Here is a 72,089-nt window from a genome sequence, read left to right on the forward strand (position 1 = left end):
TCGAATTAACGCGATAAACTGACAGCCCTAATATAAATATAAATGACTGGTCTCTAAATGATCATATAAATGACTGGTCTCTAAATGATACATAAATCTAAATGACTGGTCTCTAAATGACATAAATATAAATGACTGGTCTCTAAATGATAATATATATATAAATGACTGGTCTCTAAATGATATATAAATATAAATGACTGGTTTCTAAATGATATATAAATATAAATGACTGGTCTCTAAATGGTATATAAATATAAATGACTGGTCTCTAAATGATATATAAATATAAATGACTGGTCTCTAAATGATAATATATATATAAATGACTGGTCTCTAAATGATATATAAATATAAATGACTGGTCTCTAAATGATATATAAATATAAATGACTGGTCTCTAAATGATATATAAATATAAATGACTGGTCTCTAAATGATATAAATATAAATGACTGGTCTCTAAATGACAATATATATATAAATGACTGGTCTCTAAATGATATATAAATATAAGGGCGGCTAGGTGGTGTAGTGGGCAAGGCACTCGCCACCAATGTGGAGACGCTGGGTTCGCGTGTTCGAATCCAGCTCTCCACATTGTTTTCAGTTTGGCTGGTCGTTCATACTAATACAAATTGGCCGTATTAGAGGGTGGGAAACTGATGGGTGGGGATCGGGCGTTGTGGACAGCGACTCCTACAGGTCGGTTGGTGCGCCTGCGCAGTAGAATCAGGAAGTGTCGGGGGCAGCGTGAGCCTCCCACGCGTTACTCCTCGCCACTGAGAGATCGAGCTGCGCAGGTGAAAAGATGCGACTGCTGTTACCTCAAGTACCGGAGGGGACTTGTGCTATGTATGACTTAGTCCACATTGCAGCCGGCTTGTGGGAGGCAAGAAACAGCGTTCGTGACAGGGGAGGGTTGAATTGGATGATACGAAATTGGGATGGGAGAAAATGTATAATCAAAATATCATAATTCTATAATATCAAATAGATAATGCCTTGCCTTCTCTATTTGAACGACCACATCAAACACGAGGTGGACGCGGGCAAATACTGCGGCATGGTCATGCTGGACCTACAAAAAGGCCTTCGACACTGTCAATCACTCCATTCTGATTGATAAACTTAAAGCAATTGGTTTTGATGGTTCATCAGTGAGCTGGATGCAATCCTACCTGGAGGGGAGAGAACAGATGGTGGAGGTGAACGGTACTGCGGTGAGCTGTGGTGTTCCACAAGGAAGCCTACTAGGACCTTTACTGTTCCTAATTTATGCAAATGACATGTCATCAGCTTGTTGTGACTGCAACTTGTTCTTGTTCTCGGACGACTCAGCCCTGCTGGTCTCTGACAAGAACAAGTTACAGGTTGAAAAAACCCTCAGCTCAGAACTCGGCAGAATCTGCACCTGGCTCGCTGATAACAAACTATCATTACACATGGGCAAAACAGAGTCCATTCTCTTCGGATCAAATAGCAAACTCAGCAAGGCCAACGGCTTCTCAGTTACAGTGGGTGACAATAATTGTCACAAGGAAAGATGAAATTACCTACCTGGTTTTCATCCTAGAGGCAAATCTTTCCTGTGACAAAATGGCAACCAATGTAATAAAAAAAAAAAAATCAACCAACGAACAAGATCTTTGTACAGGATCTCCTCTCTGGTAAATAAGAATACCTTGAAGACTCTAACAGGAGCACTCATTCAAGGGTACTACGACTATGCTTGCACCTCATGGTACCAAAGCACCTCAAAGGTGCTAAAAACAAAATTACAAACATATCAAAACAAACTGGTCAGACTACTGCTTGACCTTACTCCTAGAACCCACCTCACCCCTGCCCACTTTGACAACCTAGGATGGCTTAGAGTAGACGACAGAGTACAGCAACTTGCAATGGGCCTGGTCTACAAGATACACTATACCACTAAGATACCCATGTACCCATGTACCTGTCAAAATACTTCCTAAAAAGGTCAGTGAATACCACGACCATAACACCAGAGGGAGCTCAACAAATCATGTCCAACTCAGATTCGGCTCAAACAAGGGACTAAAAACACGTTTCGCAATTATGCCACAATAATGTGGAACGCCCTACCCACAACCGTGAAGGAATGTGAATCCCTACCCTCGTTCAAAACCGCTCAGGCTCTCAAAGAGCACCTACGGGAGGCTGCAATTAGGAACTGGCCACGGTAAATGTCAAAATCCCACCCACCGCCAATGTAGTTTCTTCCCCTTCGGATGTATATATTTTTTTATGATCTCTTTTTCTTACACAGTACCGTATATTTGTAGGTCTTGTATGTCATAAATGTCTTGATGAATTGAAAATGGAGGACCCTTATGTAAACAAGACGAAAGTATTTTTCTGGTCTCAGCAGTTGTTAGTATTGAGCTGTACTGTACCCATTCTGCAATCTGTTAATAAAGTGTTCAATCAATCAATCAATCGCGTTATCCATGGAGCAGTGTGCAAAGAGGAGTGAGTGATTGTTTTTCCAGTAACAAGAATAAAAACACAGGCTATACAGTATGTAATGAAAGGTTTAATCTGTACATCTTTTTTTATTGCAGGACATGCAACCAGTCAAGTTTCCACCATAGTTGATTGAGCAGAACCGAGTAGTAGTAGTAATAATAATAATAATAATAATAATAATAATAATAATAATAGGCAGCAGGTATAATGTTGGCGTTAGTCATTCACACATCACTGCAGTTCTTTTAAAACCAGCTGACAGCACTCCCCCACCTTGGCTGGGTCCGAGGCCGAGGAGTACTTGTGGATCTGGGAGTGAATCCCCAGGGAGCGCGCCAGATCCCGGGCCGTCTGGTCCGACGCCAGCGTGGTGCCCAGAGCCACCAGCAGCCTGAACACCGCCTCCTTGTCCCGCACCGACTCCAGAGCGGTGCTGGCCACGGACAGACACTGGGCCTTGGCCTCCAGGTCGGTGCGGCCGTGCAGGGAGCCGGCGTAGTTGAGCACCAGGGTGGCCAGGGCGATGTGGATGTTCTTGTTGCAGACGGGCGCCAGGTCGGCGGCGCGCGTCAGCACTGCCTCCCGCTGGGTCATGAGGAGCGCGCGCCCGTGCCGCCCGCCGAAGCAGTTGCACAGAGTCCTCAGCGCCAGCATCTGGTTGGCCGGCAGGCCGTCCGGTCGCATCAGGCTCAGCAGGTGGTTGCAGAGCTGCACGCCCTCCGCCTCGCCGCACAGACTGTCGTTCACCTGCTGGTTGCGCACCGCCAGCCTCAGGATGTCCAGGACGGGATACACGATGTCTGGAGGGGGGGGGGGGGGGGGGGGGCAAACGGGAAGATTAGCGGAGTTATATACAGAGGAACCCCTGAATTCCCCTGAAGTGTAATGCATTATCGCCGACTACTCGTACATGGTCAAATCCCTACGTCTCTGCAATAGATGTAGGAAACACTTACATTTAATTTCTACTTTGAAATGCTGCACGGCCTCGTAAATTATTTAAGAACTTCAGAGGTGCTTGTGGTTGCTGTAAAAGAGCACGCCGACATTATGGGAAATGCGTTCAGTAGAAAGCTATCCGGCTGCAAGCTAGCCTAGCTTAGCACAAATAAATGAAAGCGGATACGGACCACTAGCCTAGCTTAAAACTCCGGGAGAAGTGTTTTTTGGCCAACAGCTAGGCTAGCTGGTCCGTATCGGCTTCCATTAATTTGTGCTAAGCTAGGCTAGCTAGCAGCCGGATAGCTTTCTACTGAACGTGCAGAGAGGAAATTGGTATCTTGTCTTCTTTGTCTGACTCTGGAGACGACGGTAAGAACATCCCATAATGTTGGCGTGTTCCTTTAAGTGTGGTTAACCCTTTCACCGCCACACTACCAAACGGTTAACCCTTTCACTGCAACAATACAGACGGTTAACCCTTTCACTACCAGACTACAGAAGGTTAACCCTTTCACTACCACACTACAGAAGGTTAACCCTTTCACTGCAACAATACAGATGGTTAACCCTTTCACTACCACACTAAAGAAGGTTAACCCTTCACTACCACACTACAGAAGGTTAACCTTTCACTACCACACTACAGAAGGTTAACCCTTTCAATACCACACTACAGAAGGTTAACCCTTTCACTACCACACTACAGAAGGTTAACCCTTTCACTACCACACTACAGAAGGTTAACGCTTTCACTACCACACTACAGACGGTTAACCTTTCACTACCACACTACAGAAGCGGTTAACCCTTTGGTAGTAATGGGTTAACCGGCTGTCGTGTGGCAGTGAAAGGGTTAAATAAATTAAGGGGGGGGGGTAACCCTACCACACGGTTAACCCTTTCACTACCACACTACAGAAGGTTAACCTTTCACTACCACACTACAGACTGTTAACCCTTTCACTACCACACTACAGACGGTTAACCCTTTCACTACCACACTACAGACGGTTAACCCTTTCACTACCACACTACAGACGGTTAACCCTTTCACTACCACACTACAGACGGTTAACCCTTTCACTACCACACTACAGACGGTTAACCTCCTGTAGTGTGACAGTAAAGGGTTAACGAGGACCGGGAAGCTGTAGTACCCTCGGGCCAGTGCGCGGCCTTCCAGAGCAGGTTGATCTGCTGGATGGTGGGGGGGGTGGGGGCCTGCTGGGCGGGGCCACACACGCTCTGCAGCAGCCCCTGCAGACTCTCCAGAACGTCCTCGGACAGCTTGTGCTCCTGGGGGGCGCTGTGGTTCAGCTCCCTCAGCTTGGCTGGACGGTGGAGACACAGTTACTGGATCAGGTGGGGAAACCTTTCGCCAAGTCTACCCCAACAACACCTTTCAATAACCCCCCCCCCCTTCATTTATTTAACCCTTTCACTGCCACACGACAGCCGGTGTTAATAGTGAAGGGCTAACCTTCTGTCGTGTGGCAGTGAAAGGGTTAAAGATCCACCTCCACTCAAAAACATAATTTTTTTTTGTTTAATTGTTAACTTCCCTTGGAGGCAGGACTTTGACTGTACAGATTGTAATATGTGCAGAACTATTTGCATATGCATAGATCCTTGCACTTTTTAATGAGGGTAAAGGTTTCGAGATGCTGCCAAGACATTTCCGGTGGTTTATTGAACAATTTGGTGGACATTTTCATATTTATACAAATTGTGATTCCACATATAGAACATTCCATACACACAAGAAGAGATGCTCACCCAGGATCTGTGTGGCGTTGGCCTGGTCAAACATCACGGCCTCCGTCTTGGGGAAGTAGATGTTTGTGGAGGTCTGTCTGTGGGCTGCTGAGGTGTAGGCACCGGCCCCTGAGAGAGAGAGGGGGGGGGGGGGGGGGGGGAGGGGGGGAGAGAGAGGGGGGGAGGGGGAGAGAGAGGGGGGGAGGGGGAGAGAGGGGGGGGAGGAGAGAGAGAGAGGGTGGGGGAGAGAGAGGGGGGAGGAGAGAGAGGGGGGGGAGGAGAGAGAGAGGGTGGGGGAGAGAGGGGGGGGAGAGAGAGAGAGGGGGAGGGGAGAGAGAGAGGGGGAGGGGAGAGAGAGAGGGTGGGGAAAGAGAGCGGGGGGGAGAGAGAGAGAGGAGAGAGCGGGGGGGGAGAGAGGGGGGGGAGAGAGAGAGAGAGGGGGAGGGGAGAGAGAGGGGGGGGAGGGAGAGAGAGGGGGAGGGGAGAGAGGGGGGGGAGAGAGAGAGAGGGGGAGGGGAGAGAGAGGGGGAGGGGAGAGAGAGAGGGGGAGGGAGAGAGAGGGAGGGAGAGAGGGGGAGGGAGAGAGAGGGGGGGGGAGAGAGGGGGAGGGAGAGAGAGGGGGGGGAGAGAGAGGGGGGGAGAGAGGGGGGGAGGGGGAGAGAGAGAGAGGGGGAGAGAGAGGGGGAGGGGAGAGAGGGGGGGAGAGAGAGAGAGGGTGGGGGAGAGAGGGGGGGAGAAGATAGAAAGAGAAAAATAAATAAAGAGAAGAGAAAGACAGAAAAAGACAAGAGGGAAAGAAGAGAAAGATAGAGTAGAGAGAAAGAAGCGGTGACAGTCCAGGTGTTATACAACACTGATGATCTTCTGAAGAGAATCCTACCACACATTTCTCATCTTATAATAATTGCAGCAGTCTATTCAAGATGCAAGAAAACCTTATTGTCCATCTTTGCGACGAGACATGGATTTATCTTCCTTTGCTACATGCCAGGCTCGTCAATAAATAACAACAATCAAACCAAGTAACTCTAAAATAGTTGTAGATGGGGAAAAGGTTAAAAACATCATAGGAAAAGATACATGGTGATGGAAAATCCCGGCTATGTGAGTTTGAACACACACACATTTCATCATCATAGGATCATCATCATCAAAATTGTTTGCGTGTGCCAAGTCTTTTGGAGGGAGCCCGGTCACAAACAAGGGCCTCCGAATATCAGGGCTCTACGCTAACCTTTTTCACTAGGGGCACAGGTGCTCCTAAATGAAAAAAGTTAGGAGCACACAAAGAAATTTAGGAGCACCCAAAAATATTTAGGAGCACAGTGAAAATATTTCAAGTAAAAGAGTTTTTATTTTTTTCAAAAATAAATGTATATTTGTACTGTGCGTGCATGTGTGTAAATTAGCTCTTGCTACAACCCTGCATGTTTACATTTTGTATTTTGTACTTGATGTTCATTAACATGTGCTGTCCCTATCAAATAAACTATCAAATCAAACTACTGCTACAAAAGTAACAGTCACTTAACTTTAGCCCCTTTTATGCATACAATGCCTATGTTTTGGCTGTGTTGCTCTTCTAGAGAAATAATCCTTCCAGGGTTGCCTATTGAAATACTGTATACCTCCAGTACAGAAACATTGTTTATGAGTTTGCGTGTCAGGTAGACCATTGATTGACAGTCGAGTCTGCCAATTACGTCACACCGCTTGCACTCCGGCCGTCCGGCGCTGCAGCTGGACCCTATTGCCCAACTCTGCTGTTGATAACGCTAGCCAAGTTAGCTGTACACACATACACAGTGGGCCAGTTACTTTGGTGTAGGGGTGTAACAATGCATCGATCCTAAGGGGAAAATTCAACTGCATCGATTTGAAAATGTTAGAATCGATTATCGCAATTTGAATGTGTACACAGTGTTATGTTGTTATCATGTCCGTTACAGTCAACACAACGGCATACGCTACTGCATCAACGTTATGATTAACAAAGCAAGGCATTCGTTTTGTTGCATTAACGTTATATTACTATTGCTATCGCTAAATCTAGGTGTTCTAAAATATATTGCTATTGGTAAGACTAGAAGTTGCATGTCTCAGGAAACTCTCGCATATCGCAATGGTGGCGTTTCAGGAAGTAAACAAGCCAAATGAGAGCTTCCGATTGGTCATTTGCTTTCTTTCTCATGAAACCAGTCACGTCACTCTACTGTGATTGGACCGTTGGCTTGAGTGCAATGTGGGACTTGTAGTTTTTTAACGATTCTCACGGCGGATGAAAAAAAAAGATGAGAGAGAAAAAAAAAAGACGAGAGAGATACTGTAATCTGTATTCGCACAGCGTGCGCATAATTGATTTTTACGGTTCGCACACACATATTTTTAGGGGCATATGCGAGCAATTTGGTCGCACTGTAGAGCCCTGTGTGTGTGTGTATCAGGGTATCTGCAGGTTTAGCCCAGTCAGATTTAAGGCTTTTTAAGACTTTTTAATGCCCCTCAGAATAAAATGTAATGCCAATTTCACAATAACAAAATGGCAAAAATCATGGGTACTCTCAGTACACTCATTCAAGGGTACTACGACTATGCTTGGACCTCATGGTACCAAAGCACCTCAAAGGCACTAAAAACAAGATTACAAACATCACAAAACAAACTGGTCAGACTACTGCTTAACCTCACTCCTAAAACCCACTTTACCCCTGCCCACATTCAAAACCGCTCTTATTAAAGAGCACCTACGGGAGGCTGCAATTATAAACTGGCCACCGTAAATGTCCAACCCCCCCCCCTCCTCCTAATGTACAGTATCATCCCCATCATATGTATATAATATTTTCTGTTAGGATCTCTGGGTAACAGTACTGTATATTATTTGCATATCGTATACAGTATGTCACGAATGTAACAGTACTATATACCTGTATGTCCCTATGCCATAAATGTCATGATGTCATGTATGTTGTGTATGTCATAAATGTCACTATGAATTGAAAATGGGGGATCCTGATGTAAACAAGACAAACATCTTTCTCTGGTCTGCATCCCCTTAACAATTGTGTGTATTGAGCCGTACTGTATTGTACCCATTCTGCAATCTGTTAAATAAAGTTTTCATTCATTCATTCAGTTGTTTTGTTTTTGTGGTTTAGTTGAATGAATGAATGAAAACTTTATTTAACAGATTGCAGAATGGGTACAATACAGTACGGCTCAATACACACAATTGTTAAGGGGATGCAGACCAGAGAAAGATGTTTGTCTTGTTTACATCAGGGTCCCCCATTTTCAATTCATAGTGACATTTATGACATACACAACATACATGACATCATGACATTTATGGCATAGGGACATACAGGTATATAGTACTGTTAAATTTGTGACATATATGATATGCAAATATACAGTACTGTTACCCAGAGATCCTAACATATATATATATACATATGATGGGGAGGAGACTGTACATTAGGAGGGGGTGGGTGGGTGGGAGACAAAAAAATACATACGGTGGGGTGAAGCGCTCATCGAACATCAACACAAACGTGTCCTTGTTTACATCCGTGAATAGATTATTTTGGATGTAAGGGGCCAATCCAAACCTGTAGGACGTTTTGTCTTTGCCACATGTGAATGTTTTAGCGATTTCCGAGTCAGGGAACATCGCATGGAATACCTCTCCTAGTCCCTCATTTCCATTGTAGGACTGATGCTTTGCGACCGTTTCCCACAGTACCTCAGCTTCAAGGGTTGGCGTGGAGCCGAACGTTACCCGGACAGGTGCAGATGTAATTGGTGGTAGACTACCTGTCCCTGAGCAGTTGATGTGGACGGCGTCGGCGTCGAAAATAAATTTGATATTGAAGTTGTCTGCAGGCGGGTTTTTGCAGAGGTAACATGCTTAGCGCTGTGCATGTGTGACTCAGAGGTAACATGCTTAGCGCTGTGCATGTGTGACTCAGAGGTAACATGCTTAGCGCTGTGCATGTGTGACTCCACTGCTTTTATTCCCATCGTCCCCAGTTTAAAATCCTTTTTGCAGAGTTTGCAGCGGGCCTCGTACATGTCTTTCACTGGGACCAACCACGGTGCAAACAGAGGGCCTCGTACATGTCTTTCACTGGGACCAACCACGGTGCAAACAGAGGGCCTCGTACATGTCTTTCACTGGGACCAACCACGGTGCAAACAGAGGGTTGTCGAGCCAGTTCTCATTAAATTTGCACTTTCCCATGTTAAATTAACGAGTGCAAATAAATACAAATCAATTAAACTAAACTAAACGTCAGCGTTATCGCTACGGCTTGAATAACGTGTTACCTATGCTCCGGTGTTCTGAAATAGCTCCCGACGGCGACACACATTAAGGACCATGTTATTAGTTCCGCCCCACTGCGTACCGTTTGCGTGAAAGAAAAAAAAAGCCTGATTTATCTCCCGTTAATAGTTTCCCCCCAGATTTCACAATGAAACATAAGATGACATGGCATGTTTTTAAGACCTCCGAAAGTCGGATTTAAGACATTTTAAGACAAATTAACACCCTGGTGTATGCTGTGGCTTTGGTTTGCATTGAGTTGCGTTCTTCGTTCCGTACGGTCGGTCGGTCTCACCTGTGAAAGGGTCCGCCAGGCCTGCAGAGGGCCGGGTGGGGAACTCTGACCCTGGGATGTACCGGCCAGAGCCTGGGGGGGGGGGGGGGGGGACACACAAGAGAATCCATGTCATAAATGGTGAATGGCTGCATTTATCCAAAGCGCTTTACAATTTGTTCCTCACATTCACACACGGAGGCGACCATGCACGGTGCCAACCTGCTCATTGGGAGCCATTAGAGGTCAAGTGTCTTGCTCAGTCAAGGATACTTCGACACGCTGCCCGGGAGGAGCAGGGAATCGAGAACCTCCGGATTACCAGACGACTGCACTGCACTTTCGCACTGAGCAATGTCATAACATTGTTCTTGTCATGAACACAAATGATAAAATGTGGGTTCCAGCTCATCTTTATTAATTTTGACAAAGACATGACGGTGTTAAAACTCCCTAGACTTGTCCTAGTAGATTTTTAAATGACATTTTCAAAAATCCAACTTAATCCACACAGGCCCCTTTCTTTGTGGGCCTACCGAAATGTAAGCAAACCCTAATTTGAGGTGTCACCTCAACAACATACACATTCTAAATTAACCCACGTTTAGCAATGTTTGCTGATAATAGTAGCCGACAAGGGAAAAAAATAATAATATATTATATATATAATATAATAATATATAATTATTATAATTCCAAAGCTATGATGATGATGCGTCTTCAGTTCACTTGAATCCAAACGTACCGGTGAAGGGGTCGGCGCCGAAGCCCGTCCTGCCGTCACCAGAGCCAGGGATGTACCGGCCGGACCCTGTCCGTGAAGAAATGGTACAAAACACCCAGGTAAGAATCTAAACAAATGTGAAGCATACAAGCCATGACTGCACTTTACTACAATAATGTCACTATAAGAAGTCTGCCAGAGGGGTGCGGCTGGGCAGTGTAGCGAGCTATGCATGTGGTAGTCTGCACCCTCCCCAGACCAGACAGTAGGGCAGCATGTGGTAGTCTGCACCCTCCCCAGACCAGACAGTAGGGCAGCATGTGGTAGTCTACACCCTCCCCAGACAGACAGTAGGGCAGCATGTGGTAGTCTACACCCTCCCCAGACAGACAGTAGGGCAGCATGTGGTAGTCTACACCCTCCCCAGACCAGACAGTAGGGCAGCATGTGGTAGTCTACACCCTCCCCAGACCAGACAGTAGGGCAGCATGTGGTAGTCTACACCCTCCCCAGACTGACAGTAGGGCAGCATGTGGTAGTATACACCCTCCCCAGACCGACAGTAGGGCAGCATATGGTAGTCTACACCCTCCCCAGACAGTAGGGCAGCATGTGGTAGTCTACACCCTCCCCAGACCGACAGTAGGGCAGCAGCATGTGGTAGTCTACACCCTCCCAGACTGACAGTAGGGCAGCATGTGGTAGTCTTCTACACCCTCCCCAGACCGACAGTAGGGCAGCATGTGGTAGTCTACACCCTCCCCAGACAGACAGTAGGGCAGCATGTGGTAGTCTACACCCTCCCCAGACCCACAGTAGGGCAGCATGTGGTAGTCTACACCCTCCCCAGACCGACAGTAGGGCAGCAGCATGTGGTAGTCTACACCAGGGGTTCCCAAACTTTTCAGGCCGGGGCCCAGAAAATAAGGTGTCAGAGAGCCGCGGCCCAATGCACATCGTCTGGCTTTTTTTTTTTTTTTTTTTTTTGCCAGACGATTGATTTTTTAAGCCAAATATCACTTCAATCCTATTAAGTTAGTTCAAGTTAGTTATTCATTTATATGTGCTATTTATGAGAGGGCTAACTTGTTGCAAAATAATAATGATAATAATAATAGCCTCATTAAAATACTATTGTTGCTTCGGTTGTTTTCAGCGTTTTATGTGCATAATCTGTTATTTAGTTTGAAATGTTCGTTGAAATAAGTAGATTTTTCGTTTTTGTTTATTTATTAAGTTAATATAAAACCATATAGTCACATTTTAGAATACAATAGAATAGAATTTTAAAATACAACTAGAAACACTGTCCTGGCCTGCTTCTAAGTTCAGTGGCCTGACAATTTTTTTTTAAATATTTTTATTTTTATTTTATTTTTAAATCATCTCGCGGCCCACCCGTGGCTGCTCGCGGCCCACCTTTGGGTCGCGACCCCGACTTTGGGAACCACTGGTCTACACCCTCCCCAGACTGACAGTAGGGCAGCATGTGGTAGTCTACACCCTCCCCAGACCGGCCAGTAGGGCAGCATGTGGTCGTCTACACCCTCCCCAGACTGACAGTAGGGCAGCATGTGGTAGTCTACACCCTCCCCAGACTGACAGTAGGGCAGCATGTGGTAGTCTACACCCTCCCCAGACCGACAGTAGGGCAGCATGTGGTAGTCTACACCCTCCCCAGACCAGACAGTAGGGCAGCATGTGGTAGTCTACACCCTCCCCAGACCAGACAGTAGGGCAGCATGTGGTAGTCTACACCCTCCCCAGACCAGACAGTAGGGCAGCATGTGGTAGTCTACACCCTCCCCAGACTGACAGTAGGGCAGCATGTGGTAGTCTACACCCTCCCCAGACAGTAGGGCAGCATGTGGTAGTCTACACCCTCCCCAGACTGACAGTAGGGCAGCATGTGGTAGTCTACACCGTCCCCAGACTGACAGTAAGGCAGCATGTGGTAGTCTACACCCTCCCCAGACCGACAGTAGGGCAGCATGTGGTAGTCTACACCCTCCCCAGACCGACAGTAGGGCAGCATGTGGTAGTCTACACCCTCCCCAGACCGACAGTAGGGCAGCATGTGGTAGTCTACACCCTCCCCAGACTGACAGTAGGGCAGCATGTGGTAGTTCTACACCCTCCCCAGACCGACAGTAGGGCAGCATGTGGTCGTCTACACCCTCCCCAGACCGACAGTAGGGCAGCATGTGGTAGTCTACACCCTCCCCAGACTGACAGTAGGGCAGCATGTGGTCGTCTACACCCTCCCCAGACCCACAGTAGGGCAGCATGTGGTAGTCTACACCCTCCCCAGACAGACAGTAGGGCAGCATGTGGTAGTCTACACCCTCCCCAGACCAGACAGTAGGGCAGCGTGTGGTAGTCTACACCCTCCCCAGACCGACAGTAGGGCAGCATGTGGTAGTCTACACCCTCCCCAGACAGTAGGGCAGCATGTGGTAGTCTACACCCTCCCCAAACCGACAGTAGAGCAGCATGTGGTAGTCTACACCCTCCCCAGACTGACAGTAGGGCAGCATGTGGTAGTCTACACCCTCCCCAGACCAACAGTAGGGCAGCATGTGGTCGTCTACACCCTCCCCAGACCGACAGTTGGGCAGCATGTGGTCGTCTACACCCTCCCCAGACAGACAGTAGGGCAGCATGTGGTAGTCTACACCCTCCCCAGACAGACAGTAGGGCAGCATGTGGTAGTCTACACCCTCCCCAGACCGACAGTAGGGCAGCATGTGGTAGTCTACACCCTCCCCAGACTGACAGTAGGGCAGCATGTGGTAGTCTACACCCTCCCCAGACCAACAGTAGGACAGCATGTGGTCATCTACACCCTCCCCAGACTGACAGTAGGGCAGCATGTGGTAGTCTACACCCTCCCCAGACAGTAGGGCAGCATGTGGTAGTCTACACCCTCCCCAGACAGACAGTAGGGCAGCATGTGGTAGTCTACACCCTCCCCAGACAGTAGGGCAGCATGTGGTAGTCTACACCCTCCCCAGACAGTAGGGCAGCATGTGGTAGTCTACACCCTCCCCAGACCGACAGTAGGGCAGCATGTGGTAGTCTACACCCTCCCCAGACTGACAGTAGGGCAGCATGTGGTAGTCTACACCCTCCCCAGACTGACAGTAGGGCAGCATGTGGTAGTCTACACCCTCCCCAGACTGACAGTAGGGCAGCATGTGGTAGTCTACACCCTCCCCAGACAGTAGGGCAGCATGTGGTAGTCTACACCCTCCCCAGACCAACAGTAGGACAGCATGTGGTAGTCTACACCCTCCCCAGACCGACAGTAGGGCAGCATGTGGTAGTCTACACACTCCCCAGACTGACAGTAGGGCAGCATGTGGTAGTCTACACCCTCCCCAGACAGTAGGGCAGCATGTGGTAGTCTACACCCTCCTCAGACCAACAGTAGGACAGCATGTGGTCATCTACACCCTCCCCAGACTGACAGTAGGGCAGCATGTGGTAGTTCTACACCCTCCCCAGACAGTAGGGCAGCATGTGGTAGTCTACACCCTCCCCAGACAGACAGTAGGGCAGCATGTGGTAGTCTACACCCTCCCCAGACAGTAGGGCAGCATGTGGTAGTCTACACCCTCCCCAGACCAGACAGTAGGGCAGCATGTGGTAGTCTACACCCTCCCCAGACAGTAGGGCAGCATGTGGTAGTCTACACCCTCCCCAGACAGTAGGGCAGCATGTGGTAGTCTACACCCTCCCCAGACAGTAGGGCAGCATGTGGTAGTCTACACCCTCCCCAGACAGTAGGGCAGCATGTGGTAGTCTACACCCTCCCCAGACAGTAGGGCAGCATGTGGTAGTCTACACCCTCTCCAGACCAGACAGTAGGGCAGCATGTGGTAGTCTACACCCTCCCCAGACAGTAGGGCAGCATGTGGTAGTCTACACCCTCTCCAGACCAGACAGTAGGGCAGCATGTGGTCGTCATAAATGAGTCTCTAAAATAAGAACTAGAATCTTAATGCCCAACATAACCAATACTTATTGTAATTAATAATGCGGGGGGAAAGCACTTTCACAGATTGGACTGATCAATTGGTCGACAACATCCTCCTGACAAATTATGTTTCTGGCAATAAAAAACAAATTACCAAGCAACATTCAAAAAATGTTCACGGCTAGAGAGTGTTTATAATTTTAGAGGGACATTAGCTTTAATGCAACCTACGGTACGTACAACTCTTAAAAGTATGTGCATTGCAGTTTGTGGGGTATCACTCTGGATGCAAATATAAAATTAAGCAAAAATATCAATACATTTAAAGGTAGCTATAAACAAGCACTTGTGGACACATAAGAGAGAGGAGCTTGAGCAGTAATGTGACTGCCTATTATTTTTTCTCATTTGGATATATAAAAAAAAAATTATTTATTTTATTTTTTATTAGTTATATTATTTTTATTTTTATTAAATTATAATGTAAAATATTGTAAGGAAGGGGCAGGGCTTGATAAGTTGTTTTACTTCCCCCTGTTCCTTCTCGAACACTTATTGTATGGAAATAGTCTTTGACTATTTACCTTTTTGTTTTTTTAAACTTGTTTTATGTTTCTATGTTCGAGACAAATAAAAATCAAAGAAATCTATCAAAAAAATCATATCATGTGACCTAATGGATTATCTAAATCCTAGTTTCTGATTGGCCGACCCGCGGCACCGGTACCCTCCGGCGACTCACCGGTTAGGGGGTCGACGGCGCCGGGCTGAGCCGGCTCCAGCACGTGCCCCTTGGTGTTCTCCATGATGAAGTGAGCCACCTGGTCCAGGAACGCAGGGCTGAGCTCGTTCTTCTGCAGGAAGTTGTGCGCCGTCAGCCAGGGGTCTTCAGTCACGTTGTAGGGCAGCTTCATGGAGGGACCGCCCTCGTTGATGTCAATGGTGAAGACAAAGTCATATTCCTGGGGAGGGGAGGGGGAGGGGGGGAGAGAGGAGAGAGGAGGGGGAGAGAGGAGAGAGAGGAGGAGGGGGAGAAAGGAGAGAGAGAGGAGGAGAGGGAGAAAGGAGAGAGAGGAGGAGAGAGGAGGGGGAGAGAGGGGAGGAGGAGGGGGAGAGAGGAGGAGAGAGGAGAGAGGAGGAGGGGGAGAAAGGAGAGAGAGGAGGAGGAGGAGAGAGGAGGGGGAGAGAGAGGAGGGGGAGAGGAGAGAGGAGGAGGGGGAGAGAGGAGGAGGGGGAGAGAGGAGGGGAGAGAGGAGGAGGGGGAGAGAGGAGGAGAGGAGGAGGGGGAGAAAGGAGAGAGAGAGGAGGGGGAGAAAGGAGAGAGAGAGGAGGAGGGGGAGAGAGGAGGAGGGGGAGAGAGGAGAGGAGAGCAGGAGGAGGGGAGAGAGGAGGAGGAGGAGAGAGAGGAGGGGGAGAGAGGAGAGAGGAGGAGGGGAAGAGAGGAGGGGGAGAGAGGAGGAGGGGGAGAGAGGAGAGAAAAGGAGGGGGAGAGAGGAGGAGAGAGGAGGAGGGGAGAAAGGAGAGAGAGAGGAGGGGGAGAGAGGAGGGGAGAGAGGAGGAGAGAGGAGAGAGAGAGGAGGGGGAGAGAGGGGGAGAGAGGAGAGGAGAGGAGGAGAGAGGAGGGGAGAGAGGAGGAGAGAGCAGGAGGAAAAGAGGAGAAAAGAGAGGAGGAGGAGAGAGGAGAGAGGAGGAGAGAGCAGGAGGAGAGAGGAGAGATCGGGAGGAGAGAGGAGGAGGAGAGAGGAGAAGAGGAGGAGAGAGAGGAGAGAGCAGGAGGAGAGGAGAGAGAGCAGGAGGAGAGAGGAGGAGGAGAGGAGAGAGGAGGAGGAGAGAGCAGGAGAGAGGAGGAGAGAGAGGAGGAGAGAGGAGGAGGAGGAGAGCAGAGAGGAGGAGGAGAGAGCAGGAGAGAGGAGAGAGAGGAGAGAGAGAGCAGGAGGAGAGAGGAGGAGAGAGCAGGAGGAGAGAGGAGGAGAGAGGAGAGAGGAGGAGAGAGCAGGAGAGAGAGGAGGAGGAGAGAGCAGGAGGAGAGAGGAGGGGGAGAGAGCAGGGGGAGAGAGAGGAGAGAGGAGGAGAGGAGGGGGAGAGAGGAGGGGGAGAGAGAGAGGAGGAGAGAGAGCAGGAGAGAGGAGGGGGAGAGAAGAGGAGAGAGGAGAGAGGAGGAGGAGAGAGGAGGGGGTGAGAGAGGAGAGAGGAGGAGGAGAGAGGAGAGAGAGCAGGGGGAGAGAGGAGGAGAGAGGAGGGGAGAGAGAGGAGAGGAGGAGAGAGAGAGGAGAGAGAGGAGGAGGAGAGAGGAGGAGAGAGGAGAGAGCAGGGGGAGAGGAGAGGAGGGGAGAGAGCAGGGGGAGAGGAGAGAGCAGGGGGAGAGAGGAGGAGAGAGGAGGGAGGAGAGAGAGGAGAGAGGAGAGAGGAGGGGGAGAGAGAGGAGAGAGGAGGAGGAGAGAGGAGAGAGAGAGGAGAGAGGAGAGAGGAGGAGAGAGCAGGGGGAGAGAGCAGGGGGAGAGGAGAGAGGAGGGGGAGAGAGCAGGGGGAGAGAGGAGAGAGGAGGGGGAGGAGGAGAGAGAGCAGGAGGAGAGAGGAGGAGGAGAGAGCAGGAGGAGAGAGGAGAAGAGGAGGAGAGAGAGGAGGAGAGAGCAGGAGGAGAGGAGGAGAGAGAGCAGGAGGAGAGAGGAGGAGGAGAGAGAGGAGGAGGAGAGAGCAGGAGAGAGGAGGAGAGAGAGGAGGAGAGAGGAGGAGGAGAGAGCAGGAGAGAGGAGGAGGAGAGAGCAGGAGAGAGGAGAGAGAGGAGGAGAGAGAGCAGGAGGAGAGAGGAGGAGAGAGGAGGAGGAGAGAGCAGGAGAGAGGAGGAGGAGAGAGCAGGAGAGAGGAGAGAGAGGAGGAGAGAGAGCAGGAGGAGAGAGGAGGAGAGAGGAGAGAGGAGGAGGAGAGCAGGAGGAGAGAGGAGGGGGAGAGAGCAGAGGGGAGAGAGCAGGGGGAGAGAGCAGGGGAGAGAGGAGGAGAGAGGAGGGGGAGAGAGGAGGGGGAGAGAGAGAGAGGAGGAGGAGAGAGCAGGAGGAGGGAGGAGGGGGAGAGAGAGGAGAGAGGAGGAGAGGGAGGAGGAGAGAGGAGGGGGTGAGAGAGGAGAGAGGAGGAGGAGAGAGGAGAGAGAGCAGGGGGAGAGAGCAGGGGGAGAGAGGAGGAGGAGGGGGAGAGAGAGGAGAGAGGAGGAGGAGAGAGGAGAGAGAGGAGGAGGAGAGAGGAGGAGAGAGGAGGGGGAGAGAGCAGGGGGAAAGGAGAGAGGAGGGGGAGAGAGCAGGAGGAGAGAGGAGGAGGAGAGAGGCGGAGGAGAGAGAGGAGGAGGAGGAGAGAGAGCAGAAGGAGAGAGGAGGGGGAGGAGGAGAGAGAGGAGGAGGAGAGAGGCGGAGGAGAGAGGAGGAGGAGGAGAGAGAGCAGAAGGAGAGAGGAGGAGAGAGGAGGAGAGAGCAGGAGGAGAGAGGAGAGAGAGGAGGAGGAGAGAGGAGAGAGGAGGAGGGAGGAGGAGAGAGGAGAGAGAGGAGGAGGAGAGAGGAGGAGAGAGAGCAGGAGAGGAGGAGGAGGAGAGAGGAGGGGGAGAGAGCAGGGGGAGAGAGGAGGAGAGAGGAGGGGGAGAGAGGAGGAGAGAGGAGGGGGAGAGAGGAGGGGGAGAGAGGAGGAGGAGAGAGCAGGAGGAGAGAGGAGGAGGAGAGAGCAGGAGGCGAGGAGGAATAATAGTTAGTCTATTATTGCATGTGGGAAAAACAGTTTTACAGATTTTAATTAAATCAATTAACAAATAACTTGACAGAGTTAGTGTTTAGTCGAGGACAGCGTCAGTGAAAACTAGTTTGAATATTCACTCTTTAGCTCAGTGACAACAATAACACAATTATACCCAGATACAGGCTATAAATAGGACTGGGTGAACTGCAGTCAACATTTTATTACCTCATATAAACACTTAAGTCCAACAACAACAACAACAACAACCGTAACCTGCTTGCTCTCAACTGGGTGGGAATGTGGATCATTCTAAAAGGACCATGGGGTTCAACTTGTGAAAATCAAGGGGGAATCTCAGCCCTGATGGCATACGACACACCAAGCAGCAAGGAGGCTTTATAGGTTAAGGCACGACCTCCTCACAACCTCCTCACGACCTCCGGGGAGCACGCCAGCTGCATTTCTACCAAAGGTAGCCGCATTTCTGGCAGACGCTCTCCGATTGGCCGACGCCTGTTTCTACACCGGTTAAGCTTAGGCACTCTTTCTAAGTTGGTTAAGGTTAGAGTTTGTCTTAGAGCAGGGCGATAGAACGCCAGGTAGTTTGCAGGCTGTTTGACGTGGAAATGGGCAAAGACACAGCTTGTCACGCTATTGGGCGCACATGTCACATGACCAGAAACGTCTGCCAGAAATGCGGCTACGGAAAGTATAGACGCACCTCAGCTACCAAGCAGTTTAACCCTTTCACTGCCACACGACAGCCGGTTAACCCTTTCACTGTGACAATACAGAAGGTTAGCCCTTTACTATCACACAACCAACGGCGATGCTCCATCATTAGCATCATTAGCTCCGCGGCTTCTGTCGTGTGGCAGTGAAAGGGTTAACAGAAGAGGAGAGGCACGCCATTTCGCCTCGGGTCGGTCCTTTATAATCATAATAAAACACAAGATACTTGTGCCCTAATGATGAGGATAAGTGCTCAACGAAGAAACCCACTCCCATTGCCAATAGAAAGTCCAACAGGCCTATAAATACACACTACAATGTAATTACCCATAATGCCCCCCCAAACAGCACTGCCAACTTTAACAGACCCCTTTGATGCGAGCTCCAGGTATTGACAATGCCAATGCTACATATTAGGGCTGTACCGAATGTCATTTTTGTCAACATTCGAAGCTTCGATTGAAGTATTCGAACGAAGCTTTGAATGTCTATTAAAAAACAATTTACTTAAAAAAATATATATATATATATATATATATATATATATATATATATATATATTCTTTTTTTAAACTAAATCCTCAATTTGAATAGTGATTAATCTGATTAAATTAGTCTTTTTATTAAATCAACTTTCTTTAATGAATATAACTCATCAGTTTCGTCAACATAGATAATCCAATAAGGGCACGGTTGGTATGAAAGTGATGGTGACGTCTTATAGTATAATACTATAATATTAGTGTAGCCTAATCTTTAACTGCAACTGTGAAGAAAACCCCCATTGGTTTAAACAGATTGAATAGACACAAACAAATAATAATTACGACCTGCAAAACCCCGGTGGTGCCTGTGGTGATGATGTAGTAGTCTGTCCCGTAAGAAGAGGATCATCTGCACAGTGGGTCAGGAGCAGTGATGGGAATAACGGCGCTATAAGTAACGACGTTACTAACGGCATTCGTTTTTTCAGTAACGAGTAATCTAACAGATTACTCTTCCAATCTCAATAACGCCGTTACCGTTACTGCAAATAAATGCGGCACGTTACTATGAATGAACCCGTTTCTTTCATCAGACAGATATCTGCGCTGAGGGGCAATATGTTCTTCCTTGTTTAGTGCGCAAATTCTCCACTCATCTCCTCTGCAAGCACTGCTCCACTGTCTCTGTCTGTCTACTCTGGTCCAATCACATTCAGCGTCCCGTCAGCGTGTCTCCCCCCCCACCCACAGTCTGCGAATCAGAGCAGAGTAGGGCGGGTCTTCACGGAATGCATGTTGTCTTTCAGCGGGGCCGAGTCAGAGCGAGTTGACAGCGCATCGACAGGTAGTCTAATCTGCAGGTACTGTAGCTAGTAACCTCATTCCCAGTTGTATCCCCGTGAGATAAATGTAGCTAGTAGCCTAGTTTCGCCAGCAGGCAGCTAGTAGAAAAATGTGGCATGTTCAAAGAAAGTAAAAGAAAAGTCGACAGTGAAAATCGCTGCAATTCAATGGTGCATGGACTAAAAAATATGCGTGCATCCTCCCAGCACCAAGAAACGGTAGCTCTTGTGAAGAGTGGCAATTTGAAGCCACTATGAAACAAAACAGTTATTTTGATGCAGCCTTTCCTCAGAATTCAGTGCTAAGAACCACAAAAATAAATGGAATGAAATCATATCAAGCTGCAAGCAGAATTAGTTAAAAAAATTGACATGCATTTCCATAGCTGTGGATGAGTCCACTGACACCACTGAATGCTCAGTTGCTGGTGTTTGTGAGGTTTTAGTGAGTTTGTTTGTGAGAAGATTGGATCAGTTGTACTTTTTTTTGGAATACTTTAAACCCTTTTTTTGTGGAATATTTGATGTGGCCCAGCCTCACCCAGACTCTACCTCCAGCGGCCCCCAGGTAAATTGAGTTTGAGACCCCTGGTTTAGAATGATTCGATTCGATTCTTATATCTGTATGTTGTGTATGTCATAAATGTCATTATGAATTGAAAATGGGGGACCCTGATGTAAACAAGACGAAAGTCTTTCTCTGATCTGCATCCCCTTAACAATTGTGTGTATTGAGCCATACTGCTGTACCCATTCTGCAATCTGTTAATTAAAATGTTCAATCAATCAGTATATATTTGTTATTTATTTTTGGTATAGTGCTTAACAAGCATAATTTAATGTTGCCCAGTTGTGGCCTGTTGAGGGGCAATACATATCAAAAGTTCCAAAACATCTATTGTATTTGTATGATCCACTATATAAACATAGTAATTATAATATCTACATACATGGCATTTGATTGATTGATCTCACTTTGTCCCACAGCAACATTAAAATAGTTTAGATTTGTGTATGTTGTTTATGTTTTTTTTTTTTTTTTTTTTAAAGTAACGCAATAGTTACTTTCTGAAGTAACTAGTTACTTTTATAATTTGTAACTGAGTAAGTAATTTAGTTACTTTTTAAAAGTAACTTGCCCAACACTGGTCAGGAGGTAGCTAGAGCGGGCGTCTGGTAGGGCCGTCTTAAATACTTCGAAGCTTCGTTCGATGGGCATGGGATTCGAATATGAAAATAAAATTTGATTATGTAAAAAAAATAAAAAAAAATATATATATGATTTTTTTGTTGTTGTGCAAAATCAACTGCCTCTCTTTGTTAACTACAACAATGCTGTTTGTTATTTAACCCTTTATTCGCCAATGACGTGTTCCCACGTCATTCTCCGCCATGCGTAATCTGCCAATGACACCGTAAGGCGTCTTTGAGATCAATATTTCAAAAATCTGTGATGGCAATCATATTTTACCCACGGAGACTTGGGATCTCCTGTTGATCTCCTCTCAACTCTCCAACGGTTCAAGAGCGCCATCTGGTGGCCGATCGGTGGATCGCCCAAACAGGAAGTGACACGCCGGAAGTGGTGCTCATCCATATTCGGTCCGGGCACTCGCTATCGTTAGCGGGACTCTAGCTCGACACACTGGACAGCAATCAGTTGCCAATAACTCGATAAACAACATGATTTGGACGTATATACTATTATACAACCTGGAAATGGATCGCATATATCAACATCCCATAATCGAGAACTTTCTGCTCGACGCTGATCGCCCAATGCGGTGAGTTTCAGCGTGTTTGATTATTATTAAACGTATAATCTGCTCCGATATATATATCGCCCATACTAAATAAATGATTTAACGTCGGCCACGGACTTATAAACCCCCCCCCCCCCCCTCCGGTCACCAGCAGATGATGAGGCAGGACGTTTAGGACCTTGTACAATTGAACGTTTTAATATGACGTCAATCGGTATCAAACTACATTTGATGATGTAATATATGTATTTATAGCTATAACTCGCATTCTGCAGAATGCTGCAGAAAACGATAAAAACATATTTATACTTTAGACCAGTGGTCACCAACCCGTCGATCTTGATCGACTGGTCGATCTTTGAGACCTTCCCTGTAGATCTTTCCCTGACATTTTTTTTTAAATTTTATCTTTCCCCGAGAGTCCACATTACAGTTCTACTTTTTGTTTTGATGTGAAAAGTGATGCTGCATAAGATTACTGCACTTAGCACTGACTGAGAAAGTACATATTACAGTTCTACTTTGACAAACATATTACAATTAGCATTTTCTAATGTTAATAATATGAGAGTCCACATTACAGTTCTACTTTTGTTTTGATGTGAAAAGTTATGCTGCATAAGATGACTGCACTTAGCACTGACTGAGAAAGTATACATTACAGTTCTACTTTATAAAATGCTAATTGTAAATATGTTTGTCAATGTTAATAATATGAGAAAGTCCACATTACAGTTCTACTTTTGTTTTGATGTGAAAAGTGATGCTGCATAGGAGGACTGCACTTAGCACTGACTGAGAAAGTACATATTACAGTTCTACTTTGACGTTTTAATGTTGGACCAAAGCATTGCATGTAATTAGAATACAGGCAAATAAAAGTAATTTAGTTTAAAGTACAATCTTGGCTGTCTTTTTCTCTCAACGCTTCAATAGGTAGATCTTGCCTTCAAAAAAAAAAAAAAAAAAAAGTGATCTTGGGCTTAAAAAAGGTTGGTGACCACTGCTTTAGACCGTATTTTAGTATGAATATGTGAATGAAAAAGTAGAACGTTGCTACATCCTAAACGATAGATACTTGACGTTGAATGGGCCATAGTAATGTCAATTTAGCAATACAATTAAAAAAGTTATAGCCCTGCAAAGAAGGGGAACATCTCCATAGACTTATAGTGGTGGCAGAGAGGGGATTAAGATCAGAATAATCCCTGGCAGATAAAGGGTTAAGATGAGGTCGGACTCGGCACTGACAGATTTGTGTTCATTGTGCTGCTTTTATAAAGCCTCAAATGAAGGCTTACAATATTTCATGGAAGCAAAGTGTTTAGTTTGTCTAAGATTTAAAAAGGTTTAAACTTTACAGCACTGACAAAGTTGAACACAGTGCTGTACAAGTCCCACAACATAATATATATATATTTTTTAATAAAAATAAAAAATAATTTTAATTTAAATTTTGAAGCTTCGAATTAAAATCGAATCTCGGCCCCGAAGCTTCGAATTCCAAAAAATACATCGAAGGTCAGCCCTAGCGTCTGGTAATCTGAAGGTTCCCGCTCCTCCCGGGCAGCGTGTCCTTGAGCAAGACACTTAACCCCTAATTGCCCGGGATGAGCCGGTTGGCACCTTGCATGGTCGCCTCGGCCGTCGGTGTGCGAATGTGGGAGTGGCCGGGTGAATGTGGAAGTGGATGGGTGAGTGTGTGAGTGGATGGGTGAGTGTGTGAGTGGATGGGTGAGTGTGTGAGTGGATGGGTGAGTGTGTGAGTGGATGGGTGAGTGTGTGAGTGGATGGGTGAGTGTGGGAGTGGATGGGTGAGTGTGGGAGTGGATGGGTGAGTGTGGGAGTGGATGGGTGAGTGTGTGAGTGGATGGGTGAGTGTGTGAGTGGATGGGTGAGTGTGGGAGTGGATGGGTGAGTGTGTGAGTGGATGGGTGAATGTGTGAGTGGCCTGGTGAATGTGAGGAACAACATTGGAAAGTGCTTTGGATAAAAGCTGCTATATAAAATGCACTAATAACCATAATCTGTGTTTAGGATTTATCATCATCTCAATAGAGGATTCTTCAAATTTAAAATACACGTATGCAGCATTGTCGTTTGACCTAATAAAGCTAATCGACATCAAGCCCCGCACCCCATTTCTTGATCCTCCAATCACAACCGTTTGTCAGAGAAAGGAACAGTTGTGATCGGAGTATCTAGAAAAAGAGGGCAGGGCCGGCTTGAGACTGGCCAATAGCAGCCCACCACGACGACCTCACCTTCCCCTCGTACATGACGGTCTTGGACGTCTGCTGGTTGGAGCCGCCCACCACGTCTCCGATCTTCATCCAGCGCTCCTCGCCGACGCTCCACTGGTACGCCTCCACCTGCTGCCCGTCCTTGATGAGGCGCGTCTGCCCGTCGCGGTTCCCTGGAGGAACGCAGGGCGCAAAGAAGCCAAAGAGCATTTGCAAATCGCCAGATGCAGGGCGTTCCCGAAACAATGGCATAGGGGCGCCGCGCCCCTACGACGACAACACGCCAGCACTTTGATATCAAAAACATGGATTTATAAACACAATGTTATCACCACCTGCACATATTCACATTCATACATTTATTCCCGTTTATATACACACACTGTATAGTATAGTATATACTATATCTATATATATCCCATACCGACTCTTATTAGTTATACCCCTGGCTAGTATGGCTTACTAGCGTATGTGTATTTATACTTGTATCACTGTACATAATACGGTACATAATACTGTACATACTAGGGATGTCCCGATCACATTTTTTTGCTCCCGATCCGATCCCGATCATGTGATTTTGAGTATCTACCGATACCGATTTTTCCCGATCCGATCAAAAAAAATTATTAAAAATATATATATTTTTTTTCTCCCATCCCAATTTCTCACATTACATTCACCCTGAATGTTGACGTTATCCAGGTGAAAAGTTAACCTCATTCAAGCGAGGCATTGCAACCGGAGTAATCTAAAAACTCCGCCTCCAACCTGCTGCTTCATGAGATTTTTACATCGTCTGTAAAAATCAGGTGACTGCAAGTTCTGCAATTCATCCTTGACATAAATCATTTGATGTATTTTTCAAGTCAAGAGTTTTTGTCACGGCATACAAGTATACAATGAAATGCGGATGTATAATTCAATCAAAGGAAATGCGTTTGTTTTGGCAAAATTCTTCTGCTCTGTGTGACAATAAATAAATGAATGATGATATGCAATTTAAAACCAAAACTAAGGCCTCAGTATGAGTTTAAGACGTGAACATGGTCATGTTTGTTGAATAAAAAAAAATGTAAAAAAAAAACCAGACCACGATCTTCTGGAAATCACGTGATCGGATCGGGACATCCCTAGTACATACTAAATACGGTACATAATAATGTACATAATACTGTACATACATGATTGGCATTTTACTCAGTAGCTTCATTATACATATTCCACTTAATAATTTGTTTACATTCAATCACACTGTATATCGTTACACTCCTTGGGTTGGATGGCGTTTTTGTGCTGTCCAACAACAAGACACTTGAATCTAAATCACATCTCAAGACACAGAATAGGATGAGGAGTTCTGATGTGGAAATAATAACCCGGTGAGCGTCACCCCCTTGAGTGCCACCACCCACTTCAATGATAGCGCTCTCATATTTGTGAATGCATAAACTACATCTTAAATTATGTGTCTAATCTGGCCGTCGCTTATCAATGACTTGATTGCAGTCAACATTGTCGAAACGTTTTTTTTTTTTTTTTTTATAAATCGGTTTATTTCCGTTTTATACCATTTTGAAAAACGCTTGTTTTTTTTAAGTTTCAGGAAAATAGAAAGATTCTGTGATAATCGCCCTTTACTGGAATATTCTGGAATACACAAAAAACTGTCATTTTTCGGCCTATTTATGAATCGTTTTCAAATAAACGCTAGATTATCGATAGTATGGGTACTTATGCACGCTATAGAAGCGAGCTGAAAAATCGATTCTCTCATTTCCTGATCAGCACACACACAGGGCACACGCTGATATATAGGTGAAAAAAGCTCCGATTATCCTAAGACTGGTAAAATAGATTCCTTACCTCAGATCAGATGTTCTCCAAAAAGATTATTCCAATTCCTGATAGCCATTCCAAATATCGATCGCGTTTATTGATCCAACGCTGGGTACTGACAATATGGATTCCACACTGTTCTGATGGTCCACAATGAATCCGATCCTCTCGGGTGACTGCCCGCACTAACGAGAGACTAGATTGATGAAATATTAATTCAAATCGCTAATAGCGAGATATCTCGTCGCTGGCACTCAGTGTTAAAATATATCGCGATAATTATCGTTATCGTTATATCGCCCCAGCCCTACTTCATCCGATATGTAAATATGAACATGGTTATGGCCCAGGGTGTAAGACGTGACCAGGGGGGTGGTTACCGGGCTCGTCCAGGTGTTCCCGCCCCGGGAGATCCTCTATCTTGATGTCGCCGAGGTCTCCCGTCTTTGGGTCGATGGTGCATTTGGAGAGCTCGTCCTCGAAGGCCTGCAGGTCCAGGGCACTGGCCACGCGCGCCTCCGACTCCGTGAACACGCGGATGATGCCATCGCTGTGGGGGTTAACGACAGCACCAGGGTTAAGTTAGTAGCTGTGGGGTTAAGTTAGTAGCTGTGGGGGTTAACGACAGCACCAGGGTTAAGTTAGTAGCTGTGGGGTTAAGTTAGTAGCTGTGGGGGTTAACGACAGCACCAGGGTTAAGTTAGTAGCTGTGGGGGTTAAGTTAGTAGCTGTGGGGGTTAAGTTAGTAGCTGTGGGGGTTAATGACAGCACCAGGGTTAAGTTAGTAGCTGTGGGGGTTAATGACAGCACCAGGGTTAAGTTAGTAGCTGTGGGGGTTAATGACAGCACCAGGGTTAAGTTAGTAGCTGTGGGGGTTAATGACAGCACCAGGGTTAAGTTAGTAGCTGTGGGGGTTAACGACAGCACCAGGGTTAAGTTAGTAGCTGTGGGGGTTAATGACAGCACCAGGGTTAAGTTAGTATCTGTGGGGGTTAATGACAGCACCAGGGTTAAGTTAGTAGCTGTGGGGGTTAATGACAGCACCAGGGTTAAGTTAGTAGCTGTGGGGGTTAATGACAGCACCAGGGTTAAGTTAGTAGCTGTGGGGGTTAATGACAGCACCAGGGTTAAGTTAGTAGCTGTGGGGTTAATGACAGCACCAGGGTTAAGTTAGTAGCTGTGGGGGTTAATGACAGCACCAGGGTTAAGTTAGTAGCTGTGGGGGTTAATGACAGCACCAGGGTTAAGTTAGTAGCTGTGGGGGTTAATGACAGCACCAGGGTTAAGTTAGTAGCTGTGGGGGTTAATGACAGCACCAGGGTTAAGTTAGTAGCTGTGGGGGTTAATGACAGCACCAGGGTTAAGTTAGTAGCTGTGGGGTTAATGACAGCACCAGGGTTAAGTTAGTAGCTGTGGGGTTAATGACAGCACCAGGGTTAAGTTAGTAGCTGTGGGGGTTAACGACAGCACCAGGGTTAAGTTAGTAGCTGTGGGGGTTAATGACAGCACCAGGGTTAAGTTAGTAGCTGTGGGGGTTAATGACAGCACCAGGGTTAAGTTAGTAGCTGTGGGGGTTAATGACAGCACCAGGGTTAAGTTAGTAGCTGTGGGGGTTAACGACAGCACCAGGGTTAAGTTAGTAGCTGTGGGGGTTAATGACAGCACCAGGGTTAAGTTAGTAGCTGTGGGGTTAAGTTAGTAGCTGTGGGGGTTAACGACAGCACCAGGGTTAAGTTAGTAGCTGTGGGGGTTAACGACAGCACCAGGGTTAAGTTAGTAGCTGTGGGGGTTAATGACAGCACCAGGGTTAAGTTAGTAGCTGTGGGGTTAACGACAGCACCAGGGTTAAGTTAGTAGCTGTGGGGGTTAATGACAGCACCAGGGTTAAGTTAGTAGCTGTAGGGGTTAATGACAGCACCAGGGTTAAGTTAGTAGCTGTGGGGGTTAATGACAGCACCAGGGTTAAGTTAGTAGCTGTGGGGGTTAATGACAGCACCAGGGTTAAGTTAGTAGCTGTGGGGGTTAATGACAGCACCAGGGTTAAGTTAGTAGCTGTGGGGTTAAGTTAGTAGCTGTGGGGGTTAATGACAGCACCAGGGTTAAGTTAGTAGCTGTGGGGTTAAGTTAGTAGCTGTGGGGGTTAACGACAGCACCAGGGTTAAGTTAGTAGCTGTGGGGGTTAATGACAGCACCAGGGTTAAGTTAGTAGCTGTGGGGGTTAATGACAGCACCAGGGTTAAGTTAGTAGCTGTGGGGTTAATGACAGCACCAGGGTTAAGTTAGTAGCTGTGGGGGTTAAGTTAGTAGCTGTGGGGGTTAATGACAGCACCAGGGTTAAGTTAGTAGCTGTGGGGGTTAATGACAGCACCAGGGTTAAGTTAGTAGCTGTGGGGGTTAACGACAGCACCAGGGTTAAGTTAGTAGCTGTAGGGGTTAATGACAGCACCAGGGTTAAGTTAGTAGCTGTGGGGATTAATGACAGCACCAGGGTTAAGTTAGTAGCTGTGGGGGTTAACGACAGCACCAGGGTTAAGTTAGTAGCTGTAGGGGTTAATGACAGCACCAGGGTTAAGTTAGTAGCTGTGGGGGTTAACGACAGCACCAGGGTTAAGTTAGTAGCTGTGGGGGTTAACGACAGCACCAGGGTTAAGTTAGTAGCTGTGGGGTTAATGACAGCACCAGGGTTAAGTTAGTAGCTGTGGGGGTTAATGACAGCACCAGGGTTAAGTTAGTAGCTGTGGGGGTTAATGACAGCACCAGGGTTAAGTTAGTAGCTGTGGGGGTTAAGTTAGTAGCTGTGGGGGTTAATGACAGCACCAGGGTTAAGTTAGTAGCTGTGGGGGTTAACGACAGCACCAGGGTTAAGTTAGTAGCTGTGGGGGTTAACGACAGCACCAGGGTTAAGTTAGTAGCTGTGGGGGTTAATGACAGCACCAGGGTTAAGTTAGTAGCTGTGGGGGTTAATGACAGCACCAGGGTTAAGTTAGTAGCTGTGGGGGTTAATGACAGCACCAGGGTTAAGTTAGTAGCTGTGGGGGTTAATGACAGCACCAGGGTTAAGTTAGTAGCTGTAGGGGTTAATGACAGCACCAGGGTTAAGTTAGTAGCTGTGGGGGTTAATGACAGCACCAGGGTTAAGTTAGTAGCTGTGGGGGTTAATGACAGCACCAGGGTTAAGTTAGGATCTGTGGGGGTTAACGACAGCACCAGGGTTAAGTTAGTATCTGTGGGGGTTAACGACAGCACCAGGGTTAAGTTAGTAGCTGTGGGGGTTAACGACAGCACCAGGGTTAAGTTAGTAGCTGTGGGGGTTAATGACAGCACCAGGGTTAAGTTAGTAGCTGTGGGGTTAATGACAGCACCAGGGTTAAGTTAGTAGCTGTGGGGGTTAATGACAGCACCAGGGTTAAGTTAGTAGCTGTGGGGGTTAACGACAGCACCAGGGTTAAGTTAGTAGCTGTGGGGGTTAAGTTAGTATCTGTGGGGGTTAATGACAGCACCAGGGTTAAGTTAGTAGCTGTGGGGGTTAAGTTAGTAGCTGTGGGGGTTAATGACAGCACCAGGGTTAAGTTAGTAGCTGTGGGGGTTAACGACAGCACCAGGGTTAAGTTAGTAGCTGTGGGGGTTAATGACAGCACCAGGGTTAAGTTAGTAGCTGTGGGGGTTAATGACAGCACCAGGGTTAAGTTAGTAGCTGTGGGGGTTAATGACAGCACCAGGGTTAAGTTAGTAGCTGTGGGGGTTAATGACAGCACCAGGGTTAAGTTAGTAGCTGTAGGGGTTAATGACAGCACCAGGGTTAAGTTAGTAGCTGTGGGGGTTAATGACAGCACCAGGGTTAAGTTAGTAGCTGTGGGGGTTAATGACAGCACCAGGGTTAAGTTAGTATCTGTGGGGGTTAACGACAGCACCAGGGTTAAGTTAGTATCTGTGGGGGTTAACGACAGCACCAGGGTTAAGTTAGTAGCTGTGGGGGTTAACGACAGCACCAGGGTTAAGTTAGTAGCTGTGGGGGTTAATGACAGCACCAGGGTTAAGTTAGTAGCTGTGGGGTTAATGACAGCACCAGGGTTAAGTTAGTAGCTGTGGGGGTTAATGACAGCACCAGGGTTAAGTTAGTAGCTGTGGGGGTTAACGACAGCACCAGGGTTAAGTTAGTAGCTGTGGGGGTTAAGTTAGTATCTGTGGGGGTTAATGACAGCACCAGGGTTAAGTTAGTAGCTGTGGGGTTAAGTTAGTATCTGTGGGGGTTAATGACAGCACCAGGGTTAAGTTAGTAGCTGTGGGGTTAATGACAGCACCAGGGTTAAGTTAGTAGCTGTGGGGGTTAATGACAGCACCAGGGTTAAGTTAGTAGCTGTGGGGGTTAATGACAGCACCAGGGTTAAGTTAGTAGCTGTGGGGGTTAACGACAGCACCAGGGTTAAGTTAGTAGCTGTGGGGGTTAATGACAGCACCAGGGTTAAGTTAGTAGCTGTGGGGGTTAATGACAGCACCAGGGTTAAATTTAGGGATGGGAATTGATAAGATTTTATCGATACGATTCCATTATAGATTCTGCTTATCGATCCGATTCTTTATCGATTCCCTTATCGATTCCTGATAAATGTATAATTTAAATAAATAAATTGGAAATGCAGCAGAACTAAGCTGGTTAGAATAACAACATGCAACTTGACATTTCCGATTGTCATTTATTGTTGAGCCCCCATCAAAATGGTCGCAATTTCGAGCCCTTACAAATTTAGTGACTGCTCTGTGACACTCGTTCACCTGTTCCTGAGTCAGTTTACCCCGCTGTGCGGGAGAACCACTAGCTGCAGCCTCAGTCTATTGTGATCATCTAAAATGGATGAAATGGGAGAATATTTATACAGTGAAAGCATTCGTTTTCATTTAGGTTTTCCTAGTCATGGAATCAAATAGTCTGCTATGGCTGCATGCACAGCGCTGACGTTATTGTTTTGAAATGCGCAACTGTCGGAAAAACATGGCATCGATAAGAGGAATCGATAGTCACGGAGGCATGCGATTCCAGGAATCGAACAATTAGAAACCGGTTCCAAACCGGTTCCGGTTCTCGATTCCCATCCCTAGTTAAGTTAGTAGCTGTGGGGGTTAAGTTAGTAGCTGTGGGGGTTAAGTTACAGGGCTGTACCGAATAGTTCGAAGCTTCATTCATAACGTTCACATTCGAATTGTAAAATCAACATTTGAATTTTTTTTTACTGTTTAAACCAATGGGGTATTTCTTCACAGTTGCAGATAAAGATTAGGCTACCCTAATATTATACTATTATAATATAGGACTCGTCGTTAAAATTGCATACAGCTCTTTTTTTACTGTTTAAACCAATGGGGTATTTCTTCACAGTTGCAGATAAAGATTAGGCTACCCTAATATTATACTATTATAATATAGGACTCGTCGTTAAAATTGCATACAGCTCTGCGCTCCGTCAAGACGTCAGCATCACTTTCGTACCAACCGTGAGCCCTGATTGGATTATTTACGTTGACGAAACTGACGAGTTATATTCATTAAAGAAAGTTGATTTAATAAGAAAATTCGAATGAAGCTTCGAACGTCTGTCGTCATATTTAATGAGGTACATAACAGCGGGTGAGATGTACAGCGACAACACCGTCTGTTTAACTGAAGCCTAGCCTAGCATTTATAGAGCTTGGCTATATTAATAACGGCAAGGTTTCTAGTTTGATCCTCGGCACAGATGGGCGGGTGGGATGCCGGCTCCGAGTTGGCAAATTGGATCGAGTTACCGTCACTTGTTCCAGTGCCTACTCACCTGCATACAACAAAAAGCACTGACCCGCTTCCCCTCGATCCTCCAATCACAACAGTCACTTCCCTCAGGGAGGATGAAAAAAAAAGGGGGGGGGGGGGGGGGGGTTGAGATAACTCCATTCTAACCATCGTTGCCCATTATTATCCCATTACCTGGCGCCGACGGCAATGTCGTTGTTGGGCAGGATGCAGCAGCACCACACCGACTGGGCGGGCAGGCGGATGGTCTGGGAGCACTCCCCCTTCCTCCAGATCCTCAACGTGCGGTCCTCTCCTGTGCTGACGAAGTCTGACGGGAAGGAGAGAGGCGGCGGCATCGGGGGTTATATATAGTAGGGGACCGGCTGGGATCACAAGGCAGGGAGACGGGTCACTTCATAGGACGGCAGCATCGGGGGTTATAGGGGACCGGCTAGGATCACAAGGCAGGGAGACGGGGCACTTTATAGGACGGCAGCATCGGGGGTTATAGGGGACCGGCTGGGATCACAAGGCAGGGAGACGGGTCACTTCATAGGACGGCAGCATCGGGGGTTATAGGGGACCGGCTGGGATCACAAGGCAGGGAGACGGGTCACTTCATAGGACGGCAGCATCGGGGGTTATAGGGGACCGGCTGGGATCACAAGGCAGGGAGACGGGGCACTTTATAGGACGGCAGCATCAGGGGTTATAGGGGACCGGCTGGGATCACAAGGCAGGGAGACGGGTCACTTTATAGGACGGCAGCATCGGGGGTTATAGGGGACCGGCTGGGATCACAAGGCAGGGAGACGGGGCACTTTATAGGACGGCAGCATCGGGGGTTATAGGGGACCGGCTGGGATCACAAGGCAGGGAGACGGGGCACTTTATAGGATCGGCTTGACAAGAAAAAACACCAGTGAATTTAGTCTGGCCCTTCCAGACTTTCTTTGAAGAAAACAAAGGGTCTATTCCAGAGAGCTTCTTTCATATACAGCGGGGCTAGTGAGTTCCATCCAAAGAGATCTATTATAGTGGGGCGGCTACGTGGCGTAGTGGGCAAGGCGCTCGCCACGAAATCTGGAGACACTGGGCTTGCCTGTTCGAGCCCAGCGCTCCACATTTGCTTTCAGTTTAGCTGGTCGTCCGTACTAATACACATTGGCCGTATTAGGGGGTGGGAAACTGATGGGTGGGGATCGGGCGTTGTGGACAGCGACTCCTACAGGTCGGTTGGTGCGCCTGCGCAGTAGAATCAGGAAGTGTCGGGGGCAGCGTGAGCCTCCCACGCGTTACTCCTCGCCACTGAGAGATCGAGCTGCGCAGGTGAAAAGATGCGACTGCTGTTACCTCAAGTACCGGAGGGGACTTGTGCTATGTATGACTTAGTCCACATTGCAGCCGGCTTGTGGGAGGCAAGAAACAGCGTTTGTGACAGGGGAGGGTTGAATTGGATGATACGAAATTGGGATGGGAGAAAATATAGAAAATGGGAGAAAAAGTGGATCAAAAAAAAAAGAATCAGTTGTTCACCAACCGATGTATGTTTGCCAATATATACCTGCCCAGTTTTGCCGATATGGTCACACATATACTGTATATCGTCGTGCTGTACTGTATCCCTAGACTAAGATAATATTTTCTCAATGTGGGAAGAGGTTTAGCTGGATGCGGTGGAGTTGGCATATAAATATATATACCTGCATTTCTTTAGGGGGGGGGGGGGGTTAACCTGAACACACCTTGGCCGTTGGGGAACACGGCCATGCTGTAGATGTAGTTGGTGTGACTGTAGTAGACCTGGACACACTCTCCAGTGACAAGCCACCTCCTGATACTGGCGTCGTTGCTGCAGGAGAAGAACTCGCTGTCGCTGATGACCGCCAGCCCCCTCACGCAGTCCTCGTGGCCTGATGAAGAGCGACAAGGAGAAAGCTGCTGTTATATTCATGCTGTCGCTGATGACCGCTAAGCCCGGCGTGACCCGATAAACATTTTCATGGTTTTAAAAAACAAATGAGTTTTACACCTTAACTCATTCACCGCCAATAACGATTATACTCGTTATTGGCCGTCATCGCTAGTTTTTTTTCTTTTTTTCGATTTTAATATTCTATACACTCTCACGGACCTCTGTGTTATCATTGGAACTCATTCTGAGACCCCGAGAGTGCAATGCCGGCCGAATCCTGCTAGGTGGCAGTATCGCCTACCCTTTGAAACCTTATTTCACAATGTGTGTTACATTTTATATGGTCTGGGCGGAGAATTTGGACCCAGGCAAGTGAAACGCTTCATTCGAGCACATTGGAACGCGTCCAGCACACTTGATGCATATTTTGTGCCATTTCATGTCAGGGACGCGTGTACCGGTTCCGCAACAGTAAGTGACTTCCGGGTAGGCCTGATTGGCCCCGACAGGCACGTGACGCGGCAAACTCAGGACGCGCAACGAGGCTGCTGAGAGCTGTCGCGCGGAAATAGGCTGTCTATTGCCATTCTCTAACACAAACTCTAACCTTAACCAGCTCCTTAACAGCGCCTAAACTTAACCGTTCTAACCTTAACCAACTCCGAAACAATGCCTAACCTTAACCTTAACCATGCCTAACCTTAACCATAGAAAGAATATTGCCATTCTCTAACACAAACTCTAACCTTAACCAGCTCCTTAACAGCGCCTAAACTTAACCGTTCTAACCTTAACCAACTCCGAAACAATGCCTAACCTTAACCTTAACCTTAACCATGCCTAACCTTAACCGGCGAAAGAATACACGTTAAAAAAAAAATCACGTTAAAAAAAAAAATTTGATGGGATTCGAACTCACCAACAACGGACCGCAGGATCGCAGGACCGCTGCTCTGCGAGGTGAGCTATAGCGCCGAATGAGAGTCATGGCGTATTTGGACGGTTACGTAATTCCGTAAGGGCTCCGCGGAGCGTGCCGCGCGGCAGAGAAAGTTGCGCGTCACGTGCCTGTCGGGGCCAATCAGGCCTACCCCGGAAGTCACTTACTGTTGCGAAACAGCTACACGCGTCAGGGACCTGACATGAAATCAATCAGACAATTGGAATATTCATTTTGGAATAACTCCTAGCAAAGGTAAGGACTATATGACATCAATCCTAGTTTGATCCTACAATGATTTCACATCGATCAACATAATAGTATTCAAAATGTATGCTATTGCTGGGGCGCCCCAGTGGCGAATCACATAGCGCGCTCAGCCGCGACACGGCCGACCCGGGTTCTACTCCCGAACCCGTCGTTATTTGCCGAATGTCTTCCCCCCACTCCGTCTCCCATTCCTCCTCTGTCTCTCCCTACTGGACTGCCCAGTAGAAATAAAGCGATAAAAAACGCCAAAAAATAAATCTTAAAAAAATAATAAAAAATTATGCCATTGCTGACGATCAGAGCATCACAAAACGACCCCCCCCCCTTTGATGCCTTCATGATGAAACATAATACCCATTATATACCTTCGATTTGGAAATAATATTGTGTCCAGGCGAGCAACGTGAACGACTTTCGCAAAATGCACATAGCGCTCCATGACTCAGCTTCCAGGAATTCGCCCGGATCACTCTGAAACTATACAATATTCACCACGGGATAACACGTGAACGTATACATGAAAAAATCTTTTTTACATATTAGACTACAAATAGTGTCTGTCAAATGAGCCAGACTATTTTCTCCATAGCTATAATATAGAATATACAATAGATCCGCAAAGATTGTGAAATGTCGTGAAAATAGGGAATGGAAAGCTGGCACTAGAGAACAGAGATGGGGCGTGGCTATGGCGTTGAATGAGTTAAGTGTGCTTAAAATAAAAGCACAGAAATGTACTAATTGTAAATCAAACATTCTAGATTGCTGTGCTTTTATTTTGAAGGCCACCTCGCTAGAAAGTCCCATTTCACCTTATATTTGTGCTGGCTTGACACAATGAGATAACCCAAACCCCGGGAAACATTAGACCTCTGTGACCTGGTGTTTTGAGTGCCCTCTCCTCGTCCAAGGGAAGCAACAGTTGTGACCAGAGGATCCAGAAAAGAGGCTGCCAGAATGCATCTATTCTTTCCCCAATACATTTCCAGTTCCGCATGCGCGTTCTGCGATCTGATTGGCCACGGACGTTTCTGGTCATGTGACATGTGCGCCCAATCGCGTGACGAGCTGTGTCTTTGCCCATTTCCGGGTCTAACAGCCCTAACGCCTAGTTTATCACTGGTTAAGCTTAGGCGACTCTTTCGAAGTTGGTTACGGTTTGGAATCAGGGCTCGTGTTCTATCGCCCTGCTCTAAGACAAACTCTAACCGTAACCAACATCAAAAGAGTGCCTAAGCTTAACCGGCGAAAGAACTTGCCGTCACACGATTGGCGCGACCAGAAACATCAGTGGGCCAATCAGAGCGTAGAAGGCGAATGCAGAACTGGAAATGTATTGGGGAAAGAATTCAGGCTGCCAGAATAGCTGAAGGGTCATGTACTCCAAAATAGGAATATCATCATATACCATATGGCAAAAAATCATATCGCGATAACGATATGATAATTCTCAGGCTGCAGCTGGTTTGAAAGCTAAAGTAAACCGGCTTCTCTGCTGGCTGTGGCTCCAGGAGAGTTGAACAGTTCTGGCTCTGCTAGTTTCTTTTCTATCTTTTGGCGCTTTTTTGGTGGACAAACCACCGCACATGTGCACCGTGACTCGTGACTGGAGTCTAGTTCTGCTAGCACACATAGCCTACTGTGTACAGACGGTTTCAAACTGTATTTTAAATTAGAAAGCAAACAAAATAAATAAATGGACAAGAGAAAAAGAAATCTCAATTTGGTCAGTATTGTCATTTGGACAAGCAAAGCCATTACTTTAAGTTGCAGGCAAGAAAGACAAGTCTGTCCACCGTCTCTGGTTTTAAAACTGCCCTGTTGCAGGTTACAAAAAAAAAAAAAAAAAAAATCCTTCCCGATATCGATAGTAAAATATATCGCGATATTTATCGTCATCGTTATATCGCCCAGCCCTAATATACCACAAATGCATGGGCTTGATTCCCAGTTTATACTACAGTGTACCGTTTGTTGAGCTACTTGTCCTGCTACATGTGCATGTCTCGTCTTAGGTTCTATAGCACATCTTAGGTTCTATAGCACGTCTTAGGTTCTATAGCATGTCTCAGGTTCTATAGCACGTCTTAGGTTCTATAGCACGTCTTAGGTTCTATAGCACGTCTTAGGTTCTATAGCACGTCTTAGGTTCTATAGCACGTCTTAGGTTCTATAGCACGTCTTAGGTTCTATAGCACGTCTTAGGTTCTATAGCACGTCTTAGGTTCTATAGCATGTCTTAGGTTCTATAGCATGTCTTAGGTTCTATAGCATGTCTCAGGTTCTATAGCACGTCTTAGGTTCTATAGCACGTCTTAGGTTCTATAGCACGTCTTAGGTTCTATAGCATGTCTTAGGTTCTATAGCATGTCTCAGGTTCTATATCACGTCTTAGGTTCTATAGCACGTCTTAGGTTCTATAGCACGTCTTAGGTTCTATAGCATGTCTTAGGTTCTATAGCATGTCTTAGGTTCTATAGCATGTCTCAGGTTCTATAGCACGTCTTAGGTTCTATAGCACGTCTTAGGTTCTATAGCACGTCTTAGGTTCTATAGCAGGTCTTAGGTTCTATAGCATGTCTCAGGTTCTATAGCAGGTCTTAGGTTCTATAGCATGTCTCAGGTTCTATAGCAGGTCTTGGGTTCTATAGCACGTCTCAGGTTCTATAGCAGGTCTTAGGTTCTATAGCATGTCTTAGGTTCGTTCTATAGTGCTTTGTTGTTGTTGTGGTTTTCCCAGCTGCTCACCTGTAAACGTCTTCTCACAGCGCCCGGCTTTCCAGAGCTTGATGGTCTTGTCTGCTGATCCGGACAGCATGAGGCCTTGCTCAGGCAGAATGATCACGGCCCATACTGCTGCGGTGTGGCCCTGGAGCGCAGGCGGGAAGACAACACATCCTGGTCACTCCATCTAGGGGATCTCTTGAGGTGACATTGACTAGCAAGTAGGCATGTGCCGGTATGACATTTTGAAGGCATGATCACCTTGGGCAAAAATACCCCGGTTCACGGTAAAAAAAAAATATATATATATATATATATATAATTCCCATTGAACAAAACTTATTTTATTACAGTGCACAAATCAGCTTTTCTGTAAGTGTTATTTATGAACGTGTGAAGACTGTCTGTATTACACACAGAGGGAACTGTCTGACCACTTTCAAACTAAGTACAGAATAAAAAATACTTCCAAATAAACTTTCATGATTATGAATAGGCCTATGTACTTCAAACTTCAACTTCAAATTACTTTATTTTCCTTTCGGAACTTCATTTGTGCAGTGGTTAAAAGACAAACATACAGTCACAATACATAGACACTCAACACTATAAAAATACACCAGCTATGTTAAAACTACAGTAAAAAAGACCACTATATAAAAAAAACACCAACTACATTAAAACTACAGTACTTAAAGCATGATATATGTGACCCAGTCTGGTGATGTAGCCTACAAGTCGCCAGGGTGAAATGACAGATTTTTTTTTTTTTTTTGTATATATAACTACAGTTCGAGAGTTGAAGAACATATTTAGTACAACAGCGAACAGATATAATAACTCTAATTGTAAGAATTCTGTGTTTAAAAAAGGCCGTTTTGAAACACAGTTTGTGCTCTCCACAGAGGAGAGGTGGGGGCTGGGTTTATTTTTGCATCTGAATAGAGCTGCGTGTTGGGATTCAGATTCACTGAGCCAGATAAAGGCATTCACACAGAGAGAGTCATTAACGTTAACGATGGACGCATTCAGGTGAGGGTAGTTGTCCACGCCCCCCCCCCCCAAACTAGCTGAAGTGTGAACATCTTTGAGAGGCGTTTTCTCCCCTTGAGTGTTTTAGACAACAGACTGAGTTACAAGATTTAAATGAATATATGATATTCAAAACATTCTCATATTTCAAAGTATGACACATCATTTGAAAGCTTACATTCTGTACTTTCACAATCTGGAAAATGAAAATGGAAAATGTAGGCACAAACCCTGGACTCGGTCACATATATCAAAATCCATGTGGAGTAGTTCTATATGTATATAAATAATAAATAATAGTAGTACAGGTGATATATGTCCATCAGGTGGGGCGGGGGGGCAGCCCGGCTTCCACCAGACCTAGGTGTTCAGCAGTATGATGGAGGTTTTTGTTAATGTAATGCAATCTACTTGCACAGATGTATGTTATATAACCTAGTACTATTCCTACTGGATTAAAACGTACATTTAAACAATTCCTCTTTTGTGGAAGATCAACAACCACCCACGGAACTATGTGTTGGGGATAAGGGTTCCGCACGGACCATATTGTTTGTTACTTTCCCGTCAGCACACTAACTGTTAGCTTAACGTCAACAGAGTTTAACATTAAATAAATGTTTAGCATCGTCTTTCGACATCCCCGCCTCAGACTCCTATCCTTCTCATGATTATGAATATATAACGGAACATAGGCCAATCTCACTAACGTTAGTCGACCCTAAATCAATTAGCAACATGATTCACCGGTACTACTAGCTAGCTGGCTAACTAGCTAACGTTAACTAGCTCCCGTCAAAACATTAGCTGTAATGGATCATACATGACGTGGTGTGCTGTAAGGCTGTCCCCGAAGCCTGTTTTTGGGATTCGAACTTCGTCAGGGTTTTACGAACGAACGTTCGAACCTTCGTTTTTAATTAAAAAAAATATATATTCAAAGTTAAAAACGTTTTTTTTTTATATATATCCTCAAACTAAATCCTCAATTTGAATAAAGTGATTAATCTGATTAAATTAGTATTTTTTTTTATTAAATCAACTTTCTTTAATGAATATAACGTTTTTTTTAATACTATAATATTAGTGTAGCCTAATCTTTATCTGCAACTGTGAAGAAAAACCACATTGGTTCAAACAGAATGAATAGACACATAAAAGAAACATAAACAAACAAAAAGATTTAAAAATTGATTTTTTTATTAAAAATTCAAATTTTGATTTAGAATTTGAATGTTAACATAACGAACGAACGTTCGAACATTCGGGCTCAGCCTTAGTGTGCTGTTAGTTATCTGAAAATAATGCTCTATACACGGGGGGGTAATTAACGTGAGCTAACGTTAGCCCTTCGACGAGTAGTTTGCATGGACACTGGACAGTAACGTTAGCTACATATCTAGCAAGCTATAGACAAAGAACGTTTAATGTGACTGATCTAGTGAGCTAGAATCAGAATATTCCACCCATCAATAGCTAATGTTAAATATAAATAACGCAATGGCCATACCAACCCGTTAGTTTTGACGGGAGCTAGTTAACGTTAGCTAGTTAGCCAGCTACTGACAGTTTGTAAACAGACAGGCAGATTCGCCCTACTGTTTGATGGTAATTTTATTTTTTCTCCTATTTTCCCCCATCCCAATTTCATGATTCCAATTCTTCCCTCCCCTGTCTTGAACGTTGCTAGACTATGCCTCCCACTGGTCGGCTGTAGTGAGGATAGAAGCCTTGCATCACGTGTCCCCTCCGGTACACGAGGAGGCAGCCTGTCGCATCTTTTCACCAGACAGCTCAAACTCTGTGGCGAGGTGTAACACATGGGAGGCTCACGCTGCCCCCGATACTTCCCGTTTCTGCTGTACAGGCGTCACCCAACTGACCTGTAGGAGTCGCTGTCCACAACGTCCAATCCCCACCCACCGGCTTTCCCACCCACTAACACTGCCAATTGTGTTAGTATGACGGCCGGCCAAGCCGGTAGCAACGCCGAGAGCTGGGCTCGATACCAGCATATCCTGCGTTAGTGGCGAGCGCCTTGCCCACTGCACCACTCAGCCGCCAATCCGTTTGAACGGAATTTTAAAGGTTTTGACACCGCAACATTTTCAAACCGCGGTAAACCGTGAAACCGGTTACCGGCACATGCCTACTAGCAAGCAGGGCTGGGTATCGTTTGAAGGTTTTTCCGACACCAGTGGGAATACCGATACTGATACCAAATTGATCCTTTTTTTTCCAGATACCTTACATTGCCGAGTTATGTGCGTTGAGTGTTCTTCTTTGTGAGCCAATCGGAGGCTTTGTTACATTTTGGATTGTGGTTGAACAGAAGACATTTTATATATTGGAAGAAACATGCTTATTGGCTCACTGACACTGATGAGATTAACTACTTAGGTATTGAAATTTTGTCGTGAAGTGTCATTTGATACCACAGCATTTTTCAATACTATAAAAGCATTGATTTTTTCGATACCCAGTTCTAATAGCAAATCTTGCATGGGCACGCCTTGTTACTGGGATATGCATTATCTTCATCCTATTTTCAACAAGTACATTGTATTTTTAGTGTCTTTGTATTTTTAGTGTCGTCGTCCCCCCGCCCCAACAATAACAGTAAATGTCCGCACCAGGTTTTTGGCTAGAAACTAGAAAGGCCAATCTGCTCGACCGGGAAAGCCTTACACTACTAGCCAACAGCCTAGTGCAGTGTCATTATGCAAGTGTTGCCTGGTTTGGGGGGCTGTCAGCTTCATTAAAGAAGAAACTACAGGTGTCGCAGAATAAGCTGATCAGGGTTGTGATGGACCTAGGACCTCATGATCATGTTGGGAAGAGTCATTTTCAGGAGCTCAACTGGCTACCAGTTGAGGCCAGAGTAGCCCAGCTTGGGCTCAAAATGGTGCACAAAATAATCAATCACAGGGCCCCCAAATAATTTAGCAACTATTTTCCTAGTGTTAGGGAATCACACAGCCACAGAACCAGATCTAACTTAGCAAACCTGCATCCTCCAAGGTGTAGAACAAAGATGGGACAGTGCTCATTTGCTCACACAGGAGTGGAATGAGTTGCCTTTGACCATCAAAACGCAGGAGGCTTCCTGCTTCAGTGTATGAGATCTGTACATTTTGTACATATTTTATTAATAATGTTGCATTTTACTTTTTATTAATATACTGTAGCCTGATGATAATATGTGTAATACATGTTTATGTAAATGCGCTACTGAGACCAAGGACCACAATGGAAATAAGTTTGTGACCTTTTTGTGCCATCCTTGATCATTTTAGGATTCATGACTTGTTGTAACATGTACTCTATTTTAATAATTTATCAAATAAACTAAACTAAACATCTATCCACCCATCTATCTATTCATACATCCATCTATCCATCTATCTTTCCATTTATCCGATTATTTAGCAAGGTGAGATGTGGAATTGCATTGAAATAAAAAAATATTGGGAGGTCAAAGAAACAAATAAGTAATATGCAGCTACTAGGCTACACTCAAGTTTGCACTGTTTGACAAACTATACCACAACCCTTAGCCACCAGCAGTGTATCCCTCCTGGTGACTTGTTGTTCACAATTTGCTTTGGATAAATACTTATAAAATAAATAAATAATAATATTTCAACATACCTGCAGCGTCATCATGCACTTGTCGTGGAGCCAGACCTTAGCAGTGGTGTCCCAGGACCCCGTGAGCAGTGTGCCAAACCTCCCAGAAGACAACGTGCAAACTGGGACCAGGATACAAGTGAGAAGGTTCATTAACGGGGTAAACCAACATTCTTCTACATTTATCCTTCAGCTATTCTAAGAATGGCTCGTTAGCATTCATCATGTCAAAATAAGAAAGTCCAAATGTGAGAAAGAAAGTCCAATTGTGTCACTGTCGTTTACTGTATCCCACTAACACCACCAGACACTGAAAAATCACCATGACGGGTGAAATAAACAATCAAAACATCACAGGCTAAAATAGGCCAAATGGATCCAGAAACACGTGTGTGTGTGTGTTGGTGTGTAAGAGAGGGTGTAGAGGGGCTGTGGCTGGGTCAGGGCACACCGTTACCTGTGTTGGTGTGTAAGAGAGGGTGTAGAGGGGCTGTGGCTGGGTCAGGGCACACCGTTACCTGTGTTGGTGTGTAAGAGAGGGTGTACAGGGGCTGTGGCTGGGTCAGGGCACACCGTTACCTGTGTTGGTGTGGCCTGTGAGTGTGTAGAGGGGCTGTGGTTGGTCCAGAGTGAAGACGCAGATGTTGTTGTCGTTCCCCCCCGTGGCGATGAGTCCTCTGGGATACGTGTCGCTGGGCGGGATGACGCACACGCAGGATATGAAGTTTGAGTGGCCAGACATACAGAGCATCTCCGTGAAACCTCCCTCCGGGCTGCGGGGAGAAGAGGAGAGAAAAGGCAATTCGGTCAAACCCCCCCCGCCGAGTCGAGTGACCGGCGGCAAATACGGTTAACCCTTTTCACTTCTCTTGTATTTTCTTCTTCTTGTGGCCATCTTGGTCTATATGTCATTTGTCAAGTAATTGGTCAAGTATATTATTATATACTTATTGTTATGCGTCTTGTAAGCCCATACGCGCTGGGCATGCACCTGTATGTAAGACACGAAAAAATAAAAATAAAACATCAAATAAAAAAAATCGACCACACGACAACAACGGGTTAACCCTTTCAGAACCACACTACAGAAGGTTATAACCCTTTCACTACCACACTAACCGTCTGCAGTGTGGTAGTGAAAGGTTAACCTTCTGTAGTGTGGTAGTGAAAGGGTTAATGGCTTGATTGATGATGAGCGGCTATCAACTTTCAGGTTCGATTGAGAGAAAGGAGGTTCAGAGGAAGGCATTATATGCCCTAGGGTGTGTTCCCAGCAGTGATGCCTGTAATCTGATTACTTTTTCCCAAAAATAGTAATCTAACGCGTTAATCTTTACAAGCCAGTAATCTGATTGCAGTTACTTGTCCAAGTGGCTGTGCGTTACTATTTCGTTACTATCTCATAATGCAGGCAGAATGCAGTATTTTCTTTCGTTTTCGACAGTCAAAAATACATTTTGAGCTGTTTCTTATTTGAGAGTGACGTCGTGTGGCAGTGAAAGGGTTAAATACACAAGAATGTGTCCCGCGGCGTGACTGGACCCTCTGTCTGTGAGTGACTCTGCTTTGGTCCAATCACATTCCCCATCCACAGTCTGCGAATCAGAGGCAGAGTAGGGCGGGTCTTCACAGCACGTCATGTGACATATGCGCCAATCGTGTGACAGCGGGGCTCCGTCGTTACAGCCTCGTCTGCACGGAGAATTCCACCCCAAAACGCTCGTCTAAACGCAAAATTAAAAGTGAAACCGCAAGACGACTTTTGCGGTTTCTGTTCAGACTTCCATCCCAAAACGCTCGTCTAAACGTAGCCTCAGTCACTACTTCACGTTTGTGTCAGCTAAGCCGGGTGAAAAAAACATTCATATGTGGAGGAAACAAAATACTGTCTACCGCTAAAAACAGCACATCCAATTGCATTGAAAGCATCTGGAATCACAACACTAGCCGACGCTTCGACTAGGTACAGGAGGACTCGGAGGTCCACCAGCCAAACGGATAGAGTGCAGGTATGTTCCACCTTTGAGTTAAACATCTTTTGCATTGCACTATTCATGAACATGGAACACCATACTGCAGTATGTAGGTTGTCAGTAGCACACAATAATAAATAATAATAATAATAATAATAATAATAATAATAATAATAGGAGGAGCAGTACCGTTTAATAGGCTGTTTTTTTAAGATCATGAGCTTCAGATACTGGATAGGTATTCAAACATAAAGAACATTTTCTTGAAGTATAACACTCCAACCCATCAAGTGCTCCTGTGGAATGGCTTTTTAGTCTGGGAGGGTTGGTGCTCACGCCTAGAAGGAACAGACTTTCTGACAAGACAAGGTTTGAGAAGATTCTGTTACCGATATATAATCACTGGTTTACTCACCCCTCTCCCCTGTTTCACTAGGAACATTAGAACCATATCTGAATAGGGCAGGCCTCAAAGGTAGGGTACATATCAGCCTACATGTGGTGTTATTGACCATTTCTCTTTTGTGAAATCTATAGATCTATAGATAGGCCTACCTGCCCTATTAGTACATTTTACTCAAACTGAGTACATTTTACTCAATTTTTTTTTGTCATTCTTATGTTGTGGCAGCAGCAGGGGGGACGACTTCGTAACCTAGTTACTTTCAAAGTAACTACGTTACTCTGATAATCAAGTAATCAGTAAAGTAACTTAGATTACTTTTTAAAGGAGTAATCAGTAATCAGATTGGCATCACTGGTTCCCAGTACAGTACAGCTCAATACACACAATTGTTAAGGGGATGCAGACCAGAGAAAGGCTTTCGTCTTGTTTACATCAGGGTCCCCCATTTTCAATTCATCATAACATAATGACATACACGACATACAGATAGACAGTACTGCTACATCTATACATTTATGACATACCAGATTTGCAAATACAGTACTGTTTGTGATACAAAAAGTGTCCAGAAAAGAGTGTATATACAGACATACAGTGTATATGCTGTTGAGGTTGAGGCTTCTTCCATCAACTAAAAGTTAAGTTGGGACTTTCAGCTCCAGTTGAATGAATGACAGCGCTCCTTTCAGCAGCTAGTAACACAGCTAGCTTGTAAATAAATGGCCACAGAACCTAGGAGGAACAACTGAATACTCGTATGCTGCCTCGGCATTGGGACGTCTAGCCTATAATAACCACAACAGCCACAGCTCGTCCGTTACGATTCTAAAGTTGAACAACAACAAGTCGGTCACCATCAGTCGCGGCTAGCTGCCATTGTTAGCTAGCCCCGCGGCTAACGGAGCAGCTAACGGAGCAGCTAACGGGGCTAACCGCCGTTCTTACCTGGCGCTGGGCGCCCACAGCCTCCCGGTGCGGTCCCTCGACACGGACACGAAGGCTCCCGGGGGGAACACGGCGGCGGTCAGCCCCCGGACGTCCATCTCGTGCCCCGGGATGGAGCAGCTCAGTTTATACGAGGTCGTTGACGCCATTTTCGAGGCCCGAAAAAACGAGATGAAAACAACAGTTGCTTAATAATAAACACCGGCGTTGCTGTCAACAAGAAAGTAAGCGACTATTTAGCGGATGTGGAATGACGTAGGTTACTTCTTCTTCTTCTTCTTCTTCTTCTTCTTCTTCTTTTTGCGATAGTGTGCAGCTGCAGAGCCGCAGGGCCAGGAGCGCTCTCAGGGCCGCGCTGTAAGGGCCGCTCAGCAGCGCCACAGCCACCCAATGGCTGAATTGGAGTATTGCACTGTGCGGGCACAGCTGTGAGATCCGCGCGAGGCCAGATATTGAGGCAAGGCACCTTGGTTGAGAAATGCAGGCTTCAATCTATGTTGTTTAGTCTATCTGTTCAGTACTGTTCAGTACTGTTTCAAGATGCACAATGAGATCTTCTTCTTCTTCTTCTTCTTATTTGAATTTCCGGCAGTGGGAGAGAATTGTTGGATATATATAGAACACAAATGTTCTAGAATGGTCTATTATGACATCATACTGTGACATCACAAATGTTCTGGAATGTTCTATTATGACATAATACTGTGACATCACAAATGTTCTAGAATGTACTATTATGACATCATACTGTGACGTCCAGGGGTGCAGTCGTGCACACAGGCGGTTACACGGCGTGTTATTAGTAGTCACTCAGGGCAGAAGTGGTGCGCAATGATAAGTACCCAGCCGTTGTAGAAAGCTACTTCTCACCTAGACTAGCGGGGGGGGGCAGCGTGGGGGGGCAGCGTGGGGGGGGCAGCGTGGGGTAGCAGCGTGGGGGGGCAGCGTGGGGGGGCAGCGTGGGGGGGGGGCAGCGTGGGGGGGCAGCGTGGGGGGGGCAGCGTGGGGGGGCAGCGTGGGGGGGCAGCGTGGGGGGCAGCGTGGGGGGGGCAGCGTGGGGGGGGCAGCGGGGGGGGGCAGCGGGGGGGGGGGGCAGCGTGGGGGGGCAGCGTGGGGGGGGGCAGCGTGGGGGGGGCAGCGTGGGGGGGCAGCGTGGGGGGGCAGCGTGGGGGGGGCAGCGGGGGGGGGCAGCGTGGGGGGGCAGCGGGGGGGGGCAGCGGGGGGGGGGCAGCGTGGGGGGGCAGCGGGGAGGCCATCCCGAAACGAGGCGTGCTCACCAAGAGAGGAGGTGAGGAACCGTCTCCATTTATATGTGTGCGTTAGTGAGGCGTGACACACGTTCATCCACCACTGAGGAACCGTCTCCATCTATATGTGTGCGTTAGTGAGGCGTGACACACGTTCATCCACCACTGAGGAACCGTCTCCATCTATATGTGTGCGTTAGTGAGGCGTGACACACGTTCATCCACCACTGAGGAACCGTCTCCATCTATATGTGTGCGTTAGTGAGGCGTGACACACGTTCATCCACCACTGAGGAACCGTCTCCATCTGGTAGTGATAGTCTCTCTACCTCAGGGGCATCATTTTGGTATGGCAAGGTATGGCACTCGCCATACCTTGGCAAATTAAAAATGAAAAAAAAAAAAAAAACGTTTTTATTTTTTTTTGTTTACAATTTTTTATGTTGATTTAGAATTTGAATGTCAACGTTATGAACGAGGCTTCGAACTATTCGGTACAGCCCTAGCATGTTTTGATATTGTCAATCTCACTTTTACTATGTGACTTTTACTGTGACTAACTGAAATATGCAAAAAAAAATGGAAAATGGACATACAGACGTTTTTTAATCAGAGGGCAGCAGAGACAAGTGATACAGGGACACAGGTAAGGTCTGGCTTAGTGATTATAACAGTGCAGTTCAGCATTCAGTAACCCATACTTTTTGTGAATGTGTTTTTGATACTATATTCTGTTGAACACACACCTCAAAACCGTACCTACGAAAAATTGGCTCAATTGCAAGAAAAATAATAGACAGTTATGATATTACATTCTGCATAATTTGTATGCAAAATATTGTGGTTGACACATTTCTATATTAAAAATGCTTGTGTAGTCCTGTGTCATACCTAAATGTCATACAAGTGAATTGTATAGAAACAACTCACCAAAACTCACCAAATTGCACAACTGATTTGACAAAAAAAATCCACCTAGGGGGGGGAAACCCCCCTTCACCCCCCCTCCCTCCTCGCCATACCTTGGCTTTTACTGAAATGCCGCCACTGCTCTACCTTCTCCCTCTCTCTGGTAGTCAGTGGTGCAGTCGTAATATGGGCCAAGGCCAAACGCCACGTGCACGCGCATACATGTTCCCTCGGTTGCGCACAGAACAGATGATTATTATGCATAACAATGTTTTAAATGTAATTGTAGTTACAATTTCTTTAATTGAATTAACTTAAACTAGAAAAGTAAATCCAAACTAAATTAACAATGTAACTTAGGCCCCGTTTAGACAAGCGTTTTGTGAACAGAAACCGCAAAAGTCATCTTGCGGTTTCACTTTAAATTTTACGTTTAGACGAGCGTTTTGGGATGGAATTCTGCGTGCAGACGACGCTGTAACGACTCGAGACGACGGAGCCCCACTGTCACACGATTGGCGCATATGTCACATGACGTGCTGTGAAGACCCGCCCTACTCTGCCTCTGATTCGCAGACTGTGGATGGGGAATGTGATTGCACCAAAGCAGAGTCACTCACAGACAGTGGGTCCACTCACGCCGCGGGACAGATTCTTGTGTATTTAACCCTTTCACTGCCACACGACAGCCGGTTGTGTGATAGTAAAGGGTTAACCTTCTGTCGTGTGGCAGTGAAAGGGTTAAAAGTACTGCCAATGTAGCCTTCAGGTGATCTCCGTTGATATAAGTCAGACATACTTGCTTTGTTTACGTCTCGGCTACTGGCGCATACCTGCTACCTGTGACGTAAGCAGTACGCGCGACCAGAGCCGTGACAACCCTTTCGTCATCGTTTTATCAGATTTATACGTTTGAACAGTTTAGACGAGAGCGCAAAGCTTTTGCGTTTCTAGGAATTCCACCCTGGAAGGTAGTCTCACTTTTTTGCGGTTTCACCCCGTAAAAACGCTGTTTCCGTATAAACGAAAGGCACATCCGAAAAAATATTTTTGCGGATTCACCTGCTAGCGTTTCCGTCTAAACGGGGCCTTAGAGTTAGTTTACTGAAGGACAGTTTCCTTCAGACTGAAGCACAACTTGTCTCATCCAACCCCCCACCTACAGGGCTTGTATTTTGGTTGTCGGTATCCTATTATTATGCAAAGTCTAGGTGATAAGTGCCTAGAGTGATATGTATATATATGTGTATATGTATATTTGTACTCCTGTTGGGGCCTCTTGGACCAGATCAATGTTTTATCTGGCTAAATAAAGGTTAAATAAATAAATAAGAAACTGATGATTTGGTCCTGTTCTTTGAATTTTCTATGGGGACTGCCCAGATCCCTCTCATGGACATGGACCTCACCTCTAATCAGGGCCGCCTGGGAGAAATGCGAGGCCCTGTGCGAGATTTAAACGCGAGGCCCCCCCCCCCCAGAGAGAGAGCATGTGTGTTTGTCGTGTGTGTGTGTGTTAGAGAGAGAGCATGTATGAGAGATCCAAAAGGACAAAGATCAACACTTAAATCCAAAGAGAAGAGGGTCTATACCAGAGAAAAAACAAAGCAGCAAGGAGCCAATGGCCGACATCAGCTAAATAGGCTAGCCAGGTACTGTGACACCAGGCCACACACAGCTTTGGCCAACGGCCCAACGCTACCCAAGCTACACAAACGACCAAGACAATTCACACACAGCACATGTCGTATCTCCAAATGTTGTGAAGTAACATATGTTTTGCCTGGAAAAAAACATCGTTATTAACAAAACATTCGGGAGGGGAAGGAAGGAAGAGTGGGGTAATGTCATTACATTTTCATTCATCTTACCTGCACCAAGGAACGCAGGGCGAAAGGCCGCAACACAGGTCTCCACGTTGACGAAAGGCCTCTCGCTGGCGGGACAAAAAGAAGCTATGGCCGGAGCCTTGTCATGGTGCAGGCCCGACTACATCTTCTGTCAAAGATGATGTCGTAGTCAGAGTGCCAGAACCCCCTGCTATTCTCACGGCTAATGTCAATGGGCGTAGCACAAGCTAACAGCTAACTCTAGGCTAACTGATAGCATCAAACTAACGTGCGCAGCCGGCAGCTAACGTCGTAGCTAAACAGCTAACTGGCTAACAGTTAGCTCAACCCGGCTATCGCTAACCATTAGCTAACGCAGAAGCAAGCTATGCGGCTACCACTGAAACTGTACAACATGAGAAAAGCAATACAGGTGCTGACACCAGGCCACACACCGTTAGCTACTAGTACTACAACAGCTAGTCGGCCAGTTTGGCTCCAGAGAGAGAGAGAGAGAGATCCACGGCGGGAATAGAATAGGTTGCATGAACTCACCATAACGCAGTATCAATGGTAAAGTTGGAAGGAGACTTTCCGTGGAGATGAAAAGTACCAGTCCCTTGGGAGTCCTAGTTTATCTGCCACACGTTAGCACTCGATAACTTAGCAATTAACTAAAGGCAGGGACGCGTAACTAGCGTTAGCTAACGCTAGCTAGTGTTAGCTAACGCTAGCTAGCATTAGCTAATGCTAGTTACGTGTCCCTGCCCTTAGCAAATTGCTACTAGTACTAGCCGACATAGCTATAGCCTGACTGAAGGTTCTTCTAACATGCAACAACTTTCATCTTCAGTCCATCTGCCGAACATCCTCTTCGTCTTGGCAAAGTTGGCATAACCATCATACTTGGTATTGATAACAAGCTTATGGCCCACGGTGTAATTTCTTCTGATCCATGCTGCTTTTGAAAAGACATCCACTCGCTCCTCTGAATAGCGCTGAATAGATCCCTGTACCTCGTGGGTCCGGGAAGAGCCCGGAAACACTATTCTAAAATCTGTAGAGCAGCAGAGCCGCAGAAACCGGAACACTGCAGTCTGCAGAGCCGCAGAGGCAGGAACAAGTCAGACACATTCTACAAACGTGTCTAATGTGAAATATATAAGCATATAAGCAAAACTAGATTTTAGGTCTGTGATGAAAAAGGGCCTCGCGGGAAGGGGGGCCTCGCAAAAAAAAATAAAAAAAATAAAAACATTTTTTTTTTTTTTTTTTTTGTTTTTTATTTTGCGAGGCCCCCCTTCCCGCGAGGCCCTGTGCGACCGCACTGCTCGCACACCCCCTGAGGCGGCCCTGCCTCTAATGATTCTAGTTCTTCAGTATTCATCTCTAATTACTCTGAAGAGTGAAGCCCCCAATGTTTTCTAGCCCTAAAAACGCCCCTGATTAATACAGCTTCAGTATCTGTGCTGCAATGCCCTGCCTAACAGTATGTCCTCAGCAGTATTAATACAGCTTCAGTATCTGAGCTGCAATGCCCTGCCTAACAGTATCTCCTCAGCAGTATTAATACAGCTTCAGTATCTGTGCTGCAATGCCCTGCCTAACAGTATGTCCTCAGCAGTATTAATACAGCTTCAGTATCTGTGCTGCAATGCCCTGCCTAACAGTATGTCCTCAGCAGTATTAATACAGCTTCAGTATCTGAGCTGCAATGCCCTGCCTAACAGTATGTCCTCAGCAGTATTAATACAGCTTCAGTATCTGTGCTGCAATGCCCTGCCTAACAGTATCTCCTCAGCAGTATTAATACAGCTTCAGTATCTGAGCTGCAATGCCCTGCCTAACAGTATGTCCTCAGCAGTATTAATACAGCTTCAGTATCTGTGCTGCAATGCCCTGCCTAACAGTATGTCCTCAGCAGTATTAATACAGCTTCAGTATCTGAGCTGCAATGCCCTGCCTAACAGTATGTCCTCAGCAGTATTAATAGCTTCAGTATCTGTGCTGCAATGCCCTGCCTAACAGTATGTCCTCAGCAGTATTAATACAGCTTCAGTATCTGAGCTGCAATGCCCTGCCTAACAGTATGTCCTCAGCAGTATTAATACAGCTTCAGTATCTGAGCTGCAATGCCCTGCCTAACAGTATGTCCTCAGCAGTATTAACAGCTTCAGTATCTGAGCTGCAATGCCCTGCCTAACAGTATGTCCTCAGCAGTATTAATACAGCTTCAGTATCTGAGCTGCAATGCCCTGCCTAACAGTATGTCCTCAGCAGTATTAATACAGCTTCAGTATCTGAGCTGCAATGCCCTGCCTAACAGTATGTCCTCAGCAGTAGAAAGACTCAGACCTGGGAAATTGACAGCATCTCATCCGTGATTAGAATCAAGGCTTTGGTTTAATACCTATCAAGGTATTAATTAAGTAAATTACAAAAACGCTGGAATTTTTCCACTGGTATTAAATTTTTTTTTTGATCCACTTTTTCTCCCATTTTTCTATTTTTTCTCCCTTCCCAATTTCGTATCATCCAATTCAACCCTCCCCTGTCACGAACGCTGTTTCTTGCCTCCCACAAGCCGGCTGCAATGTGGACTAAGTCATACATAGCACAAGTCCCCTCCGGTACTTGAGGTAACAGCAGTCGCATCTTTTCACCTGCGCAGCTCGATCTCTCAGTGTCGAGGAGTAACGCGTGGGAGGCTCACGCTGCCCCCGACACTTTTTACATTTATTTTTATTAAATAAAATCATTTCTACATGCACATATTACAGAGTATAGATATGAGAAAGATGCATTGTCTTAGTGCTAGCATATGTCTGCAAACATGATGTATGTGTGCGTGCATGAGGATGTGTATGTGAAGGTGTGTTGTTAGGTGTGTTACCATTGCCCCTTTTGCACAATGAGAGTATGGAACATAATATGCATGTGTGTGTGTGTGTGTGTGTGTGTGTGTGTGTGTGTGTGTGTGTGTGTGTGTGTGTGTGTGTGTGTGTGTGTGTGTGTGTGTGTGTGTGTGTGTGTGTGTGTGTGTGCGTGCGTGCGTGCGTGCGTGCGTGCGTGCATGCGTGTGTGAGAGAGAGAGAGAGAGAATCTCCCCAGCATGTTTCCTCATATTTTTGAATATATAGTTTTGTATAGTCTATATATACCAAGAAAGATAGTTTTGTATACTCTATATATACCAAGAAAGATAGTTTTGTATACTCTATATATACCAAGAAAGATAGTTTTGTATAGTCTATATATACCAAGAAAGATAGTTTTGTATAGTCTATATATACCAAGAAAGATAGTTTTGTATAGTCTATATATACCAAGAAAGATAGTTTTGTATACTCTATATATACTGTGGCAGATATCATCCCCCGTCCCATGGCTATGTGAAGGATGGGAGATACTACTGCCACGGGAGGAGAAGAAGCAATTAGGCAGCTGATTAGGACTGATAGAACACACCTGTGCACCATTACATCACCCACATCCCACACGCACACACACCAGACACACATAACATAAAACACTAGGACAGACAGGGTATAGTTGAGAGGAGGTGAGGTAGGAGCGAAGTACAGAGAGAGAGATTGTTATTACGGAGTTTTGTGAGGTGAGAGGTAGTGGAGAGGAGAGGTGAGAAAGTGTTCATTGTGTACTGGAGCCTAGACTGGCTGAGAAACCCCCTTGTGTACTGACCCTGGACCAGAAGACAACTCTGAGTATTGAACAATCCCTTTTTTTGTACGAGAGCCTGTTTTGTGTTTTTGACCTTGGACTGTATTACGACCATTCTAATTGCCCATCGGACTATATTCTGCCCTATTCAATAAATATTCTTTATTGATTGAAATTGCACTTGTGTGGACAGTTGAATTAGTTTGTTTTTGAACCGTGACGAGTCTGAACTCTGAACACCACCAGGCTCATCACACTTGGTGGAGGCTGCGAGCAGCGTTCTTTGGTAAAAAAAACGAACAAAATAATTTCCAACAAAGAAACACAAGAGCAATGGCGAATCCAGTCGATGTTACGGCATTGTTTCAGGAGTGGGCACGTTAAAGCGAGACCCAGCAACAGGTGAATCAGAAGCGCCATGAGGAAGCGATGCAGGATTCCCAGACACCCCATGACGCGATTCTGAGTGAAACTCTGGAAACTGCGGAGAAATGGAGGAATGGAAGCGCTCGATTCATTCCACCATGCAGAGACCCACAGAGCGGAGAGGCAGATGAACAATATCAACCCCGGACATTTCCTGGTCAAACTGAATAGCGAGGATGACATTGAAAGCTATTTGTCGGCGTTTGAACGCACCACTGAACGAGAGAACTGGCCAGCAGAACAGTGGGTTAGTTTGTTGGCACCATTCTTATCTGGGCTAGCCCAGACAGCATATCATGACACCGCCCCGCTGGCGGATAAGACGTATGAGTTTCTGAAAAAATAAATACTGCGACGTTCGGGAATTACATTTCTCACTCGCTCCCAGCGGTATCATGATTGGGCTGATGATGCGACCTTGTCCCCCAAAGAACAACAACATGATTTGTTACGGCTAGCGAACAACTGGCTGTTAGCAGAGCCCCATAACATTTCACCAATCGAAGCATTTAAACTATGGTCCATCTAGCCAACAGCAGATGACAGCTCATATTGTTAGGGAATTGAACCTGATCAATGAAGGTAGACCGTCAGTAGAGTTGATAAAACAAAGGTTTATTCAGAGTTAAGGCCTGGATGACCGAACCGGGACACCAGCTGATGTGTCCCCAGGTGAGCTCCAGAGTCCAGTCAGGCGTGGCTCTTTATAGGAGAGAGAGAGGGGCATTCTGGGTAGGCTTGGCTCAGGTCGGGATTGGAGGGTGGTTCTATGAGGGGGGAGGGGTTGTATCTGGCGTATCAAGGAGGGAGGGGGGGTTCTAGTTAGGAGAAGGAGGAGGGAATGTGGGTTGGGGGCTGGATAGGGCCGAAGGTGTGAGGTGTCTGTCTCCGGGAGGGGAGAGGGTCCATGTTGGGGGGCCGGGGGAAGGGGGGGGGGGGGGTGGTGTCAGGTGAGACATAAGGTGAATGGGTGGGGGGGGGCGGGGGGTGGACTGGGGAACATGACTGGGGAACGTCAGGTGAGACACAGGGTGGATGGGGGGGGGGGGGGGGGGGTTGGACTGGGGAACGTTAGGTGAGACACAGGGTGGATGGGGGGGGGGGGGGGGGTTATTATTCTCCCACAATCATATCCAGAGGTCATAGAACTCCATTGTTGTCCAAAAACTGTTAAAACAAGTCAAAGAGCTGCACTGTTTTCTTTGGTCAGTATAATGTATTGATGCAATGAACATGTACTTTCTCCTGAACTGGACTGTAGTGTGATGTGCATCCTCAGGGACTATGATCTGTTTACTACTTTACTGTACATCAATAGTACGATAGAGCTTTCTGCAATGCCCCTGTTTTTCATGAAAATACATTGACATTTAAAACTGGAAATATGTGTTTGTGTGCTATATTTAATGATTTTAGCGTAGGGGAATGTATGGCTTCCCGGTTGACAATGTGAATAACGATAAAGCTGTACAAAGTTATTTTTATGCTGTTTTATATTTAAGCATTACATCACGCGCAGGAGTGGTTTGTGAACAATAAACCATGCCTAGGGGTGGTCGTTAGACCCCCCTAGGCATGGTTTATTGTTCACAAATCACGACTGCAAGTGGTGTAAAGCTTTTATACATATATATATATTATATATAGTTCCCACAACTACAAAAAATACAATTTGCCTCCATGTGGAAGCAGATCGGAAGTGCATCCAACCAACTAACACATCCAACTGTGTATTATTGGAATGATTGAGAGAAGTTGCCTCATGTGGAAGCAGCTTGAAGTGCATCCAACCAACTAACACATCCAACTGTGTATTATTGGAATGATTGATTGAACATTTTATTACCAGATGCAGAATGGGTACAATACAGTACGGCTCAATACACACAATTGTTAAGGGAATGCAGACTGCAGTTTTCTTTGCCCTATAGGAAAAAAACGTTTTCTGTCTTTTACTATTATGCACTTTGCTACTAAGGAATCTACCTTGCCTATACTACATTTACATTTAGTCATTTTATCAAATAATATATATATAATTATATATATAATATAAATACCAGGCCCTTGCACACCTATAATATATAACACCTATATATAATATCATTGCACCAGGGCCCTTGCACACCTATATATAATATCATTGCACCTGTGTTTACCAGGGCCCTTGCACACCTATATATAATATCATTGCACCTGTGTTTACCAGGGCCCTTGCACACCTATATATAATATCATTGCACCTGTGTTTACCAGGGCCTGTGCACACCTATATATAATATCATTGCACCTGTGTTTACCAGGGCCCGTGCACACCTATATATAATATCATTGCACCTGTGTTTACCAGGGCCATTGCACACCTATATATAATATCATTGCACCTGTGTTTACCCCTGGGCCTGTGATGATGTACCAAAACGGTCGCTGTGAAAATGTTCTATGACACATTCAGTGAAGAACTATTACATTTGCCTCTCAAATCCCAATTATCTACCTGCTTGGCTTTAATTCTAAACGTTAACAATATATTTCCATAATGTTCCCACATTTTGTTAATAGTTCTTTATTAGTTCTTAGGTAAATATTCATTACTTGTGCCCCCTCGATTGTTACCAATTATACATACTGTTGAGAAATTAATTGTGTTAATTAATTACCTGCTCGTGGAGTGGATTGTCTCTGCAGCTCGATCACCTTCACCTTCAGCGGGTTGATTTCCTTCTTGGTGGCGTCTTCATTCACCTTCAGCTGGTTGATTTCTTTCTTGCTGGCCTCTTCATTCACCTGCAGCTGGTTGATTTCCTGTTTCTGGATGAGCAGGTCTTTCTTGGTGGCATCTTCATTCACCTTCAGCTGGTTGATTTCCTTCTTGCTGGCACCTTCATTCACCTTCAGCTGGTTGATTTCCTGTTTCTGGATGAGCAGGTCTTTCTTGGTGGCATCTTCATTCACCTTCAGCTGGTTGATATCCTTCTTGCTGGCATCTTCATTCACCTTCAGCTGGTTGATTTCCTGTTTCTGGATGAGCAGGTCTTTCTTGGTGGCATCTTCATTCACCTTCAGCTGGTTGATTTCCTTCTTGCTGGCATCTTCATTCACCTTCAGCTGGTTGATTTCCTGTTTCAGGATGAGCAATTCTTCCTTGATGGCATCTTCATTCACCTTCAGCTGGTTGATTTCCTTCTTGCTGGCATCTTCAAGGACTGCAAGTCTAAGCTTTAAGCTTTCAGATTCCACAGGTTCAATGGACACATATCCAAGGAACACAAAGAGGAACCAGAAAGCGGTCTTCAACATTTTGCCGGATCCTAGCAGTGGAAAGTATACGATGTGTGTCTCTGTGGTTTGGGTTCTGCTTCTGCTTGAGGGCCACCTCCTCTTATACTAATACCAGTTGACTTTGAGAAGGGGGGGGGTGTCTTTTGTGGTGTCTGTGCTCTTAAAACAGGCTCACCAAAGAGGAACTCACGCATCAGGATCTAAACCAGTTTATTAGGAGACAGGAACATTGATTAGCACATATCTAATCTTTTCCTCTCCTAGCAAGGTTGTTTAACATTCCAGTTAGGAACATCGTGAACACCACCGCCTAGCCAAGGTTGATTCTCCTAACTGGGCCATTTGATACTTTCAGTCATATCTGTTCTAATGTTACGTGTATTTCTCTTGGTCACTTTGCTAGTCAGATTCAGTGTGTGAACACATGTTGTCTCTGACTGTAAACTGAACTTTCATTTTGTGGCCACAGATGAAATAAACTATGTTTCTATTTTTAATAACGACTCAGAATGATTTATACAAACGGCTCATCGTTTTTGTCCTTTAACACAACAAACAATTTCCCACAACAAAACACACACAGACACACACACAACTTTAACAAACTCCCTAGAGCAGGGGTTCCCAAAGTCGGGGTCGTGACCCCCAGGAGGGTCGCGAGCCGCTGCGGGGGGGTCGCCAGATGATTTCCAAAAAATCTAAAACAAAAAATGTATGCAGTCAGGCCACTGAACTTAGAAGCAGGCCAGGCCAGTGTTTCTAGTTGCAGCAGCGCAATAGTTAGATAACCTAGGTGGGGAACAACCAGGAGATCACTGCAACTCACACAAGTTGGAGAACTATCTCTCTCTCTCTTGCTCTCACACACACACACAAAGGGAGCCGCATGTGATTGGTGGAGGCAAGACCCTTACAAAAAACTAAGAAAAAAACTCAGACATGTTTGTTTACAATATATTGTGTCACTGTGTTTGTGGGGATACGATGTAACCCTCAGCTTAAGCTGCTGGGGTTGTGCTTCTGCTTGAGAAACGATTTTCTTTCCATAGGGAAAAGGTTGTTTGGTCACTATCATGTGTGCTTAGCAAGGCCTGTGGCCAATATGTAATAGAGGACTTATGTCTCTCTCGTTATGAAAAACGGCGTTCCTCTGTAGTAAGAGTGTACTTTTGCCATTTTTTGTTGTGATGAAGGGTTGTGTGTGTCGTTGAGATCTACAACTGGCTTAGGTTTTGGCCCACAGAAGCACATGTGTAAGTCTGGTACCGGGGCTCTTAAAGGGGCCCTCTCTGTTTTGTGTTTTTTCCTTAGTAAAAATCAGATAGCAGGTTAGCACATGAGCTATGTGAAGCTGTTAAATGCTTCATGTAGCATGCTGTGACTGGGTCATGGCTCTACTTTGTTATTACAGGGGTGAGGGGTCGTAAAGGGGTGAACTGGTAAACCTTCCTCCCCTTTTCTGATTGGTCAGAGGTTAAAACCCCCTGTCCTTCAGGGTTCCTGTCACGTTGCTGCACATTACAGGGTAGGGGGGGGGGGGGGAGTTTCCTGATCCCACGCCCTGAAAGATTGGGCGTGTGCACAGCGGAAATTCCCCCGCCATAGAGTTTGTCAGTGAGTGCGTTTCTATTGGTAAGACTTCCGTGAGTTGTTCAGGTTCCATGTTATGGATCTGTTTCAGGGAGTTGTCAGAGCCTCCTCCTCACGAAGCTCCTCCTCAGGGAGAAGAGCCTTCTGTGAGTTCGGACCCTCCTTCCCAGTGAGGCAGCCTCCTCCTCAGATTGTCAAGGTGAGTAGAACTTCAAAAAGGAGTTCTGCTCTATTGTATGTGTATTCGATTCAATTTGATTATTGAGTGTGTATTGGTTCAGAGCCTCCTCCTCGGAGAGTCCTAACCCAAGTGTTACATAGCTCAATGTTGCAATATTTCTTTTCAATCTATACAGCTCGCGTGGGAAGTCTCTCTGGGGGTTCCCCGTCCTCTCCTTTTTGGAGTAGGTGGACGGGGTATTGTTTAGGGTTTCCCTGACTCCTTGCCTTACAGGTCTGTTGAGTCATGGGTTTCCCCCCGTCATAGGGGTACGTCGCTCACCGTCCCCTCTTATGAAGTGTGGTTGACGGGGTGGTGTTTCCCTGAGCCGTGTCGCATGGGACCCATGTCCTTATTATTTTTTCTTTTTTCTGAAAAAATGTAAAATTAAAAAAGCGGCTTCTTGTCGTTCCCGAGGCGGCTTGGAGGAACGGTATCTGGTGTCTTGTTAGACTATCCATTGATGTGTTTTGGGTCTCGACGTGTACATAGTGCTGGCTCTGGGTGTTTCTGATAGGAATCACGCATGAGGCTGGTGCGCCTTGGTTGCTCGTTATTAAAACAGCGTTTTTATAGGGCAACTGGGATGGAGTTTTTCTCTTCCGAGCGCCAGTTTACTAGGTTTGTCTCGACTAATTCTCGTTCATATCTGGGGGATGTTAACGGAATAGATCAAAGCATAGGTAGAGGCGTCTCACGCCCTTGGGGTGGGCCACTGAGCGCGGTACGAATGGGACCGTCTGGGTGGCGCCCTCTATAATGTTTTAGATCGTCACGCGTACCTGCCCCCCCTCCTGGAGTTGGGGATGTCGGCGTGATTAGGGCACAGGACTGGTTCTGGTCACGCTGGTCCAGGTCAGTTAACCCGTTGTCCGCCGGGGACGCAGATCTGCTGTTCTGGTACCCTGAGGGACTTGTGCTATTTTCAGGGGGAAAAATGCCGGGTCGGCCCGGGTGTCACAGGGTTTGATATTATGGAGATGTTCGTTCTCCATTCTTTTCACCCCTCTCTTCTCCCGCTTATGCATGGCTGAGAGGGGGCTGTTGAGGTGGTTTTTATAGTACTCCTCTGGCATCCCTGTGTACGTCCCGGTCCGCCGGGCCCGGTCCGAAGTCGTTTTCGTCGACCCGTAGGCCTGGGATAACCCCTTTTTGAGAACTGAAACACTTGTACTGCGGTATAGCCAGTGTATACCCGCAGGTGTGTTTTGGAGTTTTTTCCTGAGGGGTTATAGGAACAACCACCGCATGTTGAACCAAGAGGGTGGTTGATTCCCTGGTGTGTTGGAGCGGAGTCAACTCCCGGGTTACCCGGTTGAGTGTGCCCCTGCACGTTCATGACGTCTGCCAATCGTGTCAGCCTTCTCTGCCTCGGCCCCTCTAGAGCGTCAGGGATTTTTTGGTGGAGGCTTTGACATGGTGCTCAAACAATGCCAGCATACGCCCCTTCCGCCGGGGTGCTGTTTTCAATTGACCCCTTTGGCGCCTGTCTCGTCCGCAGTGCTCCAGGCTCGGGTCAAGTGCCTGCTGCCTGGATTGAGGGATCGGCCTCTTCTGGAGGTCGTCTCCCCGGTGCGCTGCCTGCTCCCGCTGTAGTGTAGCCTCTTGAGTGCTTCGAGTTACAGCCATGCTGACTGCCTGAGTAGGCCAGGGTCAGTGTGCCAGGCGGCATGCTAGTGGGGGGAAGGGCCTACTCTTGGATGGGCCCTGTCTGAATACGCTGGCGATGTGGGGGGCGGTGTCACTAGTGACCGCCTGGTGAGGTCTTGATGCTGTGGCATCATTGGCCTCTCCGGGCCCCCTTTTTCCGGGGGGATCCAGTCCCTTCTGGGTCTGGGTCTTCCTTCGCGCTCCGCTGCTACGGCCTTGCCACGGGGTTGAGTTTGCTTGGTTTGACCCCGTGATTTTGGGGGCGGTAACAAGGTTTGTTCCTTCCATTCGTTCCCTGATGGCATGCGGGTTGTGCGTGTGCGTAGTCGTGGGGTCAAGCCAAGATCTGCTCACCCTGTGCGTTGAGTTGCTCGAGTTCCTCTTCGCACGGTCGGAATAGGGAGGGTATCCCTCCATTAGGGAGGGTCGGGGGGCTCGGTCCTGCCCGGTTCTGATGGTTGTGGGGGGCCTCAGTGGGGTACATTTGTCGAGCTTCAGCTCCCGCTCAGCTCCCATTGTGCAGTTGACGCTGAGCGGAGCTAATACGATATAGAACGATAGGTTACGAATATAACCGTAGTTCTATGAGTATTAGTGACGCTCAGCGTCTGGAAGCCACTGCGGCCCTTGATCTTACTTTGTGGTGAAATGATTGAGAAGAAGATGAGTGTGTGGCCCCACCCCTGCTTATGTAGGTAGCAGATGGGGGTGTGGCCAGACGGATGTTGGTATGTAAAGGTACATTGTGAAGTTTTTATTCAGTGCACGTCACTGGAGTGAGATATGTGCAGTTGACGCTGAGCGTCACTAATACTCATAGAACTACGGTTATATTCATAACCTATCGTTAACCTGCTGTGTATTGTCACAGTGAAAGGGTCAACCTCAGGGGCGGAGCTAGGGGGTGGCTACTTGGGCTCAAGCCCCGAATGTTTTGTGAAAAGCCCTGAATCAATTTTCAAAATTAAAAAAAAAAAAATTACAATTATTATTATTTTTTTTTGTGTGACAATTAATCATTGTTACATGAAAATATGTTTGCACCAGATTTAGCAGAAGCTAATTTCCATCTGTAGTCTATCCAGCTGCTAACTGTATTTGAGTGAGTTAAGTCTTGGTGTTATGGTAGACTCAGACCTAAGCTTTAAATCACAATCAACAAGTTGACAAAAACATAATTCTTCCACCTTAGAAACATAGCTAAAGTATGGCCATTTATAAATCAAAAGGACGCTGAAAACCAGATCCATGCCTTTATCTCAAGCTGACTCGACTACTGTAATGCACTCCTTACCGGCCTCCCGAAAAAATACGATGATAACTATTTTATTGCAATGCACTATTGCATTATTTTATTCTATTTTACTAACTATTTTATTGCACTGCACTATTTTACTTTGTATCAGTGATAATCAAACCGTAAACAAAGACGCATATTAACACTTTCAGCGCCAGATGGCGCTGTTTACTGTTACTGTTGAAAGGCCAGCGCATTTTAACATGGGGATACGTGGCTGTGTTTGCAGGCCTAAAGCTATATTATATATTATAGCTATGGATCTAATAATATAGTCGATTGTCATTGAGTTTCTTCCGATCAAGATGCAAAAAACAGATAATTTTTCCATCCATACATTTCCGTTTTATACCGTTGTGAATATGAGTGTAGTTTCAGGGTGGTCTGGTGTCATTTCCAAAATGACAGACACCAAGCCACATCGTTTCAAATGGAGTGCAATAGCGGCAGCAAGGTGTTAGGCGGCGGTATTGGACTTTTGAGATCTCAGACCCATCCCCAGTGATAACACAGGCTGCCGGCATGTCTTTATGAATGGAAATATCAAATAAAAGAAACAACGATGTAAACCCGACTATACTCTGGTTTTCGGGGGTCCTGGCACTCAACGTTCGGCGAGTTAACCCTAGATCTTAGATCCTAATATGAAAAACGATGTGATTTAATGTTCTATGTCTTACCTTGAATTTGTCTATTTTACTGCTATCTATTTTATGCTTTATGTCTGCACTTTATGCATTGCTCTTGATCTGCCAATGTTGTGCTCATTTTATGCCTGTCTTTTTGTACTGCTGTGAAGCACTTTGAGCTGCAATTCTTGTATGAAAGGTGCTATACAAACACAGTGTATTATTATTATTATTATTATTATTATTATTATTATTATTATTATTATTATTATTATTATTATTATTATTATTATTATTATTATTATTATTATTATTATTATTATTATTATTATTATTATTATTATTATTATTATTATTATTATTATTATTATTATTATTATTATTATTATTATTATTATTATTATTATTATTATTATTATAAATGATTATAGTTTGCTTCATTAATTAAAGGGTGTGAATTTAAGTGTTCTCTAGTGCCTTTTGTCCGCTTTAAGGTGGTGGTATAAGTTATATAGCGTACTTGCATCGCGTCCCGCTCTTAAGCCATACCGAGATATACCTCATCTCATGTACCTACTGTACACCATCAACGAAAAAACAAATACACCCACCACCTGCCAGGCCCCCCCCTATAGTTGCGTACTATAAAGTACTAGGCGTGGTCACCACTCACTCTTCCTCTTTTTCGTTTCCATCATAGCGGTCGCAAGTCGCCCTATGTAACTAGTGCTATGAAAAGATTAGAGAAATTGCGTAATGTTGAATGCTTACAGGAGATTTGCTTACCCCTGGAATCTTCGGGGCATGTTTCAGCGACACGTCGGGCCTATTCTGATGTTTCCTCGTCTTGTGGCAGCAGATCAAGGAGCAGCGTGCAAGGTTTGGCTATCGAGCCGGCTTGTACACAGGTAGGCCCTGTGTCATCAGGCATTGATGTTGGTGTTAGTAATGCTGTGGAGTGTGTGTCGGCGCCAGTGGCGGGATGGCTTGGTGAACGTTCCACTGAAGTGGACATTTTCCGGGCGATCCTGGAGCATGCTGCTAACACTAATGCTACTGCTAATGCTAATGCTGAAATGGGTCGTTGTTCTAATATTCCCCGCCGTGGGATGTTGCCGCTTTTCCCTCCTCTTGCCCGGTTCATTAATGAAGGTCAGTCGGTAGCTAATGTGGGGGGTTTTGCTGAGTCCTATTTACCTTTTTTACGGGTAAAAGGGCTGACAACAGGGTGCAGGCTGGGTGTACCGTGGCTAAGTACCCAGGTAGCTTTGATCCTGTGCCCCGGCGGGGATGAACGATGTCCCACCCGGCCGATGCGTGAGAGCGAATCGGCTCGGAGGGTGGCAGTATGGACGGATGAGTGGTATACAGCTGCAGGATGGTTTTTAGCGGCGGCCAGTGTTATGGCTCAGCTGTCTATTTTCCTATCCACATTGGCGTCGGGTAGTGGGGCTATGGGTCCAGCCGACACTATAAACATGTTGCATGTTTGTGGTGTTATAGAGATCTTGACTCAGTCGCAAGCTATAACTGTGGGGAGGATTAGGATGCTATCAACGTTTGTTAATAGACATGTCTGGTTGGAGCACTCTCCTCTTGGGGAAGAAGATAGGTTTTCTCTCCTCACGACTCCTTTTTCCACGGAAGGACTTTTTGGTCGTTCTGTGGAGGCGCAGGCGGTTGTTGATCTGGGTCCCACACCACCTCACGCTGTTCAGCCAGAGGTTGGAGCACGGTCTCGTCAACGACTGTGGCGAGGCCATCGACAGGCGGCCATGTTTCCCCCACCAGTGGTACCCTGGGCGGAGAGTCAACGGGGATCCACAAGGCCGACAGCCTTGGCGGCCGAGGGATCGGCCATTTTGGGTGTATTTGGCTTGGATCAAACAAGCCGTCATCATTCTGCCGCGAGCAGCCCGCTCCCCGTTCAATCCTCTCTCCGTTACCCAAGGAAGCGGGGCTCTGATCGTTTTCCTTTGGCTGCGGGCCGCGAACCTTCTTTGAAGCGCATGCGGCCCCACTTTTCACTTCTCATGGGGACAGGGGCTGACACCCAGTTGATGGCTGAGCCTGGGTCTGTCCGTGAGAATGTTGTGCTGTCACGTGGCTCCTGCACCACACGTTGTGTGATGGGTGAGCCTGGTGTTTTTACGGCTGCCACTACTTACAGTGGTCAGCAGGGGGACTCGAGGCCTCTTCAGTTGAATGCTCAGCAAGGGTTACCCCGGCCTCGCCTTCGCCAGGCGGGGTGTCACGCTGATGCCTCCCACTCCCGTGAGAGCGGCAGTGGTCTGCAAAGAAGAGGCGAGCGTGATTTGGGTGATAGCAATATCACTGCAGGGCTACGGCGTGTAGGAGCCCATGGGGTCCTCACGCCTTGCATGTCTAGCTGTAGAATAGCTCCTCAGTATGCGCTAGAGGGGTGTTCAGGGGGGGGTGTGTGTCAACCAGTTTGATGGCAGCTTCTCCCGTATCAAACCGGCCCTTTCTGTCGGGGTCCCCCCTTGGGTGCATCGCACAGCGGGAGGGACCGGGCCAACTATCTACTGTTCCTTGCGGCCCAGTGTCATTTGATGGCGGGTGCGCTGTGGGATTATTTTCACATATGGCGACAAGAATGCCGTTTGGAGGGGTGGATAGAGAGAACGTTGAGGGAGGGGCTTGTTTTGCAGTTCGCACAACCCCACCCTCCGTTCTCAGGTTTGGTGCCGACCCTATTGTCAGGGTCAGAAGCAGTGACAGCCCTGGTCGACGAGATCCAATCTCTGTTGGCGAAGCAGGCCGTAGTCGTGGTCCCGAGAGAGGACGCGATGTCAGGCGTCTACTCCCGTTATTTTCTGGTGCCCAAAAAAACGGGAGGGGTCAGACCTATACTGGATCTGTCCGCGTTCAATCGTCTGATTGTAGCGAGACCGTTCAGGATGTTGACCGTCAAACTCCTGCTGCTTGCTGTCAGAAGGGGAGACTGGTTCACCTCCATAGACCTGAAGGATGCGTATTTTCACATCCTGATTTTCCTTCCTCACAGGAAGTTCCTGCGGTTCCTCTTTCAGGGCGTAGCGTACAAGTACCAGAGGTTGCTGTTCGGCTATTCTCTGGCTCCCCGCACATTCACCAAGTGCGTAGCGACTGCGCTGGAGCCTCTACGTCGTCGGGGAATACGGGTTCTATTCTATCTCAATGACATTCTACTCCTCAGCCGATCAGAGGAGGTTGCCAGGTCTCATACCAGGCTGGTGGTGGAATTCCTCACCAGGCTGGGTTTAGCTGTGAACTGGAAGAAGAGTACGCCTCTTCCCAGTCAACAGGTGGAGTACTTGGGCTTGATGTTGAGGTCAAGGCCCATGATTGTAACCCTCTCGGAGCAACGGAGGGTGTCTATCCTACACAAGCTCGGGGGTTTCCGTCTGGGAGGGACGGTCACGGCGCTGCAAGTGATGCGCCTGCTCGGTATGATGGCATCTGCTCACACGGTGGTTCCTCTTGGCCTCCTCTTTATGAGGAGGATACAGAGGTGGTTCTTCTCTATGGGAATAGATCCGGTGAGGGACAAATGGAAACGGTTGACGGTTCCTTTGTCGATATGGGGAGATCTCGCCCATTGGAGGAGGGTGGGTATCCTCACCATTGGGGTCCCCATGGGCCGCGGGCGCTCACACGTCACGGTCTTCACCGACGCCTCTCTCACGGGTTGGGGAGGGACGTGTCGGACCAACGCAGTGGGGGGCAGCTGGCCGGTCCGTGCTGCCCCGTCTACCCTGCACATCAATGTGTTGGAATTGAAGGCGGTCCTCCTGGTCCTCAAACGGTTCGACCATCTGGTGGTAGGCGAGCACGTTCTGGTCAGAACGGACAGTATGACGGCAGCGGCGTATATCAACAGGCAGGGTGGGACTCGATCCATCCGCCTGCACCGGGCGGTGGTCGAACTCTGGCTATGGGCATCTCGCAGGCTGCGCAGTCTGAGGGCGCTCCACATCCCTGGTATGGAGAATGTGGGCGCAGATATGATGTTTCGGGGCGGTCCTCGTCACGACGAGTGGGAACTCCGCCACGATATAGTCAGGCAGATCTGGGATCGCTTCGGGGAGGCCTCAGTGGATCTGTTTGCGAGCCGACGTTCTCACAAGTGCCCCTTGTGGTTCTTGGTCAGTCGGGTAGATCATCCCCCCTTGGGGGTGGATGCCTTCTCGATCTTTCCATGGCCGCCCGGCCTTCTGTACGCCTTTCCTCCTATACAGCTGTTGAGTCAGCTGTTGGAGCGGATACGGAGGGAGCGCAGGATGGTGATCCTGGTCGCGCCGGACCGGGGCACGGCAGTGTGGTTCCCGGTCTTGATCCAGCTACTGGTCGCTCCGCCTTGGGTTATTCCTTGGTCGGCGACGGCCCTCTCTCAAGCACATGGGTCGCTGTTTCAGTACCCGTGTTTGGCCAACGTCTGATGGTGTGGCTGGTGAGAGGGTAAGTCTGGAGAGGATGGACCCTTCTGTGGTTGATACCATCCGGAATGCGCATGCTCCCTCCACTGTCGCGCTTTACGCGGGCAGATGACGTATGTTCCAAGAGTGGTGTAAGGCGGGGGGCCGGGACCCAGTCTCCTGCCCCCTGGATGCTGTTCTTGGTTACCTCCAGTCTCTCCTTGATAGACTGTCGGCTTCGACGGTGAGGGTATATGCAGCAGCTATATCCTCCTATCATGAGGGATTTGAGGGTGATGTCTTGTTCAGCCACCCTCTTGTGAAGCGTTTCCTGCTTGGCCGTTAAGCCGGTACAACGCTCTTTGGCTCCGAGTTGGGATCTTCAATTGGTCCTCGGTTGGTTGTCCTTGGCCCCGTTTGAGCCGATTGAGCAAGCGCCGTTGGGACAGTTGTCCTTCAAAACCGCGTTCTTGCTGGCCGTCACCTCCGCTAAACGCGTGGGTGAGCTCTGTGCTCTTTCGGTACGACCAGAGTGCCTGTCTTTTCGTTCCGATTGCGGTGCCACTCTGCGGCCTAATCCTGCCTTCGTGCCTAAAAATATCCGGAGTTCCTTCCGCTCCAGGGATATTGTGGTTCAGGCGTTTCATCCGCCTCCTCACGCTAGTGAGTTGGAGGCGGGCCTTCACCTGTCATGTCCGGTCCGTGCTTTGGGGATTTACCTCAGCTGTACTCAGGGCCTCAGGGCTACCGATCAGCTTTTTGTCTGTCACGGTGGTTCTCGTGCCGGTAAGGCACTATCGAAACAGCGCCTGTCCCATTGGTTGTGCGAGGGCATTGCCCTCTGCTACACGTTGGCCGGGCTGGATCCCCCTGGGGGCGTCAGGGCGCACTCCACTCGTGGGGTGGCGGCCTCTGCCGCTCTGCTGGGTGGGGTCTCGGTGGAGGACATCTGTGCTGCAGCTTCATGGTCCTCCCCGGTTCCCTTCGTAAGGTTTTACCTCATGGACATGACCGGGGGTTCTGTCTCCCAGGCGGTTCTGGGGTCTGTGGCCTCTCCTGCTTCCCGTCCTTTGGTAGGGTAGCATGGGTGTGTGGGTATGGGCCACAGTGTGTTGGGTCACACGTGGGTCCGCCTGTGCTGTGTGTTCAAGGGATTCTAGTTCCCTCTTGCTCGCACTCGGTGGAGTTGACTGCACCCCCCCTTCATTAGGAAGGATGGGGTGACGGGACTCTCCTTTCCCCTTGATGTGGGCTTACGGGTCCTCAGGGGGTGCATCTGTCGGGCCTCGCGTCCGCTCTACCCCATATCTCGGTATGGCTTAAGAGCGGGACGCGATGCAAGTACGCTATATAACGACAGGTTATGTATATAACCTAGTTATATGAGTACTGGCTAAGCGTCCCGCTCTTAGCGTGCCCTGAGTTCCCTTGGGGAATCTTTTCCTGGAAACGTTTTCTTTGCTGTGTGCTGTTTTCTGCTGTGTATTGTCACAGTGAAAGGGTTAACCTGCTGTGTATTGTCACAGTGAAAGGGTTAACCTGCTGTGTGTTGTCACAGTGAAAGGGTTAACCTGCTGTGTATTGTCACAGTGAAAGGGTTAACCTGCTGTGTATTGTCACAGTGAAAGGGTTAACCTGCTGTGTATTGTCCCAGTGAAAGGGTTAACCCGCTGTGTATTGTCACAGTGAAAGGGTCAACCTGCTGTGTATTGTCGCAGTGAAAGGGTTAACCCGCTCTGTATTGTCACAGTGAAAGGGTCAACCTGCTGTGTATTGTCGCAGTGAAAGGGTTAACCTGCCGTGTATTGTCACAGTGAAAGGGTTAACTTGCTGTGTATTGTCACAGTGAAAGGGTTAACCTGCTGTGTATTGTCGCAGTGAAAGGGTTAACCTGCTGTGTGTTGTCACAGTGAAAGGGTTAACCTGCTGTGTATTGTCACAGTGAAAGGGTCAACCTGCTGTGTATTGTCACAGTGAAAGGGTTAACCTGCTGTGTATTGTCACAGTGAAAGGGTCAACCTGCTGTGTATTGTCACAGTGAAAGGGTTAACCTGCTCTGTATTGTCACAGTGAAAGGGTTAACCTGCTGTGTTTTGTCACAGTGAAAGGGTTAACCTGCTGTGTATTCTCACAGTGAAAAGGTTAACCTGCTGTGTATTGTCACAGTGAAAGGGTTAACCTGCTGTGTATTGTCGCAGTGAAAGGGTTAACCTGCTGTGTATTGTCACAGTGAAAGGGTTAACCTGCTGTGTATTGTCGCAGTGAAAGAGTTCACCTGCTGTGTATTGTCACAGTGAAAGGGTCAACCTGCTGTGTATTGTGGCAGTGAAAGGGTTAACCTGAAAGAAAGAACAACAGGCAGAACTCTGAGCCCTGACATTACCAATATGACTGGCTGGCCTGCACTACCACTCCGACTCATTCCGGTTCTTACCCAGAATGGTAAGAACCATCTCAGAAAGGCAGATGACTGTGCCTGAATTGCCTGAGTTTCTGATTGTGGGTGACGCAGCTGTAAATGATGTAAAATGCATAGGAAAGAGGAAGGCAAAAGTACTATGTTTTTCCCAAAGACAGTCTCTGATATGAATGACAGAATTTTGGATCTTGTCGCTGCACACCCAACAGTGAAAACCCTGATCTTGCACATCGGTACATGTGACACAGAAGATAAAAAGTCAGAAATCCTAAAACAGCATTTCACTGCTTTATTTAGCACACTCAGCTCCCTGAACATTGATGTGTGCATCAGTGGTCCAATGCCACCTATGAGAGTTGGAGATGAGCGTTTCAGCAGACTTTCTGCACTGAGCAAATGGCTTTCAACCACATGTATCAATGAATCTATGGATTTTATTGACAATTTCAAGTTTTTCTGGGATCGCAGACACCTTTTTGCAGATGGAATCTACCTGAACAAGCAAGGTGCAAAACTGTTCTACTCCAATGTGTTCTACATGCTTGGTGTGCCTCCGCACAAGGTCTGAACACAAGTTTCCCAAACAACAGACAAACAACTCCTATCTGCCGAGGTCGCAGGCCGAGGTTTTATCATCAACAAGGGCTTCAAGCCAACTCCTTTCATTTTAGCAGGGTAATTGAGAGTACTGTTCTCCAGAGGCTAAATGAATTAAAATACAACAAAGCCACAGGTCTCGATAATATACCGGCCAGGTTCTTATGGGATGCAGCTGAGTGTATTTCACCCGTGGTAACTCATATCATTAATCTCTCCATAGAACAGGGCAAGGTACCCTCTGATTTTAAAAGTGCTAGAGTCATCCCTCTCCATAAGAAGGGAAAAACATCTGAAAAGGGTAACTACAGACCAATTTCAGTTTTAAGTGTTCTATCCAAGGTCATGGAAAAGATTATTCACGAGCAGATTAATGCATTTTTAACAGGTCACAATATTTTATTTGAACTTCAGTCAGGTTTTAGACGATCCCACTCTACGGAAACATGCCTCCTCTATTTAACGGACCGCATCAGAAAAGAGGTTGACACAGGCCACTTTTGTGGAATGGTCTTGCTCGACCTCCAAAAGGCCTTTGATACGGTCGACCATGGCATCCTGCTAATGAAATTAAAGGCCATAGGCTTCAGCAGGTTGTCAATTGAATGGGTAAACTCCTACCTTTCGGGAAGGACCCAAATGGTCGATATAAATGGTACCTTTTCCTCCCCCAAGAATGTTAGCTGTGGGGTGCCTCAAGGGAGTGTGCTAGGGCCACTATTTTTTTTATTATATATTAATGACATGAAATCTGCTTGTATGTCTGACCTGTTTTTATACGCCGATGATTCCACCATTCTTCTGTCTCACAAAGACCTAGGAGAGGTAGAGAAGACCTTAAGTAAGGAGCTTCAGAGTGTGGGAACATGGCTGGCCGACAATAAGCTGTCTCCCCACCTTGGTAAAACTGAGGCCATACTTTTTGGATCCAAAATAAAGCTGCGAAGGTCCCCAGGGCTGAAGATCCAGGCAGGAGAGTCGGTCATTGCTGGTAATGATTCAGTAATATATTTAGGATGCACCTTGGATGAATGTCTCACAAGAGAGGCTATGGCCTTGAAAGCCCTGGCTAGGATAAGCCAAAGGACCAAATTCCTAGCACGTAAGTCGGATATGTTGGATAGAAAAACACTTAGGATGTTGTCAGGTGCCCTGATACAGAGTAATTTTGACTACGCTGCACTACAGTAGTGCACCCCAGAAAATTCAAAATAAATTTCAGACTGCCCAAAACAAATTGATTAGAGTAGTGTTAAAGCTTCCTACCCGCACTCACCTGGATGTAGCCATATTTAATCAACTTAATTGGCTCCCAGTGGAAGAACGGGTTATTCAAATCAAGTTGGGCCTTACCCATAAAATAATGTATAATAGGGTCCCCTCATATCTCTCAAATTATTTTATGTGCTTTAGGGACACCCACTCCTATGCAACGAGGGGCAGTTTAACTGATATCAAACTGTGCATTTTTAGTAGCTCAATGGAGAAAAATACCTTTCGGTACTCTGCAGCCTATGAGTGGAACAAACTGCCAGTGTCCATAAAAATTATTGTCTCAGAAGGAATTTTTAAAAAATAGATGAAGAAATGGCTTAGGATGATGATATATGGGGGTGTGCTGTAGACTTTGTGTTTGTTTGTGTTATTGCATTTATTTTGTATTGTATTTATATGTCTTATTTGTGCATGGTGGATACTAGTCATCTTGTCCATTGTCCATTGTGAGGACCACAATGGAAATAAACCGTAAGGTTTTATTGTGTTTTAATCCTCTACAATTTTAGATTATATGTGATGGCTGTACATGTGTGTACAGGTATTGTATGTAATTTTGATTGTCAAATAAATTAAATCAATCAATCAATTCAACCTGCTGTGTATTGTCGCAGTGAAAGGGTTAACCTGCTCAGTGAAAGGGTTAACCTGCTGTATATTGTCGCAGTGAAAGGGTTAACCTGCTGTGTATTGTCACAGTGAAAGGGTTAACCTGCTCAGTGAAAGGGTTAACCTGCTGTGTATTGTCACAGTGAAAGGTTAACCTGCTGTGTATTGTCGCAGTGAAAGGGTTAACCTGCTGTGTATTGTCACAGTGAAAGGGTTAACCTGCTGTGTATTGTCGCAGTGAAAGGGTTAACCTGCTGTGTATTGTCGCAGTGAAAGGGTTAACCTGATGTGTGTTGT

General features: G+C 46.6%; 1 protein-coding gene across 1 annotated transcript; it reads right to left on the minus strand.

The window, feature by feature from the left end:
- Positions 1-2,540: 2,540 nt before the first annotated feature.
- Positions 2,541-45,959, minus strand: plaa (phospholipase A2-activating protein). Its single transcript, XM_084311781.1, has 14 exons — positions 45,715-45,959; positions 42,970-43,163; positions 42,412-42,512; positions 37,753-37,873; positions 33,625-33,792; positions 32,072-32,207; positions 26,493-26,662; positions 24,295-24,446; positions 15,237-15,456; positions 10,537-10,602; positions 9,813-9,884; positions 5,212-5,319; positions 4,593-4,766; positions 2,541-3,293 (listed from the first exon to the last, which is right to left on the minus strand). Exons 1-14 carry the CDS (start codon positions 45,861-45,863, stop codon positions 2,725-2,727), a joined length of 2,400 nt encoding a protein of 799 aa, XP_084167907.1. The 5' UTR covers positions 45,864-45,959; the 3' UTR covers positions 2,541-2,724.
- Positions 45,960-72,089: the final 26,130 nt, after the last annotated feature.

Source organism: Notolepis coatsorum (assembly GCF_963971535.1).
Source record: "Notolepis coatsorum genome assembly, chromosome: 4".
Taxonomy (NCBI): domain Eukaryota; kingdom Metazoa; phylum Chordata; class Actinopteri; order Aulopiformes; family Paralepididae; genus Notolepis; species Notolepis coatsorum.

Excerpts from the sequence above, each read along its gene's own strand:
- plaa (XM_084311781.1), bottom strand. The coding sequence starts at position 45,863 with ATGGCGTCAACGACCTCGTATAAACTGAGCTGCTCCATCCCGGGGCAC. Across the intron at positions 33,793-37,752 it reads CTGTGAGAAGACGTTTACAG|GCCACGAGGACTGCGTGAGG; the intron begins GTGAGCAGCTGG and ends GCTCTTCATCAG. Across the intron at positions 26,663-32,071 it reads GACATTGCCGTCGGCGCCAG|CGATGGCATCATCCGCGTGT; the intron begins GTAATGGGATAA and ends TAACCCCCACAG.